Raw genomic sequence first — 70320 nt, forward strand, 5'->3', positions numbered from 1 at the left:
GAAAACACCAAAGGAAAAAAGATTGAAATGGGGGGGAAGTGCTGGTCCCAGGCAGGAAAGAAGGAAGCCAGCCTGTGTATGCAAAAGCTAACCTGCTTGTACTAACTAACTTGGTGAGACACTGCTTGATTCAAATCATAACTAGTATATTAGGCTTAGATTGCGTTTTGCTTTATTTCTTATGGTAATCTACTTTGATCTGTTTGATATCACTTATAATCACTTCAAATCTATTTTTCTGTTGTTAATAAACCTGTTTTATGTTTTATCTTAACCAGTGTATTTTTGAGTGAATTGTTTGGGGGAAATCTCAGTTCAGTTAACAAGACTTTGTGCATTGTCCTCTTCTCATCAAGGGGAGTGCGGACTGGGTAATAAATTCATACTGGTCAAGTTTTGACCAGGGCAGGACAGTACAGCTCCAAGGTCCTAGGCTGGGGAGCTGGGGGTATTTTGGCTAGAGCCTCTCTCATGTTGGTTCATGCGGTGGCTGGCAGAGCATTCATGAATGCAGCTGGATGTGGCCCCGCCTGTGAATGGTGGTGTGAATGCAAGCTTGAAAGGCTTTGAAGCTTGTCACAGTGTCACAGTGTGAGAGGAAACCCAGATTGGTAAAACAGAGAGCTCAGCTGTACCCCAGTTCCAGGTGGCACCCCAGGGGGATCCAGCACAAAATGAAAATAAAAAAGTTTGAGGGTCATTGGTGTGATGTGGTAAGGACAATGATGTGGAGCAAATATTCTGCATTAATTTTATTTACTGGTTAAAGTTATTAGTTCTTGTATTAAGGCTCCAAAACTGATATAGGAAAGTAAATGCAAAGTAATGCACATTGGAAAACAATCCCATCTATAAATACTAAATGATGGGGTCTAAATTAGCTGTTACCACTTTAGAAAGCAAGCTGGGAGTCATTGTGAATAGTTCTCTGAAAACATCCACTCAATGTGCAGGGGCAGTCAAAACAGCAAACAGAATATTAGGAGCCATGAGGAAAGTAATAGATAAGACAGAAAATACCATAAGGTCTCAGGTCTGCATTTTATGTCAGGGGATAAAAGCAACTATCACCCATACAGGGCTCAAACCCATGACGGTGGTGTTATTAGCACCATGCTCTAACCAGCTGAGCCAACCAGCCATGCAAGACTTAGGTTTACTGCAAAGCCAGTTCTGTGTTATGGTGCCCCCGCAGTGTAATATTGAGGGCACTGCAATTAAATGCACCACACCTTCGCTGAGCCCAGACCTGATGGCAAGGGGCTCAGCTGGATCCCTGCAGACCAGCCCCAGCTCCCTGCTCCCAGGATGGTTCAAAATGCAACAGCCCAGCCCAGCACCCTACACCCCTGGCAGGTCAGGGAGGAGGATGGATCTCAAATTGCACATGTGAACGCCACAGGCTGCTAGCTGCATTCTCTGCACCAGTAGCATTGGGGGCCGGAGGCTCCCTGCCAGGCCCGTGGAGAATTCTTGTCAGCTGGTCAATGCCATGGGGCAGGCCCGGGGTCCTGGGCATCTACACAAAGATGGGTTCTTTCGGAGCCTTCAAAATCTCCCAGGTTTCCCCTCAGCCTGCTCCATGGGAATTGGCCGGACACCGTCAGCTCCATGTGCCAGAAAGCAGATTCAGGCTCCCAGAAACCTCGCCTGGGCAGCGCAGCCCCTGTCTGGGTTTGTTTGAAATAAAGGGGGCTAAAAGTGTTCAATGGGCGGGCACATCAGCTGGCGAAGATGCTGCGTGCCCACCCCTGCCATTTGGAATATAATGGAAGCCACCAGCTCTGGGGCACGGTCTAAGGCAGGAGACCCGCTGTCTGGGGATGATTTCTAGTCCTTGGTCAGCTGCAGTTGCTGTATAGCCCAGGCCTGGCATTTGGGCAGCGAACAGAGTCAGTGCATGTCCACATACGGAGCCAGCCCTTTGTCAGCAACCACCAATTTCAGTGCCTAGCTGGTCGCTTTGCCCCAGGCAGAAGTCCTGCTGCTGGACTGCCAAGGCCTTTGCTGGGGTTGGGTATTCCCTCATGCCACACGAGGCTGCAGTCAGTCTGTTTGCCAGGCTCTGGGACCGGAGGCCTAAAGTGCAGTTTGGAAATAGGGTTTTCCCATCACTCGTGCCCAGTTTGACCCAGAGGGTGAAAAAGGGCCCCCCTGTAATCCAAAACCTTCTGCTCATTCTTGGTGGATTAAAATTCCTGATATAATGTGGGGGCATCAGCTGACCATGCAGGAGTGACTTGGGGATGCATTTCCCAAAGTCTAGCTCAGGAATCTCAAAGTCAAATCACCACGAGGGCCACATGAGGACGAGTACATTGGCCCGAGGGCCACATCACTGAAACCTTTTCATATAAAGTATGATAAAGTTCCTCCTCTGCCTTGGTGGGTCCTGCACTTATTGGCGGATTTGCTCGCCTCAGAGGTTCACGGCAGCCCTCAGTTTGGCCACTTTCATGGCTCAAATCTGCCATTCACTCAGTTAGCCTCATCACTGGCCATCATGGGGAAAAGAAAAAGAACAGTCCCCGCTGTCTCTGCTGATCCACCTAGGGGATCGGGGAACAGGCCAGAGACCTTCCCCTCTGGTGAAACCCACAGTCCAGGTCAACTCCTCCGGTATCAAGTAGGGAGTTGGGGGGATGGAGGGATGGGGGAATCCGGGCCCACCCTCTACTCCAGGTTCCAGCCCAGGGCCCTGTGGGTTGCAGCTGTCTACAGTGGCTCCTGTAAGAGCTGCGTGACAGCTACAACTCCCTGGGCTACTTCCCCATGGCCTCCTCCCAACACCTTCTTTATTCTCAACACAGGACCTCCCTCCTGGTGTCTGATAACACTTATACTTCTCAGTTGTCCAGTAGTACGCCTTCTCACTCTCAGCTTCTTGCGCCTCTTGCTCCCAGCTCCTCGCATGCCCTTCACTGACTGAAGTGAGCTCCTTTTTAAACCCAGGTGCCCTGATTAGCCTGCCTTAATTGATTCTAGCAGCTTCTTGATTGGCTTCAGGTGTTCTAATCAGCCTATCTGCCTTAATTGTTTCCAGAAAGTTCCTGATTGTTCTGAAACCTTCCCTGTTACCTTACCCAGGGAAAAGGGACCTACTTAACTGGGGGCTAATATATCTGCCTTCTGTCACTCTCCTGTAGCCATCTGGCCTGACCCTGTCACAAGCTTTATTGATAAAATAATAAAATAACAGCAGAAAGTGCTGGGAACGCTCCCACGTCACTCAGGGGAAAAAAAAGTGTTAGTGCCCCAAGCCCTCACACATGCAATACCCGAGACTGGCCAGGCCTGGGTGTAATGTCAGAAGAAGCCCGGGTGGAAGGGTGGACGGGAGTGGTGTCCTGGGCCCAGGTCATCCGACGATCCGCTGTTGATCTACGAGTTGCTCCAGCTCTCACGAGGGTTTTAAGTCCTGGGCTCCTGGAGGGGGGTGGGGGTGGAATATTCCACTCAGGGACCTCTGTTCCTGGTGCTCTTTGTGCCAGTCCAAACCGGCTTGCTGTGGCCTCCTCGATTTCCCAAAACATCCTGGCTCTGGAGACTTTGTTTTCCCTTCTAGTGGCCTACGCTGTCGCTGTCTCATTTGCTCTCACTGTTCTTACTGCTGTCTCTGCAGCTCTGCTCAACTTAGTTCTCCTCTTCTCACAGCTGGGCAGCTGCTGACCTTGGGCCAGGGCCAGCAGCTTATCTTCACACGGAGCTAGCTGAAGTGTTGAGTTAACTCATTCTCTGCTCTTCTTCTTCCTCTCCGCCCTGGCCTCTCATATTCTGCAAAGGAAACTTCCAATCTCTGCTCACACACCTTTGACCCACTCCAAAATGCTTTGCGATGCTTGCAAAAGTGTTAGCCACATACAATGCTGATCTGCCTTCCGCAAAGACTCCCTGAGGGAGGGGGCCATTGAAGTGTGATACCACCACCTTGTTAAATCAGTAACACAGAGAAACTGAGTCCTACCCCCTCTGCACGCAAAGAAAGCCCTGCTTCATCACAATGCCTACATCTTGAATACTATATGAAGATCTGGTTGCCCCATCTCAGGAAAGATATACTGGAATTGGAAAAGGTATAGAGAAGGGCAACAAAAACAATTAGGGGTATGGAACAGCTTCTGTATGAGGAGATATTAAAAAGACTGGAACTTTTCAGCTTGGAAAAGAGACAACGAAGGGGCAATATGATAGAGGTCTATAAAATCTTGGCTGGTACGGAGAAAGTGAATAAGGAAGTGTTGTTTACTCCTCATAACAGAAGAAATAGGGGTCACTCAATGAAATTAATAGGTAGCAGGTTTAAAACAAACATAGGAAGTACTTCTTCACACAACACACAGTCATAGAATCATAGGGTTGGAACAGACCTCGGGAGGTCGTCTAGTCCAATCCCCTGCTCAAAGCAGGACTAACACCAACTAAATCATCACAGCCAAGGCTTTGTCAAGCCTGACCTTAAAAACCTCTAAGGATGGAGATTCCATCACCTCCCTAGGTAACCCATTCCAGTGCTTCACCACTCTCCTAGTGAAATAGTGTTTCCTAATATCCAATCTAAACCTCTCCCACTACAACTTGAGACCATTGCTTCTTGTTCTGTCATCTGTCATCACTGAGAACAGCCAAGCTCCATCCTCTTGGGAACCCCCCTTCAGGTAATTGAAGGCTGCTCTCAAATCCCCCCTCACTCTTCTCTTCTGCAGAATAAATAACCCCAGTTCCCTCAGCCTCTCCTCATAAGTCATCTGCTCCAGACCCCTAATCATTTTCGTTGCCCTCTGCTGGACTCTCTCCAATTTGTCCACATCCCTTCTGTAGTGAGGGGAGCAAAACTGGACGTAATACTCCAGATGTGGCCTCTCCAGTGCCGGATAGAGGGGAATAATCACTTCCCTCGTTCTGCTGGCAATGCTCCTACTAATGCAGCCCAATATGCCATTGGCCTTCTTGGCAACAAGGGCACACTGGTGACATATCCAGCTTCTCATTCTCGGTAATCCCCAGGTCAGGTCCTTTTCTGCAGAACTGCTGCTTAGCCTGTCGGTCCCCAGCCTGTAGCGGTGCATGGGATTCTTCCTTCCTAAGTGCAGGACTCTGCACTTGTCCTTGTTGAACCTCATCAGATTTCTTTTCGCCCAATCCTCCAGCTTATCTAGGTCACTCTGGACCCTATCCCTACCTTCCAGTGTATCTACCTCTCCCCCCAGGTTAGTGTCATCTGAAAATTTGCTGAGGATGCAATTAATCCCATCATCTAGATCATTAATAAAAATGTTGAACAAAACCGGCCTCAGGACCAACCCCTGAGGCACTCTGCTTGGTACCGGCTGCCAACTAGACATCGAGCCTTTGATCACTACCGTTGAGCCCGACAATCTAGCTAACTTTCTATCCACCTTATAGTCCATTAATCCAATCCATACTTTTTTAACTTGCTGGCAAGAATACTGTGGGAGACCATATCAAAAGCTTTGCTAAAGTCAAGATATGTCAAATCCACTGCTTTCCCCATGTCCAAAGAGCCGGTTATCTCATCATAGAAGGTAAATCAGGTTGGTCAGGCATGACTTGCCCTTGGTGAATCCATGTTGACTGTTCTTGATCACCTTCCTTCTGTGGAACTGTCAACCTTGTGGAACTCATTGCCAGGGGATGTTGTGAGGGTCATAACTATAATGGGGTTCAAATAAGAACCAGATAAATTCATGGAGGATGAGTCCATCAGCGGCTATGAGCCAGGAATGCAATCTTATGCTCTGTGTGTCCCTAGCCTAGCATTTCTCAAATGCGGCCACCAGGGGCTTTTTTTGCAACGACAGCCTCCTGGACTATGATTGGGGCAGAGGGGGCAAATCAGCAGCCCTTCCATAGGCGCAGCAGTGGGTGCTTGACCCACCCCTGCCCCGCCCCCCATTCCAACCCCTTCCCCAAAGTCTCCGCCCCCACTCAGCCCCCTCCCTGCCCCTATTCCGGCTTCTTCCCCAAATACCCACCCCCTCATAGAATCATAGAATATCAGGGTTGGAAGGGTCCTCAGGAGATCATCTACTCCAACCCCCTGCTCAAAGCAGGACCAAACCCCAATTTTTGCCCCAGATCCCTAAATGGCCCCCTCAAGGATTGAACTCACAACCCTGGGTTTAGCAGGTCAATGCTCAAACCACTGAGATATCCCTCATCCCCTAAGTGTGCCACTTTCCTGCCCCTTCCCCCAGAGCTTGCTACGCCACCAAACAGCTGTTTGGCAGTGGCAAGTGCTGGGAGGTAGGTGAAGGAGCAGGGACACGGTGCGCTCAGGGGAGGAGGCGGAGGTGGAGGTGAGGTGGGGAAGTGACGGGAGCTTGGCTGCCGGTGGGTGCAGAGCACCCACTAATTTTTCCCTGGAGCACCCACAGAGTCGGCGCCTATGAGCCTTTCCCCCACCCTCGTGCTCCTGGATGCACCATCTTGGTGTTGAGTGCTGGGGCTGCCAGTAGGGGTTTGGCCCTGCTCCCCTCCGGAGACACCTGGGGCACAACACTGGAGGAGCATGCAGCTGGTGAGTTCCCTTTCATGTTCAGCTCTCATGTTCAAGTTCAACTTTCATGATAAAGAGATTGCACTACAGTACCTCAGTGGGGTGAATTGAAGTTTCTTTTTTACAGTGCAAATGTTTGTAATAAAAAAAATATAAAGTGAGCACTGTACATTTTGTATTCTGTATTGTAATTAAAATCAATAGCTTTGAAAATGTAGAAACATTCAAAATATTTAAATAAATGGTATTCTATTATTGTTTATCAGCGCGATTAATCGTTATTAATTTTTTTAATCACTTGACAGCCCTAATTATAATTTCTGTCTTGTTTTCAATTGCTTTTCTAATGGTTCCTAACCTTTTGTTAGCTTTTTTGTTAGCTGTTCACCCTGTAGACACTCCCATCAGTGCCAGTCTCGATAATGGTGAGTGTGCCCGGGAAGTGCACCCAGTGGGTCCCCATGCACTTTGCCGGCCAGATGCCCCAGTGGAACCAGACCTGGCCGGCAGTGTTCACCCCGCAGCAGCCCCACCAGCCATAGTTGATGTACTTGAGCTTCCCGTTCATGTGGGCCCAGGGCAGGGAGGGGCTGCCCCACTGCAGAATGGTCCCCAGTCGCAAGAGGCACCAGGTGCCCATGGAGGCGTGAACACCACTCACAAACAGGTCTTTCCCTGCATCGAGCTGTGCAAGTGACCCTGAGACCAGGGATGAGACTGGGGTCAAGGGAGATAAACCCTCCCCGATCTCGGTCAGGGTCTGTGCAGCACCTGGTGTGACAGGGGCCCTGATCTCAGCCTGGGCAGTGCCTGCACCTAGCACGATGGGGGCCCCATTCTCAGTCAGAGTCTGTGCAGTGCATGGCAGGATGGCAGGATAATAGCCCTAATAATAAAGTCTCTAGTGATTAGAGCAGGCACAGCTGGGTCCTGCTCTCTGTTGGGCTCCCCTGGCTGAGCCAGCCCAGCTGCTGGCGAGGGAGCCCCCAGCCCAGGTCCCAGCCGATAGCCACGGGGACGCAGGGAGCTCGGCTGGGATGGCAAAGCAGGGATCTCTGCCCTGTCCCAGATGGATTAGGGTGGCCCCTCGGGAAGAAGGACCCTGACACCCCAGATTGCCTCCAGCCCCTGCGGTATGGGTACCTGTTGTTTTCTGCCAGGTGTTGCCCACCAGTCAGTACATGTAGTTGTGCCTGTCCACAGCCAACATGCCCCTGGACCCCCGGACACGTGCTGCATGGGCCCCAACACGTAGAGCCAGTTCCCTTTGTACAGGACATAGACATCCCCAGCTTCGTCCAAGCCAATCACCTCCCTATTGCCGGCGTCGATCTGCTTCAGGGACCCTAGCACTTTGGTGCAGAGCTAAGCTGGGACCAACACAGAACACAATTCACATGGGGCTGGCTGGCCTAGGGGTGGGTAATGAGTAATGGGGCCTTTCCCCACATGGGGCACTGGCTCTGATCCGGCCCCAGGGCAGAGACTGCCTGGCTCAAGGGGTAGGGAATACGGTGTCACAGACTCCCAAGTTGTGCCCACTCTTGGTCCATACGGTCCCTGGGGGGGGGAACCCCTTTCGGTGCGACAGCCCCTCTTGGTGGTCCACTCTCTCTTGGGGATTAAGTCCCTCCGCCTCCTGGAACCGCACCTCTCTGAGCCTTAGCATGCCTGTCTCTCGCCACAGGAGTCCACTCGCTCTGGACCCCCGGGGCCTCCACTCCCAGAGGGAATAATGCCCCCCTTTCTCTAGCCCAGAGCGACTCTCAGCCAGTGTAAAACAGGAGGCTTTATTGAGCATCTGAACCCAGCACAGGAAACGCTCAGGGCCTCAGGCCTGGCCTCCCTCAGCACCGTACATCTAAGTCTCTCCTGCATCCAGGGGGGCTCTGCCTGCTCTCTCTCTCCAGTCCGGAGACCCTGCGCTTTCCAGCTGGGCATCCGATATCACCTCCCCACATCCCACCTCTGTCCATTGTTTTCTATCCAGGTAAACAGGGTCGCCTGGGCCTTCTCTCCTCTCAGCCATCCTTTGTACCCCTATGGCTGGAACCTTTGTATCCCGCTGGCTGACACCGGCTGGTCAAGTCACCGGGGTCCTCTCTTCGCAGCCCATTGTCCTCCCACTGGCCAGATTTGGTTGTGACTCCCGAGCTGACCCTCCCGGTCACCAGGTCACCAGTGGCTGGGGTATTCATTCTCCAGGCCATTGGCTGGGGTCCCAGTTCCATCGTGGCTCCTCTGTAACGACAAACTCCATCTCCTATCACCTCATTAAACCAATAACACCCAGGGAAACAGCCCTACCCCCTCTGCATGCAAACCATTGAAAAAACCAAGAAAAAACCAAGAGAGTTTGGCTGTTTGGCAGTGTTTAGTGCTTTCCAGGAGGGTGGGGGGAGGAGCAGTGTGGGGACTTTGGGGAAGGGGTTGGAATGGGGGTGGAAAAGGTGTGGGAAGAGGCGGGGGCAGGAGTGGGGTCTCATGGAAGGGGTGGAGTGGGGGTGGGGCCGGGGCAGAGGTGGGGGTGCTTTTGTATCTTTTGTGACAGGGTCGGGCCAAATGGCTACAGGAGAGTGATAGAAGGCAGATATATTAGCCCCAGGTTAAGTAGGTCCCTTTTTCCTGGGAGGAGGCTACCCGTGTCCAGGCTGCTGCCCAACAGGAGGCAGTGCGGCTGCAGCAAGAGACCAATCGCTTGTTGATGGACCAGGCCGCTCAAGACCATACTGTGTTGCAGGAACTGGTAAATCAAGTTGCAGTGGGGGAGGTTTAGATTGGATATTAGGAAAAACTTTTTCACTAAGAGGGTGGTGAAACACTGGAATGCGTTGCCTAGGGAGGTGGTGGAATCTCCTTCCTTGGAAGTTTTTAAGGTCAGGCTTGACAAAGCCCTGGCTGGGATGATTTAACTGGGAATTGGTCCTGCTTCGAGCAGGGGGTTGGACTAGATGACCTTCAGGGGTCCCTTCCAACCCTGATATTCTATGATTCTATGAAGTGAAGGCCCTTGCAGAGATGAACTGTGGCCATGGTGGGACACGTATCATACAGGCCAGCAATTGCCTGCAGAAAATGACGGGGGAGGATGACATAGATCCATATCTCCTGGCCTTTGAGAGGACAGCCTATGGGAGGCCTGGCCTCGAGATCAGTGGTCTGGCATCCTTGCCCCATTCCTGTGTGGGCAGACCCATGCTCCCTAATCCACCTTGTGGGGGTCTCACTAACCCCACGTATGTACACCGGACCAGCGAAGCTAAATGAGGTAGAGACCACAGCACTGGTTGATTCGGGGAGTGCTATCACACTTATCTCAGGGAAGCTCGTGAAGCATAGTCAGCTGCTGCAGGCTAAATGTACAGGGATAACATGCATCCATGGGACAGTTAATTATTACCCCACCATCCCAGTAAAAATTGAAATCCAGAGGAACACTACTGAGGTAACAGCAGGTGTAGTCACTAAACTCCCATACCCAGTGCTCATAGGAAGGGACTTCCCAGGGTTTGGAGACTTAATCCCAGTAGGGGGTTTGGAGAGAGAGGGGGACCCTGAAATTAGTGAGGCATGCCCAGTAGATTGTCAATCCCCAATCTTCTCTGAAATATCCCCAGATGTGTTCTCCCTTCCCAGACGGGGTAGAAAGGTGAAAAGGGAAAGAAAGGCAGTTAAGGGCTTGGGAACCCGAATACTGAACCAAAGCCAGAGGGTCGCTCTCGTAGGTAGGCGGACCTGAGCAGCTGAAAAGGATGTCATCCAGGAGGGAGAAGCACCCGAGTCTGACCCCCATCCTAACACCTCTGAACCAGTTGAGGCAACAGAGACTGGCCCCCTAGATCTCAGGTAGATTAGCCCTGGGAGAGGAAATTTTGAACGGGACCAAGCTGAAGACCCAAGGTACGACAACATTAGGAAGGAGGTGACCGAAATAAATGGGGTTCCCATGGAAGGGAAAACCCAGGGACCAGGACCCTACTTCATAATGAAGAAGAATCTTTTTACTGGGTTGCACCAGTACAGTGACAGAAGGTACAGAAGATCCTAGTACCTCAAAAACTCCAGAATGCTGTATTAAGTCTTGCCCATAGTCATCTTTTTGGGGGGCATTTGGGGGTAGAGAAGACCCTGGGATGGGTCCTACGACAGTTCTTCTGGCCCGAAGTACATGAAGAAGTATGGAGGTACTGTGTGTCCTGCCCAGAATCTCAGCTGCACAGTCACCATCCCCACCTGAGGGCACTTTTAGTACCCATTCCCATCATAGAGGTCCCCTTCGAGCAATAGCCATGGACCTGGTGAGACCCCTGGAGAAGACAGCTCGGGGTCACCAATATATACTTGTTGTTTTGGACTATGCTACTCGCTACCCAGAAGCTGTCCCCCAGCAGAACACGGCCTCTAAAACGATAGCCAAAGCGTTGTTGGGGATCTTTGCCTGAGTGGGGCTACCAAAGGAGATATTAACAGACCAAGGTACCCCATTTATGTCGAAGCTAATGTAGGATCTCTGTACACTGCTCCATATACATACCTTGAGGACTTCGGTCTATCATCCGCAGACCGATGGGCTGGTAGAAAGGTTTAACTGAACCTTCAAGGCAATGATAAGGAAAGTGGTAAGTCAGGACGGGAAGGATTGGGACACTCTACTACCCTACCTGATGTTCGCAATCCGGGAGGTACCTCAGGCCTCAACTGGATTTTCCCCCTTTGAGTTATTATACGGACGCCACCCCTGTGACATACTAGATATCACAAAAGAAATCTGGGAAGAGAAACTCAATGAGGAGAGAAATATAACTGACCATGTGTTGCAGATGCGAGAATGGATAGCCCGGGTCACCCCTATTGTATGGGAACATTTGGAAAAGGCGCAGGAGGCCCAGCAAACCCATTACAATCACCAGGCAAAAGTCCGACAGTTCCAACCGGGGGATCGGGTGACGATGTTGGTACCCATGGCAGAAAGCAAGCTTTTGGCCCAATGGCAGGGGCCCTATGAGGTGGTTGAACCCATGGGGAAAGTAACCTACAAGGTGTGGCAGCCAGGACGCCGGAAACAAGAACAAATTTATCACATTAACCTCTTAAAGCCTTGGCACCAATGAGAGGTGTGTGTAGTGGCCCAAGAGACCCCGATCCAGGGAAATAACATGCAGGAGCAGATCAGGAGATCCATTGATCTGACACTAAACCAGAAGAAGGAGGTAACTGAGATGATCAACTGATACCAGGATGTGTTTTCAGCCAAACCAGGTCAGACCACTGAAGCTTATCACCACATTATCTCAGACCCTGGAGCAAAGGTAACTTTAAGGCCTTATCAGTTCCCAGCGGCAAAAAGGGAGGAGATCAAGGCAGAGGTAAAAAGGAGCTCACTTCAGTTTGTGGCGTGCGTGCGAGGAGCTGGGAGCAAGAGGTGCAAGAAGCTGAGAGTGAGAAGGCGTACTACTGGAAGACTGAGAAGTACAAGCATTATCAGATACCAGGAGGAAGGTCCTGTGTTGAGAATAAAGAAGGTGTTGGGAGGAGGCCATGGGGAAGTAGCTCAGGGAGTTGTAGCTGTCACACAGCTCTTACAGGAGCTACTGTAGACAGCTGCAATCCACAGGGCCCTGGGCTGGAACCTGGACTAGAGGGTGGGCCCGGATTCCCCCATCCCTCCATCCCCCCAACTCCCTACTTGATACCGGAGGAGTTGACCTGGACTGTGGGTTTCACCAGAGGGGAAGGTCTCTGGCCTGTTCCCCGATCCCCTAGGTGGATCAGCAGAGACAGCGGGGACTGTTCTTTTTCTTTTCCCCATGCTGGCCAGTGATGAGGCTAACTGAGTGAATGGCAGATTTGAGCCATGAAAGTGGCCAAACTGAGGGCTGCCGTGAACCTCTGAGGCGAGCAAATCCGCCAATAAGCGCAGGACCCACCAAGGCAGAGGAGGAACTTTGTCACAAGTTTTAAAACTTAGACACTTGATGTGTTCTGCACCTCCTCCCCAAACGATCCTGCGGCATCAGCCTGATCAACTGATGCCCCAGGCAGATTGGTAACAAAAATCTGTCACAGTGGGAGAGGGAGTTTGTTGTTACAGAGGGCCAGCAAATGGCCTGGAGAATGGATACCCCAGTGACTGGTGACCAGGAGGCCCAGCTTGGGAGTCACAGCTGGTTCTGGCCAGCATGAGGACAATGGGCTGCAGAGAGAGGATTCCGGTGGCCTGACCAGCCGGTTCCAGCCAGAGGGGAAACAAGGGACGGATGAGAGGAGAAGCTGAAAGGAGAGGAGGCCGAGACAATCTGTTTACCTAGGACAGAAGACAAAGGACAGAGGCGGGACTTGGGAGACAGTGATATCAGATGCCCAGCTGCAAGGAGTGGGTTCTGGGCTGGTAGTGGAGAGCAGGCAGAGCCCACCTGGCTGCAGAAGAGACCTAGATGTGCTGTGTTGAAGGATGCTAGGTCTGAGGCCCTGAGAGTTTCCTGTGCTGGTTTCAGCATGGTAGCCACTCAATACACCCTCCTGTTTTACACTGGCTGAGAGTTGCTCCAGTCTAGATATCAGGGTGGCATTATTCCCTCTGGGTGTAGCGGCCCTGGGGGTCCAGAGCCAGTGGACTCCCTGAGGGGGCCCACGGCAAGAGACAGGTATATTAAGGCTCAGAGAGGTGTGGTTCCAGGAAGCGGAGCGGCCTATGTCTTAACCCGAGAGAAAGTGGACCCCCGAGTAGGGATGTAGGAGGTTCCTCCCAGGGGCCATACAGAGCCGAGAGAGAGCACAAGTCCTGTGAGTCCCTGACAGGCATACCATGGATTTATATAGAGCAGGGGTTCTCAAACTTTATTGCACCGCAACCCACTTCTGACAACAAAAATTACTACATGACCCCATGAGGGGGAACTGAAGCCTGAGCCTGCCCAAGTCCCACCATCCTGGGTAGGGGGCCAAAGCCTGAGCCCCTCCACCCTGGGTGCGGGACCCAAGCCAAAGGCCAAGGGCTTCAGCTGCCGTCAAGGGGTCTGTGACATGAGCCCTGCTGCCCTAGGCTGAAGCTCTCAGGCTTCAGCCCCAGGCAGTGGGGCTTCAAGCTTTGGCTTTGGCTCCGGGTGTTAGGGGGCTTGTTCCTTCACCCACTTACTTCCCTGGTCCTTCTTGCATGAACAGAGAGCCACAATTCCCGAAGTCCAAAGGTGCAAATAATTTGATGTTTTTTGGGGTGACCTTCCAGCAAGCATGATTCCAGTTTCCTTCCTTAGCATCCCCCTTCCCAGCTCTGACACAACGGAACCTTACCTGTGTTCCTGTTCCCATTCCCCCCCGCTTAGCAAAACATGATTCCAAGTTCCCTACCCCCATTTCCTGTTCCTACCCCACCCCCCCACTTCCTGATTGCAGACTATATAGTAAAACTTGAGATCTGCTTTGCTATACCTTAACCAACCATTTTACTGAAATTTAACTAACCAATCCTAACATATTGTAACATGATTATTTAACCAATTATATCCCACCACCTTAATTAGTTTACACCCAGCAAAATTAATGATATAGCAGACAGAAACAATCACAGAACCAGACAGAGATTATATAGACAAACAATAGGAAAATGGGGCCTACAGTGATAGAACAACACAGAAATGAGGATTTCACATCCCAGCTATTGATAAGTGAGTTCTTGCCAGACAGGATGCTATCAAACTAAGTTTCCTTTTACATTTTCGAGGCACTTTCCTTTATCTGGAGGCAATCGGCATTATCAGGACAGGATTGTATTCCTAACAGCCCAATAGCACCTTATTTCAATGTGACTAGTTTGGAATGTGAGGATCTGACCATTCGCTTCCCAACTTATGGCTGCCTCTGCTGCTTAGCCAAAGGTCTTAGCCTAAGCACAGGGCCTCACACTGTCACAGTAAGAGAAGGCCCTTACACCGGCAGACAGTGATTTTGATTCTTTCTTTTATACCTCTATAACTAGCTAAGTGATAAGAATACACCTAAATTCTTAGAGTACAGACCTTTACAGACAGGCCTGAATATCTATATCCTAACTCTGGGTCCCAGCAAGTCTAAGCCAGCCCAGGTGACCCCATTAAAACAGGGGTCAGTTTGAGAACTGCAGTTTGAGAACCGCTAATATAGAGGCATTATGATTAGGGCTCTCAATTAACTTGCGTTAACGCCTGGCATAATTAATGTGTTACATTTTTTTAACACAAGTTAATCGCAGACCTTCTGGGCAGGAGGGCAGCAGGAGCTGCTCAGAAAAACCTGTCTGGTCAGGCTCAGTAATGCAAGCCACCACCAGAGGGAGGGAAGAGAAGAGGCTACAGAAAGTAAGATGACGGGTTTCAGAGGGGTAGCCATATTAGTCTGTATCAGCAAAAGCAACGAGGAGTCCTTGTGGCACCTTAGAAATTAACAAATTTATTTGGGCATAAACTTTCGTGGGCTAAAACCCACTTTGTCAGATGCATGGAGTGGAAAATACGAACTACCAGTACATGAAAAGATGGAAGTTGCCTTACCAAGTGGGGGGTCAGTGCTAATCAGACAATTCAATTAAAGTGAAAGTGGGCTATTCTCAACAGTAGACTACCAAGGCAGGAAAAATCACTTTGTAGTGGTCCACCATCAAATTAGGCCTGAATAAAGACTGGGAGTGGATGGGTCATTACAAAAACTAATTTCTCCATACTGTTAGTCACACCTTCTTGTCAGCTGTTTGAAATGGGTCACCCTGATTACATTGGCTTCATTACCACTACAAAGTGATTTTCCCCCCATGGGGCACCAGCGCTGATCCAGCCCCAGGGCAGAGACTGCTTGGCTCAGGGGGTTGGGTGTGTGGACTGGATCAAGACTTAGGTACTTTCCCCTCCCGCCCCCTGTCCTGCACCTAGGGAACCCTGCTGCAGCTGCAACTGCTGCACTCGCCCCAGATGGGCCAGACCCTGCCTGGGACTCACATCTGGGGCTCCTGCAGCATGTCAATGGAGCATTCCCATTCTGCTGAGGAGCAGCCAAACCCTGCCCCTAGCCATCCCAGTCACTAAACCAGCTCCTGCCCAGAGACCCCCCAGCACCCTGTCCCACCAGCCTGTTTTAGCCCCTAATCCAGCTCCTGCCCAGATACCCAGAGCTCACAGCCTGGGCATTAACAGGACACTGCGGGGGGGATGGGGGGAGGGAGAGAGAAGCTCACAGCCCTCGTATTGACAGGGCACTGCTGCGGGAAGCTCACAGCCCTGGTGCTCATAAAGCACTGTTAGGAGGGAGCTCACAGCCCAGGTGTTCACAGGGCACTGCTGGGGGAAGCTCACAGCACCGGCACTGACAGCATTGTTGCAGGGGGGGAGGGGTGTCAGTCACTCCTGGCACTGTGGAGGGGTCTGTGCAGCTGGGTCCTGACTCCGTTGGCCCTGAGGTTTGAAGGATGGGGGGAGGCAAGAAAGAGGCTGCCCTACCTGGCGTCGAGAAAAGCCCTGGTGATACCAGCCTAGGACCCCTCCCAGGGCAGCAGCTGGCAGCACAGGGCTGGGAGATGATTAACCCAGCCAGGAAGACAGCATCTCAGTCTGACATGCGGTGGGGATTAGAGGGGGTTGAGCCCTGTTGCCAGCATAATTGGCCTGCATCTTGACCACCTCCACCCATAATAGTCCCTGCCCGGCAGCTTCTTCCCTGGGCAGGTCTGGGGCGTGCGTATGAGTGCACTGCTGGGGGGAAGCTCACAACCCTGGCGTTGACAGGGCACTGCTAGGAGCAAGGAATGTGGGGTGGTCTTGGACTCACTCACTAGCTGGCCAGCGGGTCAGTCACTCCAGATAGAGCAGAGGGTGTGCGTGTGGCTGGGTCCCAGCTCCCATGGCCCTGAGTTTTGATGGATGAGGCGGAAATAGGAGAGGGGCTGGGATGTAGGGGAGAAGCATGGGAAGCACATACATAGCTGGCAGCACTTGTACCCTCCACCCCTGCCCAGCTCTGGGGCCTTGCCCCAGAGTGCTGGGCAGGGTGGGAGGATTGATCACAGCCTTCAAGGGAAGGACGGATTCTGTAGCACACATGCCCTCTTGGCTTGCAGCTGGCCCCGTGCAAGAGGCAGCCCCCAAGAGCAAACAGCTGCTCGCATTTCCAGCAATGGGTCCTGCTGCTAACAGGATGCCCCTCGCTAGGCCCAGTGCATTCCTCCCTGGGGCCAGGGGCTCCAGGTCCTGCATGATGGGCATAAACCAGCTGGGGGGGCTGCTCCTCCCTGGCAGTGTTTGTTTCTTGTCGGCTTCTTTCTCCCTGGGAGGCTCCGTGAGCCCAGCCAGGTTTGGGAGCTGGAGCCTTTGTTAACAGAGGTGAGGGGGGATTGACACTGGGTTCTGTTCAGCGGCTAACACTCAGTTCCTCTGGTACGGAACTGGGCCCACCAGAGGTTCTTGCATGGGACAGATTTTGCATTTCCAGAAAAGCCAAATTCCCTCCAGGCCCAGATGGTGCCGAACCAGCCCAGATCAAGCATTTGTGGGCAGAAGGGCCCTGGGATAGTCCAGTCCAATCTCCAAGCCAGCTCAGAGGGGAATGGCACCGGGCCCCCACGCATGGAGTCCAGACTCGAGTTAGCCCAAAGCAATTCAGTGCTCAGAGGATCTGGGCCATGTCTGCACCATGGCTCCCACGGCATAGCTCCGGCACAGCAGCCAGAGCTCTGGAACGCAGATGCTTCCTGCAGCCAGGGGCAGGGTGTGCCCAGCGCAGCAGTTAATCCATCTCTCTGAGGCCGTATCTAGGGCGCTGCACAAACTCTTCCCTGTACCTGGCTGTGTCTAGCTCAGGGGTCAGGCCAGCAGAGCTATAGCCAGGTCTCTGCTTGTGAGCCATAGACAGAGAACAGGCAGGGCCTGATGTGGGCTGAGACCAGCCCAAGGGACTCCAAGAACCAAAACTACGTTTTCAAATGTTGCCAGGCTGCCTGGCTCTGGCAGGTTATATGGGGAGCCATGGAGGAAAGAAGCCTGGCAGGGGGGCCGGTCCATCTGCCCAGTTTCAGTGGGAAGTGTTATTAGCCAGGATAGTCAGGGATGCTACCCCATGCTCAGGGCATCCCTAAACCTCCAGCTGCCAGACTGGCTGATGGGATCAATCACTCGATAACTGGAGCACCCGGCACAGGCCACTGGCAGCAGACAGGACACTGAGCTAGCTGGGCCATAGGGTTAACCCCATATGGCTGTTATGACTTGGCACCACAGAGTGCTTGCTTGGTCCCATTGGCACTTTCTGAGTCAACCGCCGTGGCAGAAAAGTGGCTCTAACACCCAGAGTGTGCAGAATGCTTGTCCATTACCCCCAAGCCCCACACCCCTAGCCAGGTCAGTGCCCACCTGAAGCCAGCACCAGGCTCTCCTTCCTTTGCGGAGCTCTGCCCCCTGTCAGCTGCCCCACAAGGGGGGAAGCACTGCAAACAACCAAGCGAGCAGGGATGCAGCCAGTACGACAGAAACCACATGATGGGCTCAGACCTTGCACCCCCTGCTGCTGAGGGGAAGAGGGCTGGGGAACTCAGGATAAGAGTCCCAGTGCTTGGGGAGAGGGGTTTGTGGGGCCGGAGAAGACAGAATGGGCCCCCACTGCTAGGGAGGGCTCTGCACGGCCAGAGAATACAGGGCAGGAGCCCTGTTGGTGGCAGTGGAGAGGAGGATGGGATCCTGGGAACATGAACTGGGAGCCCCAGGGCTGTGGGTCTGGGGAACAGACTATGCGGTACAACCCTGGCCTAGGCCCCCAGGGCTTCTCCAGCTGTTCCCTCTCTGCTCCCAGTACGGGCCTGGCCACAGGCAGCGTTCCGAGCCCACTGCAGCCAGAGCCAGCTCTGCCTCCAGCACTGGGCAGGGGAGACCCTGCCTGGGGCACAGGGAGCTATGGGGGCAGCAGCTGCTATAGCCCAAGACAAGACAACGCCTGTCTGGGACACATGGGCCCTTTGCTCTACCCGCCACCTACCATCTCCAACCTGAGATTGGGGGCTGCCGAGCAGCACGGGGGGGGGGGGGGGGGGGCTAGTGGGAGCTTTCCAGGCAGCACAGGTCCCCAGGCTGCAGGGACAGACACCTGCACTCCCCCCAGAGGCATGGGGCTGGGGAAGGGATTGGCAGGATGTTAGCCTGCTCCACACTCCCCCTGGGGCCCTGGGCTGGGCCAGGCCGGTCAGCAGGGACAGACACCAGCACTCCCTGAAGAGGTGTGGGGCTGGGTCTATTGGAGGGATTTTAGCCTGCTCCGCGCTCCCCACAAGGCTCCAAGTTGGGCCAGGTCGCAGGGACAGACAGCGGCACTCCCAGCAGAGGTAGGGAGCTGGGGATGGGTTTATTGGTTGGATGTCGAGCCTGCCCCACACTCCCCCATGGCCCCTCATTTGTAGAACTCGTGCTCCTGCTCGTCCTTCTTGATGACCGTCTTGTACGCCTTCTCGAAGTCCTTGGCCAGGACGATGTAGCGGTTCTCCCGCACGGCCAGCATGCCACCCTGTGCATACGGAGACATGTGTGAGGGGGCGACGCTGGGCACAGTGACCCCCTCCCCATCCTGCCCTGTGAAACGTGTGGGGACGTCACCGCCAGGTGCAGTGACCCCTCCCATCCTGCCCTGTGCACAGGGGGACATGTGAGAGGGGGCGGCACCAGGGTGCAGTGATCCCTGCATCCCACCCTGTGCACATGGGCACATGCATGGGGGGGCAACACCAGGTGCAGTGACCCCACCATCCCACTCTGCGCACACGTGTGGGGGCAACGCGGGGCACAGTGACCCCAACCCACCATGTGCACAATGGGCATATGTCTGGGGTAGGGTGGGTGCTGAGTAGTGACCCCCCTGTGCATGTGGGCACATGCATGGGGGGGGCACGACACTGGGTGCAGTGACCCCCCCAACCCCCCATGTGCATACGTGTGTGTGGGGGGGATGCTGGGCACAGTGACCAGCTCCATGCACAATCGCCCAGCAGCAGAGGACCCCATAATCTCAGAGTCAGGGTTCCTTCAGCCACGCATTCTGTGGCGGTGGTCCTGCTGACTTGGGGGAGCAGTGAGGGATCCCCAAAAAAGGAGCAGGTCACAACACACACAGCACCCAGATATCATGGCCTGGGGCGTCCAGGTGCCCTGTCCCATGTCCCCCAGCATTTACCTCCTGGCAGATGGAGTTGATGTCGGCACCCGAGATCTTATCCGGCCGGGCCACATCTGGGGAGGAGTGAGGGAAATGTCTGCACAGCAGCTGAGCTGGATCATGGTGAGAGGGCCCCTGGGAGCCACTGCCACCCTTACTCCTCCCCCACGCGCCAGGGGGCCAGCAACGCTACCAGGGCACCATGGTGGGGGGCCCTGATGGGCTTCTCATAGCCTTCCCAGAGGGATGGGATCAAGCTTGAGGGCCCATGAAGCTCCTGGGCGGAGGGAAGGGGGCAGATCGGCATGACGACAAGTCCAGAGGCCCCAGACAGGAGGAGTGGGCATGTTGGGGGCTAGAGTCAGAGGATAGGTTTTTTGGTGAGTGACCCCTCTCCGCCCCCACCAACCCTTTCTGGACCCTATGGATCCAGAGGCACAGGCAGGAGCCAGCTTCACCCCATCCCCCCCACTCCTGAGCGGAACCAGACAGCACTGGCTCAGCTATGCCAGGTTCTCCCTGGGGGTCCTGGGCCCTCCTATCTTATTGCTCCAGCCTGTAGCCTGAGCCAGGCCCACCCCTTGCCCTGTGGGCTCGTGCCAGACTTGTGTCCGTCTGCCTGCTCTTGGTGAAGCAATCAGTCCATATGCTGTGCCAGTCACTGCCCAGCAGGAGGCAGCCCCAGCCGCACCCTCCCCTGGTGCTCCCCTGTCTAGCCACGTGTCAGAGGGGGACAGAACAGCTCCCAGCTGTCGTGCCCGCACCTGTAGCCCGACTCCACCCTGACCCCAGCCCTGGAGGTGGCCAGAAGACATCCCCTCCAGCAGGGGTGCCTAGGGAGAGGAGGGGTTCTTGGATCAGTGCACCCCCTGGACCCTCAGGCATGTGTGTGTGACACAGGGAGAGTGGGGCAGAGCTGTGGCCTGGGTCACTGGGTCAACCCCGTGTGGGGCAGCACAGGACTGACAGGCACCTTCTTATGAGCTGGGCCCGAGACATCCCTTCCTCAGTGCCGGGCACCCAGTGGGACGCAGCCTCCCTGCTGCGCCCCCCCATGCCAGCAAGCCAGCCAACGGGACGCAGCTTCCCCCCCGTGCTAGGCACCCAATAGGACACAGCTCCCCCGCCGTGTCCCCCCACGTCAGCCAGCCAAGACGCAGCTCCGCCCCCTGTGCTAGGGATCCACTAGGACGCAGCCCAGCCCAAACATGTGCTGGGCACCCAGTGGAACACAGTCTTCCTGCTGTGCCACCCTTCCCGCCCCATGCCAGGCTCCGGGCAGGATACAGTCCTCCAGGTCCACTTCCTCAGACAGGTTCATCTTGCTGGTGATGGTGGAGAAGATGAGGCGCTTCTGGCGCCGGTCGGGCAGGGGGAACTCAATCTTGCGGTCGAGGCGACCAGGCCGCAGCAGGGCGGGGTCCAGCGTGTCTGCCCGGTTTGTGGCCATGATCACCTGGAGGGCAAGAGCGCACAATCACCCCTCAGGAGAGCTCTCTGCCCATCCCCAATGGGGAGACTCAGCCCCCTTGGTCCTGCGCCCTCCAGCCTCGCTGGGACAGCAGTGCCTTTGCCCCCATTCGGTCCCCCACATCCCACCACCTCAGGGAGAAATCTGGGGGCTGGCACAGCAATGCCTGTCACCCCCCATCCCAGCCCCTGCTCTCCCGCACCTTGACGTTGACGTTCTGATCAAAGCCATCCATCTGGTTGAGCAGCTCCAGCAGGATGCGCTGCACCTCCCTGTCGGCTGGGGAAAGGGGCACAGCCCGGTGAGCGGGGCACCTGGAGAGCCAGCGCTGGGCACAGACACCCCTGCCCCCCACTATCTACCCTCATCCCCATTCCTGTCCCCTCCCGCATCACCCCCTTCTCCAGTGCCCACCCCCACCCTGCCAGCCCTGCCTAACCCACTCCCTTCCCCCTCCCCTCCAGCCGCTCCTCCCTCCCCCCCTTATCCCCTCCCCCCAATCTCCTGCCACTACTGTCCCCACCCAGTGCACCTCAGCCTTGCCCACCACTGCCACTCCACATTTGCACACCTCCGCCACTACCCCCAATCCTGCTGGCCCAGCCTCCCTCACAGTCCCCCCACCCCACTGCCCACCATGGGACTGGCCGGAACCTGAGGGGCTCACCCCAGTGTGACACTGACATCTACAAGGAGTGGGGTGGGGACTGCAGCTCTCTGCTCCCCCCACCTGCTGGGACTTGGGTCCGGTACCCTAGAGGGAAGAGGCCCCATGTCCCATGCCCGCTCCTGCTCCCCCCGAGCCAGTCCTGGGGCCAGATCGGAGCCTGCACACCCAGAGGGGCGGGCACAGCGCCTCGCCCCCTGCTCACCCCCTGTCTGGGCGTCAAAGCGCTTGGTGGCGATGGCATCTATCTCGTCTATGAAGATGATGGCAGGCGCATTCTCCTTGGCCAGCCGGAAGACATCCCGCACCATGCGCGGCCCCTCACCCAGGTACTTCTGCACAAACTCCGAGCCCACCACGCGGATGAAGGCAGCTGGACAGATGGGTAGACAGCATTAGTGCCCAGCTCCCCTGGAAGACAGCAGCCCCACTCCATCCCTGGCCATGAGAGATACCCCGCCATGGGACAGGCACGCCCTGGGGCAACCCACAGGCTCCCCGTGCCACACAGCCCTGGCACCAGCCCCTGCAGCACCAACCGTCTTGGGCACAAAGCTGGGGCCCTTCTAGACCTTGAGCCGGGACCACAGGTCGCCTGGTACCTTTGCGCTAGAGAACCCAGGCATCCTTGACAGACTCCCATGGTACTAGCTGGGCACTGGTGCTCCCCCTTCCCCCGCAGTCCAGCACCCTGCTCACCTGTGGTGTGATGGGCCACGGCTTTGGCCAGCATAGTCTTCCCACAGCCCGGGGGGCCATACATCAGGACGCCGCGCGGGGGGTCAATGCCGATCTGAGGAGGACAGAGGGGGTTACTGGGGGCTCCCCCATCCTGCCCTTGAGGGGCCCAGCAAGCTGGTGAGCTGGGGTCTGGACACCAGTTACACCCGGTGCTGCCGAAAGTCAAGGGTTCTGTGCCTCTCCTGATCTGACAGCGACTTGCCAACCCCAGCCCAGCCCCTGAGCACACAGCCCCAAGCCCCGCAGGAGTCCCCCCAGCTATAGGGCACAGTGAGAGGAGGACCCATGCTGGACCTGCAGGATGGAGCTCAGCCCTAGCGCAGGGCACAGCCACCCAGGATGTAGCCCCAGCCGGCCCAGTCTCGCCCCCCACTCACCTGCTTGTAGAGCTCAAAGTGGGTGAGGGGCAGCTCCACGGCCTCCCTCACCTCCTGCTTCTGGATGTCCATCCCGCCGATGTCAGCGTACATCACGTCTGGTTTCTGATCTGTGGGCACACACCAGGGCTGAGCCCAGCACGGGCAGGGAACCCCTGCCTCCCCTACTCATAATGGCCAGGGGACCTCCGCTCCCCAGAAAACCTGCACTCCCGGCATTCACAGCACAACTGGGGGACCTCCCGCCCCCTGTCCAGCACAGCCGTGGGACCCCCGCCTTCCCTGTCCAGCACTCTCCGCATGCCCATGGGACCCTCAGCTCTGCCCCCATAGGCACTGGGCATGCTGCTCCCCGTGGCACCGGCTGCCCCTGGGGCTGGCGCAGGGAGCACCCACCTGATGTCAGCATCATAATGCTGCTGTCAGCCTCGGGTGGCAGCACATCCACCAGCGCGTTGCTGTGCTTGTGGAGGGCCACCGAGGCATTGGGCTTCAGCAGCTCCCGGTCAATGGTGCTCAGGATCCGCACGTAGTAATTGGAGCCTGCGGGTGAGAGGCAGATGGGGGTAAGCCAGGCAAAGCCGGGGCCCGGACCCCCGTGCACAGCTCCCCTCCCCCGCAATCCCGCTCCTCCAGCTGCACCTGTGGTAGAGCCCACGATGGCCGTGTTCTGGTCCACGGCCTCCAGGAACTGGCCGATGACCAACGGGATGCTCTGGATGCGCTTCACCTCCTCCTGCGCGTGCAAGAACTCCTTCTTCAGGTTCTTCTGCTCATCCTTGATGTACTCCTCCTGCACCTCCAGGAACTCCAGCTCCTGCTGCAGCTTCTACGGACGGACGGACAGACAGACAGCCCCTCCTCCCTGCTCTGCTCAGGTACCCGCAGTAGCTGCTAGAGGAAGTGGTGCCACGGGCCGAGCACCAGAAAGCTCCCTGCTCAGCACTGCGGCTGGGTGACCTGCAGGGAAGTGGGCTCCCAGGGGTGCTGTGCAGCAGAGGGGAATGGGACTGGAAGAACCAAACCCACCAGAGGTTACTGGGGCCCAGATCTCCCAGGTCCCTGGCCCCACAACCCTACTCAGAGATGCCATCAGATCCCAGCTCCAGGCCAAGGTCACATGCTGCCCCCACCTCGGGGCCTGCCATCCCAGCCTGCCACCCACAGCTCCCATCGGAGGGCATCCCCCTAACTCCACCATCCGGTCAGAGAGCCACTCCCACCCTGAGGCCTGCCCTCCCAACACACCTCCCATCTAAGGGCAACCCTCTCCCGCCACCCCAGCCCCCAACTCACCTTGTAGCGGCTGTAGAGATCCTCCAGGTCCTCGGGCTCCGGGGCCAGGAAGGACAGGCCAGTCTGGGGCCTGGAGATAGCCAGCGCAGGCAGCTCATCCTAGGACAGCCACAGACAGGCAAGGTGAGAGCTGGACACCCCAGCTCAGGGGTGACCCCAGCTCAGGGAGGGGTGAAGCTCCCTCTGAGCAGCAAAAGTCTCACACCCGATCTGATCCCACCCAGCTGCCGGGATGCCAAGCACCGGGCCCTGAGCCCAGCTGGGCAGCAAGAGTCAGACACCCCCATCCCGCCCCCATCAGATAGGGATGGGGGGAATGAAGGGACTAGAGGAACACCAGAGATTTTCTGACCAATCTGAACGAATTCAAATCACCCAAGCCAGATGCTACTCACCTGAGGGTGAAGGAATTAGCTGAAGAAATATCAGAGCCACTGGCAATAGTATCTGTAAACTCATGGATGACAGGAGAGGTCCTGGAACACTGGAGAAGGGCTAGCGTAGGGACTATCTTTAAAAAGGAGGAGCCAGGGAACTATAGACCAGTGAGCCTGGCCTCGATACCTGGGAAGGTACTAGAGCAGTGGTTCTCAAACTTTTGTACTGCTGACCCCTTTCACATAACAAGTCTCTGAATGCGACCCCCCTTATAAATTAAAATAATTTTTTTATATATTTAAACACAATTATAAATGCTGGAGGCAAAGCAGGGTTTGGGTTGGAGGCTGACAGCTTGCAACCCCCATGCAATAACCTCGCAACTCCCTGAGGGGTCCCGACCTGCAGTTTGAGAACCCCTGTACTAGAGCAATGTATGAAACATTCACTTTGAGAACACCTGGAGGATGAAGGGGTGATCACTAGCAGCCAGCATGGATTTACCAAGAACAAATCACACCAAACCAGCTTGATTTCCTTCTTTGACAGAATTTGGTGGATAGGGGGAATGCAGTGGAAATAATATACTTGGACTTCAGCAAGGCTTTTGACTAGGGCTGCTGTCAAGTGATTAAAAAAATTCATTGCAATTAATCGTGCTGTTAAACAATAATAGAATAACATTTATTTAAATATTTTTGGATGTTTTCTACGTTTTCAAATATATTGATTTCAATTACAACACAGAATACAAAGTGCACAGCACTCACTTTATATGATTTTTATTACAAATATTTGCACTATAAAAATGATAAAGAAATATATTTTTCAATTCACCTAATACAAGTACTGGGCACCAATGATGACCTTGAGCGGATCACTGCAGACTATGTGGCTCTGGGAAGAAGGATAAAGAAGTTTGAGGTGCAAGTGGTCTTCTTGTCCATCCTCCCCGTGGAAGGAAAAAGGCCTGGGTAGAGACCGTCGAATCGTGAAAGTCAACGAATGGCTACGCAGGTGGTGTCAGAGAGAAGGCTTTGGATTCTTTGACCATGGGATGGTGTTCCAAGAAGGAGGAGTGCTAGCCAGAGACGGGCTCCACCTAACGACGAGAGGGAAGAGCATCTTCGCAAGCAGGCTGGCTAACCTAGTGAGGAGGACTTTAAACTAGGTTCACCGGGGGAAGGAGACCAAAGCCCTGAGGTAACTGGGGAAGTGGGATACCGGGAGGAAGCATGAGCAGGAGCGCGCGAGAGGGGAAGGCTCCTGCCTCATACTGAGAAAGAGGGACGATCAGCGAGTTATCTCAAGTGCCTATACACAAATGCAAGAAGCCTGGGAAACAAGCAGGGAGAACTGGAAGTCCTGGCACAGTCAAGGAATTATGATATGATTGGAATAACAGAGACTTGGTGGGATAACTCACATGACTGGAGTACTGTCATGGATGGATAAAAGCTGTTCAGGAAGGACAGGTTTTTCTGCAGTTTCATACCAGAGCTCTGAGCAGTCATACTGCTCTCTTACATACAATGCAACTCCCCCACCTTTTCTGCCCTGCCTGAGTGTCTCTGGATTCAAGTTTAAAAGTGTGAGCAACAAGGGTGATGTCGTGGTGGGAGTCTGCTATAGACCATCGGACCAAGGGGACGAGGCTTTCTTCCGGCAACTCGCAGAAGTTACTAGATCGCACGCCCTGATTCTCATGGGAGACTTCCATCACCCTGATATCTGCTGGGAGAGCAATACAGCGGTACACAGACAGTCCAGGAAGTTTTTGGAAAGTGTAGGGGACAATTTCCTGGTGCAAGTGCTGGAGGAACCAACTAGGGGCAGAGCTCTTCTTGAGCTGCTGCTCACAAACCAGGAAGAATTAGTAGGGGAAGCTAAAGTGGATGGGAACCTGGGAGGCAGTGACCAGGAGATGGTCGAGTTCAGGATCCTGACACAGGGAAGAAAGGAGAGCAGCAGAATACAGACCCTGGACTTCAGAAAAGCAGACTTTGACTCCCTCAGGGAACTGATGGGCAGGATCCCCTGGGAAAATAACATGAGGGGGAAAAGAGTCCAGGACAGCTCGCTGTATTTTAAAGAATCCTTATTGAGGTTATAGGGACAAACCATCCCGATGTGTAGAAAGAATAGTAAATACGGCAGGTGACCAGCTTGGCTTAACAGTGAAATCCTTGCTGATCTTAGACACAAAAAAGAAGCTTACAAGAAGTGGAAGATTGGACAAATGACCAGGGAAGAGTATAAAAATATTGCTCGGGCATACAGGAGTGAAATCAGGAAGGCCAAATCACACCTGGAGTTGCAGCTAGCAAGAGATGTGAAGAGTAACAAGAAGGGTTTCTTCAGGTATGTTAGCAACAAGAAGAAAGTCAAGGAAAGTGTGGGCCCCTTACTGAATGAGGGAGGCAACCTCGTGACAGAGGATGTGGAAAAAGCTAATGTACTCAATGCTTTTTTTGCCTCTGTCTTCACCAACAAGGTCAGCTCCCAAACTACTGCACTGGACAGCACAGCATGGGGAGGAGATCACCAGCCCTCTGTGGAGAAAGAAGTGGTTCGGGACTATTTAGAAAAGCTGGACAAGCACAAGTCCATGGGGCCGGACACGCTGCATCCGAGAGTGCTAAAGGAGTTGGCGGATGTGATTGTAGAGCCATTGGCCATTATCTTTGAAAACTCAGGGCAATCGGGAGAAGTCCTGGACGACTGGAAAAAGGCTAATGTAGTGTCCATCTTTAAAAAACGGAAGAAGGAGGATCCTGGGAACTACAGGCCAGTCAGCCTCACCTCAGTCCCTGGAAAAATCATGGAGCAGGTTCTCAAGGAATCAATTCTAAACCACTTAGAGGAGAGGAAAGTGATAAGGAACAATCAGCATGGATTCACCAAGGGCAAGTCATGCCTGACTAATCTAATTGCCTTCTATGACAAGATAACTGGCTCTGTGGATGAGGGGAAAGCGGTGGACGTGTTGTTCCTTGACTTTATCAAAGCTTTTGACACCGTCTCCCACAGTATTCTTGCCAGCCAGTTAAAGAAGTATGGGCTGGATGAATGGACAATAAAGTGGATAGAAAGTTGGCTAGATTGTCGGGCTCAACGGGTAGTGATCAGTGGCTCCATGTCTAGTTGGCAGCTGGTATCAAGTGGAGTGCCCCAAGGGTCGGTCCTCGGGCTGGTTTTGTTCAATATCTTCATAAATGATCTGGAGGATGGTGTGGATTGCACCCTCAGCAAGTTTGCAGATGACACTAAACTGGGAGAAGAGGTAGATACGCTGGAGGGTAGGGATAGGATACAGAGGGCCCTAGACAAATTAGAGGACTGGGCCAAAAGAAATCTGATGAGGTTCAACAAGGACAAGTGCAGAGTCCTGCACTTAGGACGGAAGAACCCCATGCACCGCAACAGACTAGGGACCGAATGGCTCGGCAGCAGTTCTGCAGAAAAGGACCTAGGGGTTACAGTGGACGAGAAGCTGGATATGAGTCAACAGTGTGCCCTTGTTGCCAAGAAGGCCAATGGCATTTTGGGATGTATACGTAGGGGCATTGCCAGCAGATTGAGGGACGTGATTGTTCCCCTCTATTCAACATTGGTGAGGTCTCAGCTGGAGTATTGTGTCCAGTTTTGGGGCCCACACTACAAGAAGGATCTGGAGAAATTGGAAAGAGTCCAGTGGAGGGCAACAAAAATGATTAGGGGACTGGAACACATGACTTATGAGGAGAGGCTGAGGGAACTGGGATTGTTTAGTCTTCAGAAGAGAAGAATGAGGGGGGATTTGATAACTGCTTTCAACTACCTGAAAGGGGGTTCCAAAGAGGATGGATCTAGACTGTTCTCAGTGGTAGCTGATGACAGAACAAGGAGTAATGGTCTCAAGTTGCAGTGGGGGAGGTTTAGGTTGGATATTAGGAAAAACGTTTTCACTAGGAGGGTGGTGAAACACTGGAATGCGTTACCTAGGGAGGTGGTGGAATCTCCTTCCTTAGATATTTTTAAGGTCAGGCTTGACAAAGCCCTGGCTGGGATGATTTAGTTGGGGATTGGTCCTGCTTTGAGCAGGGGGTTGGACTAGATGACCTCCTGAGGTCCCTTCCAACCCTGATATTCTATAATTCTATACTGTATGCAATCTCTTTATCATGAAAGTTGAACTTACAAATGTAGAATTATGTCCAAAAAACTGCATTCAAAAATAAAACAATGTAAAACTTTAGAGCCTAGACGTTCACTCAGTCCTAATTCTTGTTCAGCCAATCGCTCTGACAAGTTTGTTTACATTTGCAGGATTTAATGCTGCCCACTTTTTGTTTGCAATGTCACCTGAAAGAGAGAACTGGCATTCGCCTGGCACTTTGTAGCCGGCGCTGCAAGATATTTAGGTGCCAGATGTGCTAAAGATTCACATGTCCCTTCATGCTTCGACCACCATTCCAGAGGACATGCACCCATGTTTATGGCAGGTTCTGCTTGATAACGATCCAAAGCAGTGTGGACCGATGCATGTTCATTTTCATCAACTGAGTCAGATGCCACCAGCAGAAGGTTGATTTTCTTTTTTGGTAGTTCGAGTTCTGTAGTTTCTGCATTGGAGTGTTCACTTCACATTCTTAAACTTTGAGTCGAGTGCTGTAGCTATCTTTAGAAATCTCACACTGGTGCCTTCTTTGCATTTTGTCAAATCTGCAGTGAAAGTGTTCTTAAAACAAACATGTGCTGGATCATCATCTGACACTGCCATAACACAAAATATATGACAGAAAGCGGGTAAAACAGAGAGGAGACAAAACTCTCCTCCAATGAGTTGAGTCACAAATTTAATTAATGCTTTTTTTTTTAAATGAGCATCATCAGCATGGAAGACTGTCCTCTGGAGTGGTGGTAGATACATGAAGGGGTATATAAATGTTTAGTATATCTGGCATGTAATTATCTTGCAATGCTGGGTACAAAAGTGCCATGAGAACGCCTATTCTCATTTTCAGTCAACATTGTAAATGATAAGCGGGCAGCTTTATTGCCCGTAAATGTAAACAAACCTGTTTGTCTTAGCGATTGGCTGAAGAAGTAGGAGGACTGAGTGGACTTGTAGGCTCTAAAGTTTTACATTGTTTTGTTTTTGAGTGCAGTTGTGTTACAAAAAACCCTGTAAGTTGCACCTTCATGATAAAGAAATTGTACTGCAGTACTTGTATTAGGTGAATTGAAAAATACTATTTCTCTTATCATTTTTATAGTGCAAATATTTGTAATAAAAATCATATAAAGTGAACACTGTACATTTTGTATTCTGTGTTGTAATTGAAATCAATATATTTGAAAATGTAGAAAAACATCCAAAAATATTTAGATAAATTTCAATTGGTGTTCTATTGTTTAACAATGTGACTAAAACTGCAATTAATCATGATTAATTTTTCTTTTAGTTAATCGTGTGGGTTAACTGCGATTAATCGACAGCCCTACTTTACACATAGTCCCACATGACAGTCTGATAAGTAAGCTGGAGAAATGCAGGCTCGACAGAACTACCATTGAGTGGCTACATAATTCAGAGTAACTATTAATGGAATGATGTCAGATTGGAAGGAGGTATCAAGTGGGGTTCCACAGGCATCTGTTCTGGGTCCAGTGTTGTTTAACATCTTTATTAATGACTCAGAAGTAGGAACAGAGAGCATACTGATCAAATTTGCCAATGACACACAGCGCGGGGAGGGGGAGGGGGGAAGTGTTTGCAAACACTTTGGAGGATAGAGCTAAAATTAAGAGAGATCTTGATAAACTGGAGAACTGGGTTATAGGCAACAAAATGAAATTCAACAAAGACAAACGTCAGGTGCTACATTTACGGAAGAAGAACCGAATGCACAAATTCAGAATGGGGGATTACTGGCTGGGCAGCAGCATGGCTGAGAAGAATCTGGGAGTTGTGGTGGATCACACCTCAACACGAATCAGCAATCTGATGCGGTTGCAAAAAAAGCAAATGCAATTTTAGGTTGCATTAACAGAGACCCAGCATGCAAGTCATGGGAGGTGACAGTAACACTCTACTCGGCCCTAGTTACGCCTCAGCTGGAGTACTGTGTCCAGTTTTGGTCATCAATGTATAGAAAGGATGTAGAGAAACTGGAAATGAGCCCAGAATCCTGGGTTCCATGCCCGGATTTTGGGAGGGAGGGGGGGAAGCCCAGACTCCTGGGTTCCATGCCCGGATCGCTCGGGGATGAGGGGGGGGAGCCCGGACTCCTGGGTTCCATGCCCGGATCGCGCGGGCGGGGGGAGAGGGGGAAGCCTGGACTCCTGGGTTCCATGCCCGGATCGCGCGGAGAGGGGGGAGAGGGGGAAGCCCGGACTCCTGGGTTCCATGCCCGGATCGCGCGAGGGGGCGCACTCCGGGCCGGGCCGCCGTGACTCGGCATCTCCCCAGGAGCGCGGCTGCCGGCGGGGCGCGAACCAGGAGGGCGGTGGCGGGGACTGGAGCTCGTCCAAGCGGAGCGGGAGCGGGGATCCCCGAGCCACCCCCCGCCGGGTCCCCCTCGACCTGCACCTGGGTTTTCTCCACCAAGATTCCGATTTCCTCCATCTTCCCTCCGCCGCGGAAACCTCGGGCCGCCCCGGGGCTGCTGGGCGTTGGAGTCGCTCCCCCGGCGCGGGGGCTGCTGGGAGCCGTAGTTCCCCCGGCGCGGGGGCTGCTGGGAGCCGTAGTTCCCCCGGCGCGGGGACTGCTGGGAGCTAGAGTCCTCACCCCGACCTCGTTATGAGTTTTGTCCTTCCTCAGCCCCTTTCCAGCAACGCAAGGGTTAACGCACACAGCCCCGCCCATCCCCTGCGTGCACAGTTGGCACCGCAATGCAACGTGAGACCCGGAAGCCGCCCAGTGACAGGCCCAGGCTCTGCGCAGACTCAGGCAGCGTGGCTGATGCCCCGGGCAGCTGCCCCCTCTCCAGATGATCGGCCCAGGCTCTGCGCAGACTCAGGCCACATGGCTGATGCCCGAGCAGCTGCCCCCTCTCCGGGTGATCGGCCCAGGCTCTGCGCAGACTCAGGCAGCATGGCTGACGCCCCCGGCAGCTGCCCCCTCTCCAGATGATCGGCCCAGGCTCTGCGCAGACTCAGGCTGCATGGCTGACGCCCGAGCAGCTGCCCCCTGTCCGGGCAGTCGGCCCAGGCTCCATGCAGACTCAGGCTGCGTGGCTGACGCCCCGAGCAGCTGCCCCCTCTCCGGGTGATCGGCCCAGGCTCTGCACAGACTCAGGCAGCGTGGCTGATGCCCCGGGCAGCTGCCCCCTCTCCAGATGATCGGCACAGGCTCTGCGCAGACTCAGGCCGCATGGCTGACACCCCGAGCAGCTGCCCCCTGTCCGGGCAGTCAGCCCAGGCTCTGCGCAGATTCAGGCCGCATGGCTGACGCCCCGAGCAGCTGCCCCCTGTCCGGGCAGTCGGCCCAGGCTCCGCGCAGACTCAGGGAGCGTGGCTGACGCCCCGGGCAGCTGCCCCCTCTCCGGATGATCAGCCCAGGCTCTGCGCAGACTCAGGCCGCATGGCTGACGCCCCGAGCAGCTGCCCCCTGTCCGGGCAGTTGGCCCAGGCTCCGCGCAGACTCAGGGCGCGTGGCTGACGCCCCGAGCAGCTGTCCCCTCTCCGGGCGATCGGCCCAGGCTCTGTGCAGACTCAGGCGGCGTGACTGACACCTGGGGCTGGCAACTCTCCGCGTGATTGGCCCAGGCTCTGCGGAGACTCAGGCAGGGTGGGTCACACCTGGGGCAGCTGCCCCCTGTCACTGACTCACAGGTCGTGCCCACTCCTAGCCCCATGTGGTCCCTGGGGGGAACCCCTTTCAGTGTGACAGCCCTTCTCGGGGGTCCACTCTCTCTCGGGGGTTAAGCCCCTCTGCCTCTTGGAACTGCATCTCTCTGAACCTTAGCACACCTGTCTCTTGCTGTGGGTCCCTGCAGGGAGTCCACTCACTCTGGACCTCCGGGGCCTCCACTCCCAGAGGGAATAATGCAACCCTGTTTCCTAGACTAGAGTGACTCTCAGCCAGAGTAAAACAGGAGGGTTTTTGAGTGTATGAACACAGCATAGGAAACTCTCAGGGCCTTCCGGCCTGGCCTCCCTCAGCACAGCACATCCATGTCTCTCCTGCATCCAGGTGGACTCTGCCTGCTCTCTCTCTAGTCTGGAGACCCTGCGCTCAGGGCCGGCTCCTTCCACCAGCTTCCCAAGAATGGGGCGGCAGTCCGTGTCCCGCTGCGGCAATTCAGCAGCAGCTCCACCGCTCTTCCAGGTGTGGCGGCAATTCGTTGGCGACTGCTTGGGGCAGCAAAATTGGTCGAGTCGCCCCTGCCTGCGCTTTCCAGCTGGGCATCCGATATCACCAGCTCCAACAGCTCCTCCCCTGTACTTTGTCTTCTGTCCCAGGTAAACAGGTCGCTGGGGCCCTCTCTCTTCAGTCCTTTGTTCCCCTCTGGCTGGAACTGGTTGGTCAGGTCACGGGGGTCCTCTCTCCTCAGCCCTTTGTCCTCCCACTGACCAGAACAAGCTGACGGACAAGCTAGGCTGGGCCTCTTAGTCACCAGGCCACCAGTTATTAGGTTTCCCCATCTCCAGGTCATTATCTGGGGGTCCCGGCTGCTATGCGAGGTCACAACTGGTCCTCTGCAACAACAAACCCTCTCCTACCACCTTGTTAAACATGCAGCACACAGGGAAACTGAGGCGCGCACACTATTCATGTAAAACACTACAAAAATCCTCAAATTTGTCACAGGCACACACTCAGGGAAACTGCCCCCTCTCTGGGCCATCGGCCCAGTCACTGCGCAGACTCAGGCATCGTGGGGCACATTTGGGGCAGCTGCCCCTTCTCCGGACGATCGGCCCAGGCTCTGCGCAGACTCAGGCAGCGTGGCTCACATCCGGGGCAGCTGCCCTCTCTTCGGGCGGGCGGCTCAGGTTCTGTGGAGACTCAGACAGCGAAGCTTACAACTGGGGCAGCTTCCCTCTCTCCAGGATATCGGCCCAGGCTCTGAGCAGACTCAGGCAGTGTGGCTGACACCCAGGGCAGCTGTCCTCTCTCCAGGCGATTGGACCAATCTCTGCGCAGACTGAGGCAGCATGGAGGACACCCAGGGCAGCTGCCCCCTCTCCCAGCCATGGGCCCAGGCTCTGTGCAGAATTTGGCAGCGTGGCTGACACCCAGGTAAGCTTCCCCCTCTCCGGCCGATCAGCCGAGGCTCTGCGCAGACTGAGGCAGCGTGGCTCATCTCGGGAAGCTGCCCCCTCTCTGGGCCATTGCCCAGTAACTGTACTGACTCAGGCAGCGTGGATCACACTTGGGGCAGCTGCCCCATTTCAGGTCAATCGGCCCAGGCTCTGCGCAGACTCAGGTATCATGGGGTGCATTTGGGGCAGCTGGACCCTCTCTGGTGATCACCCCAGGCTCTGCGCAGTCTCAGGCAGCGTGGCTCACACCCGAGGCAGCTACACCCTCTCCGGGCGATTGGCCCAGGCTCTGCACAAACTCAGACAGCGTGGGTCACATGGGGGAAGCTACCTCCTATCTGGGTGATTTTCCCAGGCTCTGTGCACACTGAGGCAGCGTGGGTGGCACGCGGGGGAGCTGCCCCCTCTCAGGGTGATCAGCCCAGGCTCTGCGTAGTGTTTGGCAGCATGGCTGACACCGGGGGGAAGCTTCCCCTTGTCCGGACAGTAACCCCGGGCCCTGGAGAGACTCTGGCATGTGGCTGACTCCTGGAGCATCTGCCCCCTCTCTGCCCTGGTCTACACTAGGACTTTAGGTCGAATTTAGCAGCATTAAATCGATGTAAACCTGCACCCGTCCACACGATGAAGCCCTTTATTTCGACTTAAAGGGCTCTTAAAATCGATTTCCTTACTCCACCCCTGACAAGTGGATTAGCGCTTAAATCGGCCTTGCCGGCTAGAATTTGGGGTACTCTGGACACAATTCGACGGTATTGGCTTCCGGGAGCTATCCCAGAGTGCTCCATTGTGACTGCTCTGGACAGCACTCTCAACTCAGATGCACTGGCCAGGTAGACAGGAAAAGAACTGCGAACTTTTGAATCTCATTTCCTGTTTGGCCAGCGTGGCAAGCTGCAGGTGACCATGCAGAGCTCATCAGCAGAGGTGACCATGATGGAGTCCCAGAATCGCAAAAGAGCTCCAGCATGGACCGAACAGGAGGTAGGATCTGATCGCTGTATGGGGAGAGGAATCCGTGCTATCAGAACTCCGTTCCAGTTTTCGAAATGCCAAAACCTTTGTCAAAATCTCCCAGGGCATGAAGGACAGAGTCCATAACAGGGACCCGAAGCAGTGCCGCGTGAAACTGAAGGAGCTGAGGCAAGCCTACCAGAAAACCAGAGAGGCGAACGGCCGCTCCGGGTCAGAGCCCCAAACATGCCGCTTCTATGATGAGCTGCATGCCATTTTAGGGGGTTCAGCCACCACTACCCCAGCCGTGTTGTTTGACTCCTTCAATGGAGATGGAGGCAATACGGAAGCAGGTTTTGGGGACGAAGAAGATGATGATGATGATGAGGTTGTAGATAGCTCACAGCAAGCAAGCGGAGAAACCGGTTTTCCCGAGAGCCAGGAACTGTTTCTCACCCTGGACCTGGAGCCAGTATCCCCCGAACCCACCCAAGGCTGCCTCCTGGACCCAGCAGGCGGAGAAGGGACCTCCGGTGAGTGTACCTTTTAAAATACTATACATGGTTTAAAAGCAAGCATGTGTAATGATTACTTTGCCCTGGCATTCGCGGCTCTCCTGGATGTACTCCCAAAGCCTTTGCAAAAGGTTTCTGGGGAGGGCAGCCTTATTGCGTCCTTCATGGTAGGACACTTTACCACTCCAGGCCAGTAACACGTACTCGGGAATCATTGTACAACAAAGCATTGCAGTGTATGTTTGCTGGCGTTCGAACAACATCCGTTCTTTATCTCTCTGTGTTATCCTCAGGAGAGTGAGATATAATTCATGGTCACCTGGTTGAAATAGAGTGCTTTTCTTCAGGGGACACTCAGAGGAGCCCATTCCTGCTGGGCTGTTTGCCTGTGGCTGAACAGAAATGTTCCCCGCTGTTAGCCACGGGGAGAGGGGAGGGTTGAGGGGGTAGCCACGCGGTGGGGGGAGGCAAAATGCGACCTTGTAACAAAAGCACATGTGCTATTTATGTAATGTTAACAGCAAGGTTTACCCTGAAAGAGTGTAGCCACTGTTTTATAAAATGTGTCTTTTTAAATACCGCTGTCCTTTTTTTTTCTCCACCAGCTGCATGTGTTTCAATGATCACAGGATCTTCTCCTTCCCAGAGGCTAGTGAAGCTTAGAAAGGAAAAAAAAAAAAACGCACTCGAGATGAAATGTTCTCTGAGCTCATGCTGTCCTCCCACACTGACAGAGCACAGACGAATGCATGGAGGCAAATAATGTCAGAGTGCAGGAAAGCACAAAATGACCGGGAGGAGAGGTGGTGGGCTGAAGAGAGTAAGTGGCGGGCTGAAGAGAGTAAGTGGCGGGCTGAAGACAGGGCTGAAGCTCAAATGTGGCGGCAGCATGATGAGAGGAGGCAGGATTCAATGCTGAGGCTGCTGGAGGACCAAACCAGTATGCTCCAGTGTATGGTTGAGCTGCAGCAAAGGCAGCTGGAGCACAGACTGCCACTACAGCCCCTGTGTAACCAACCGCCCTCCTCCCCAAGTTCCATAGCCTCCACTCCCAGACGCCCAAGAACGCGGTGAGGGGGCCACCGGCCAACCAGCCACTCCGCCACAGATGATTGCCCAAAAAAAAGGAGGCTGGCATTCAATAAATTTTAAAGTTGTAAACTTTTAAAGTGCTGTGTGGCATTTTCCTTCCCTCCTCCACCACCCCTCCTGGGCTACCTTGGTAGTCATCCCCCTATTTGTGTGATGAATGAATAAAGAATGCATGAATGTGAAGCAACAATGACTTTATTGCCTCTGCAAGCGGTGATCGAAGGGAGGAGGGGAGGGTGGTTAGCTTACAGGGAAGTAGAGTGAACCAAGGGGCGGGGGTTTCATCATGGAGAAACAAACAGAACTTTCACACCGTAGCCTGGCCAGTCATGAAACTGGTTTTCAAAGCTTCTCTGATGCGTACCGCGCCCTCCTGTGCTCTTCTAACCGCCCTGGTGTCTGTGCTTGTTTCCCGAGCCCAGAATCGGTGTTCCACAGCATGAACCTGCCCCACTAGCACCGTGATGCATGCATTGGCAGGGCCCATGCTTTCAGAGAAATCTGTGTCCATGTCCTGATCACTCACATGACCGCGCTGACGTCGCCTCCTCGCCCGGTATCGCTGTGCCAGGTTCTGGTGCTGCATATACTGCTGGATAATGCGTGTGTGTTTAATGTGCTCCTGATTGCCAAAGTGAGCTGAGTGGCCTCCATGCTTGCCTTGGTATGGCGTCCGCACAGAAAAAAGGCGCGGAACGATTGTCTGCCGTTGCTCTGACGGAGGGAGGGGCGACTGACGACATGGCTTACAGGGTTGGCTTCAGGGAGCTAAAATCAACAAATGGGGTGGCTTTACATCAAGGAGTATTTCAGGCAAGACTTCACGGAGGGTTCCAATAAGAAATGGTGCACCTAAATTATTGTTCTTATTGGAACAAGGAGGTTAGCCTGGCCTCTGATTGATAGATACATGGCTAGATTTACCTCGCTGCACCTTCTCTGTGAGTGACTGCAGTGTGACCTAGAGGAATGAGTCCCATAGACGGGGGAGGAGGCAAATGAGTACAAAACAAATCTGGTCTATTTCTTGTTTTGATCCATGCCATCTATCTTTTACATCTTTGGCTGGCAGCAGACGGTGCAGAAGGACGGCATGCCATCCACATCTCATGGCTGCTCGGCAGAAGATGGTATAGTATGACTGCTAGCCATCCTCATCTCTTGCCTGCCTGGCAGAAGATGGTACAGTACGACTGCTAGCAATCCGTATCGCCTGCCTGCTCACCATAAGACGGTTCAATAGGACTGACTGCAGGACTAAAGAGAATGACCTGGTCAAGTCACTCCAAATTTAGTCCCTGCGCCCATGTCTGCCCAGGCGCTCCCAGCCGACGTGGCCAGGAGCACCTCGGACACGACAACGACGGCTACCAGTCGTACTGCACCATCTGCTGCCAGAAGGCAATGGGTTGCTGCTACTGTGTAGCAATGCCGTACCACGTCTGCCAGCACCCAGGAGACATACGGTGACGGTTACCTGAGCGGGCTCCATGCTTGCCGTGGTATGGCGTCTGCACAGGTAACTCAGGAAAAAAGGCGCAAAACGATTGTCTGCCCTTGCTTTCATGGAGGGAGGGAGGGAAGGGGGGCCTGACGATATGTACCCAGAACCACCCGCGACAATGTTTTAGCCCCATCAGGCATTGGGATCTCAACCCAGAATTCCAATGGGCAGCGGAGACTGCGGGAACTGTGGGATAGCTATCCAAAGTGCAACGCTCCGGAAGTCGACTCTAGCCTCGGTACTGTGGAAGCACTCGACCGAGTTAATGCACTTAATGCACTTAGAGCATTTTCTGTGGGGACACACACACTCGAATATATAAAACCGATTTCTAAAAAACCGACTTCTATAAATTCGACCTTATTCCATAGTGTGGACATACCCTCTGGGTGGTCGGCCCAGACTCTGCGCTGACTCAGCAAGTGTGGCTGACACCCGGGGCAGCTGCCTCCTCTCTGGGCGGTTGGCCCAGGCTCTGCGCAGACTCAGGCAGCGTGGCTGACACCTGGGGCATTTGTCCCCTTTCTGGGTGGTCAGCCCAGGCTCTGCGCAGACTCAGGCAGAGTGGCTGACAACCGGAGCAGCTGCCCCCTGTCACGGAGTGTGGGGGAGTCAGGGCCCTGCACCCCCCACTTCCTGCGCTTCACCATGACTCTCAGCCAGCCAGTAAAACAGAAGGTTTATTAGGCAACAGGAACACAGTCCAAAACAGATCTTGTAGGTACAGAAAACAGGACCCCTCAGTCAGGTCCATCTTGGGGGTAGGAAGCCCAGACCCCGGTGCTGGGCCTCCCTCCGTTTCCCCTGCCAGCTCCAAACTGAAACCCCTTCCAGCAGTCTCCCCGCAGCCATACCCCCCGGCTCCTCCTCCAGCCTTTGTCCAGTTTCCTGGGCAGAAGGTGTCACCTGGCCCCAGCCCCCTCCTGGGCTCAGGTTATGTATCATCCATCACGTGAGGTCACACCCTGATATCCCACCACCATCCAGCACCAATGCAACATTCCCAGTAAAACTCCCACGCAACATTCCCAGGTCAATACTCCCCACTCCCTACTCCGTCACATCTCTCCCCCCTTCAGGACTGAACTGAGTGGGGTGGGGAGTGAGGGGCCCCAGGCCTGTGTGGGGTAGGAGCAGGGAGGGAGCGGGGGGTGGGGCTGGCTTGGGGGGCAAGGGGGAACCACCCCCCAGCACTCACCGGCAGCAGGAGTGGGAGTGCAGCCACCCAGTCCCCAGCCATGCCATTGGTGAGTGCTGGGGGGTGGTTCCCCCTTTCTCCCCAAGCCAGTGCAGGCCTGGCCCTGCTGCAGAGCTCAGGGGAGTGGGGGCAGGGCTGGGGTGGGAAGAGGCAGGGCGGGGCATGGGCGGGGACCCTGGGGAAGAGCCGGAGCAGGGGCTGGAGCAGCACGCAGCTGCGGAGGGCACCAGGAAATTTGGTGCCCCAAATTTCCTGGTGCCCTATGCAGCTGCGTACTTTGTGTATGGGTAAGGACAGCCCTGGCTATCATGTTGGCACTCCCCTTCACATGGACTACCTCCAACTCCATATCATAATTCTGCAGGAACAGGCTCCACCTCAGGAGCTTGGCATTGGCTCCTTTCATCTGGTGTAACCAGGTCAGGAGGAGTGGTCAGTGTACACAGTGAAGTGTCACCCAAAAAGTTAGGGCTCTAGCTTCTTAAGGGCCCACACCATGGCCAGGCATTCCTTCTCTGAACTGAGTGGGGTGGGGAGTGAGGGGCCCCAGGCCTCTGTGGGGTAGGAGCAGGGAGGGAGCGGAGGGTAGCAACTTCTTGCTCAAGTACACGATGGGATGTCTCTCCCCCTGCATTAACACTGCCCCCAGCCCCGTGTCTGAGGCATCGGTGAACACCATAAAGGGCTTGTCAAAGTCTGGAGTTACCAGCACTGGGCCACCAGAGCCTCCTTCAGCGCGCAGAGAGCCCTCTGGCACTGCTCAGTCCAGACCATTGTGTCTGGCTTCCCCTTCCTGCACAGCTCAGTGATGGGGGCAGCTATGGAGCTAAAGTGGGGCACAAATCTTCAATAATACCCCCCCATCCCAATAAAGGCTTGGACCAACTTTTTGGTGTGGGGAGCGGGCCAGTCTCTGATCACCTCCACCTTGGCTGGTTCCGGCTTTAGGCAGCCGCTCCCCACCCAGTGGCCCAGGTAAGATACTTCGGCCATCCCCACCTTGCACTTCTCTGCTTTTATGGTCAGCCCAGCCTCCTGGTGTCGGTCCAGCATGTGTTTAACCTGGGACACATGGTCCTAGGGTGACCAGACTTCCCGATAAAATCGGGACTGTCCCGATTTTTAGTTCTTTGTCCCGCGTCCCGACTGATGCATGGTTGGGACGCCATTTGTCCTGATATTGCAGCTTTGTCCGCTCCGGTGGTTTGTTTGTTTTTTTTCCTTTGGCAACTCTGCTCTGGCCCCCTTTTTTTTTTTTTTTTTGCTTACCCCATGTGTCCCGATATTTTGTCCGTTTCATCTGGTCACCCTACGTGGTCCTCCCAGGTCTGGCTAAAGACATAGATGTCATCAATGCATGCTACGGCAATACTCTCCATCCCCCTCAATAGCTGATCCACCAGGTGCTGGAAGGTGGCTGGTGCCCCCTTGAGGCTGAAAGGCAGGGTCAGGAACTCATAGAGCAGGGGTGATAAGGCAGATTTCAGCCTGGCATCTGCATAAATGGCACTTCTGAGTAGCCCTTTTTAAGATCCATGGTGGTAAGGTAGCGAGCTCCTCCCAGCTTGTCTAGGAGCTCATCAGGCCTGGGCATGGGGTAGGCATCAGACACGATGATGGCATTAAGCTTCCGATAGTCCACACAGAACCGGATTGACCCGTCCTTTTTGGGGAACAGGACCACAGGCAAGGCCCAACGGCTGGAAGATGGCTGGATCACCCTCAAAGCGAGCATGACACAGACTTCTCTTTCCAGGTCCTGAGCAGTTTTCCCTGTGACTCGGAAGGGGGAGCATCTAATAGGCGGGTGCGATCCTGTCTTCACCCGGTGGACAGTCAGATTAGTGAGTCCAGGCTGATTGGAAAACAGCTATCCGTACAAATGCAACGCTCCTCAGATCTCAGCTTGCTGGGCAGGGGTTAGCTGATCAGAGAGGGGAATTGTTTCCAGGGAGGAGCCAACTCCTGTCTCAGGGAATAGATCTACTAAAGGGTCAACTTCCTGCTCCTCCCAATGTCCACACACAACTAATACCACATTCCCCCTGTCATAATATGGTTTCATCATAATAACATGGTACACACGGTGGCCATGTGCCCAGTTAGACAGTTCCACGACATAGTTTACCTCATTTAGTTGCTTGACAACCTTGAAAGGACCTTCCCAGACGGCTTGTAGTTTGTTTCGTCTCACAGGGATGAGAACCAACACCTGGTCTCCGGTGGTGTAGGCAGGGGCCCGTGCCATGGAGTCATACCAGACCTTCTGCTTCTTCTGGGCTCTGGCCAGATTCTCCTTGGCCAAGCCCATGAGCTCAGCAAGTATTTCTCAGAAGGTCAAGACATACTCCACCACTGGTTCTCCATCGGGAGTGGCCTTCGCCTCCCATTTGTCTCCCATCAGGTCCAGGGGCCCCCTTATCCTTCTTCCATATAACAGTTCAAAAGGCGAAAACCGGATAGGCTCCTGGGGCACTTCCCTGTACGCTAACAGCAGGTGAGGTAAGTACTTGTCCCAATCCTGCAGCTGCTGGTTCATAAAGGTTTTCAGCATCATCTTTAGAGTTCCATTGAACCTCTCCAGCAGCCCATTGGACTGGGGGTGATATGCTGAGACCAGATGTGCCAGACCCCACATTTCTCCTGCAAGCACCGGAGCGGGGCTGACATGAAGTTGGATCCTTGGTCTGTTAAGACTTCCTTGGGGAACCCCACTCGGCTGAAAATGGTCAGCAGTGCATCTGCCATGGTGTCTGCATCAATAGAAGACAAGGCCACTGCCTCGGGGTAGTGGGTAGTGAAATCTACCACCACCAGAATGTATTTCTTCCCCGACCGGGTTGTCTTCCTGAGAGGCCCCACTATGTCCACAGCCACCTTCTGAAAAGGCTCATCTATAATGGGCAGAGGTCTCAAAGCCACTCTCCCCTTGTCCCAGGCCTTCCCCACCCCCTGACAGGGGTCACAGGATCTGTAACACTGTTGGACGGTAGTAAAGACTCCAGGCCCGTAAAAGTTCTGTAGCAGACTCTGCGTGGTGCACCGGATTCCCTGGTGTCCTGAGCGGGGGATGTCATGGGCCAGTTACAGTAGCTTGCAGCAATGCTTCTTGGGGACCACCAGCTGCCTCCTGATCCCCCATGACTCCACTTCCCCTGGGGGAGCCCACTCTTGGTACAGGAATCCCTTCTCCCACAGGAACCTCTCCTGGCAACCTCTCCCCATGGTCTGTGCCACACTGAGGCCAGCCAGGTCCCTTAGCTTCCGCAAGGAGGGATCTTTCTGCAACTCGGCCTGGAACTTAGCATATGGGGAAGGGATGGGCACCTGCTCCCTCTTGCTGCCACTACTCTGAGCCTTGTCCCTGGGCACTCTCTCCCCACCAGGGTAGAGTCCTGTGCCTCCTGTGAGGTACCCTCCCCAATGTCAGGGCATAGTGCCCCTCGCCGGCTCTGGCTACGGGTCACAAATAGGGCATTCTGGGGGTTGCTTGGCCAATCCTTTAGGTTCACCTCCCATCAACACCTCAGTGGGCAAATGATGGTGCACCCCCACATCCTTGGGGCCCTCCTTGGCCCCCCATTTCAGATGTACCCTCACCACAGGCACCTTGAATGGGGTCCCGCCCAAACCCGTCAGGGTCAGGTAGGTATCGGGCACCACCGATCTGGGGCCACCACCTCGGGCTGGGCCAGTGTCACCTCAGCACCCATGTCCCATTATCCATTGACCTTCTGTGACAATGTGACGCAGCAGAGAGAGGGGAGTGTTGACCTGGGAATGTGCCCTGGGGATGGGAGACCTGAGAGCCTGTAACCTGAGACAGGAGGGGGAGGGGGAGGTAACACCTCTGCCCGGGAATGTGGACAGAGGCTGCAGGAGGGAGCCTGCTGGGGGGGGTTATTTTCAGTTTGGTGCTGGGTGGAGGAACGCAGGGAACCCCAGGGCTGGGGTCTAAGCTCCCTGCTCCCCCAGAAGGACTTGACTGAGGGGTCCTGGTTGTACGCACAACCTCTGTTTTGGACTGTGTTCCTGTTGTCCAAAACCCTTCTGTTTTACTGGCTGGCTGAGAGTCTCAGTGAATCCCAGGAAGAGGGGTGCAGGGCCTGGACTCCCCCACACTCCGTGACACCTTCCTCCCATCCACCTCTAGGGGAACAAGGCGCTCACTCTGCAGGGACAGCCCTGCACCCACCCTGTAAATTGAGAACCTTGAATCCGGAGCAACCCAGGGGAGCTGGTCTGGGAAACTCCTCCCTCCTGAACAGTTGGTAAGCTGCGCGGACCCCCCCTGGGAAGCCTGCCCCTTCTCTGGCTGTGTTCCTACCTAGTTAACTCTGTGCGGGTTCGGTCTGCTCAGTATGTTCTTGAGCTTGGGCACTGGCAGGGGCGGCAGGTTTGTATAATTTTTGGTGGTGCCCAGAACCCACCCCTGCCCAAACTCCGCCCCACACCTGCCCAAGGCTCTGGGAGGGAGTTTTGGTGGGGGAGGAGGTCTGGGGTGCAGGCCTTAGGCTGGGGCATAGGATTGGGGTGCAGGCTCTGAGAGGGAGTTTGGGGATGGGAGAGGGTGCAGGGTGAGGGCTGTGGGGTGTGGCTGAAGATGAGGGGTTTGGGGTGTGGGAGGGGCTCAGGGTGAGAGTAGGAGTGTGGGGGGTGAGGGCTCTGTCTGGGGCTGGGGGGTTTGGGGTGTTAGAGAGGCTCAGGGCTGGTGCAGAAGGTTTGAGTGCAGGGGGATGAGGGCTCTGACTGGGACTGGGGATAAGGTGTTTGGGGTGCTGGAGGGGGCTGGGGCAAAGGTTTAGGGTGCGGGGGGATGAGGGGTCTGGCTGGGACTGGAGATGAGAGGTTTGTGGTGCTGGAGGGGCTCGGGCAGGGGGTAGAGGGTGAGGCGGAATGAGGGCTCTGGCTGGGACTGAAGATGAGGGGTTTTTGGTGCTGAAGGGGGCTCAAGGCTGGGGTTGAGAGTGCGGTGGGGGGTGAAAGGTCTGGCTGGGGGTGTGGCCTCTGAGTTGGGGCAGGGCTGGTGATGAGTTTAGGGTGCAGGCAGGCTGCTGCGGGACAGGGGCAAGAGAGGAGGGCTCCCCCCAGCCCTTTCCCTGCCGGCAGCAGTGAGCTCTGGGGGAAGAGCCCCCCTTTCCTGCCCCCCCCCAGCAGCACACTCAGCCACACCACTGTCACTGCATGTGCTCCTAGGGCCCCTCTCAGGTCCAGGAATCTCCCTCGCCTCCCCCGGGGTGGGTGCCGGGAGGAGCTGCGTGCGCCTCCTCCCCTGCTGTTGCCCCTGACTGTAGCCTCACTGGGGGCGAGGGATGGGGCTGCCCCTTGCCCAGCATGGGGCAGGAGCGGTGACTGCAGGCGGGGGGGTCCCCTGTGCTGGTGGAGGGTCCCACCGGAAAAGGGAAGGGTCTGAGGTGGAAGGGCAGGCTCAGTCAGCCTGCCCTGGCAGTTAAGATGGCGGCACTAGGAGCCTGCGGCAGCAGTTGCTGCAGGGAGGCAGCATGGAGCTGCTCAGAAGAGGCAGGGACGCTCTGCTCTGGGGCCCGGGGAGGCAGCAAGGGGAGGCCGGGGGGCACTAGTAGGAGGCGTGGGGTGGGGGGACATCCAACCCCAAATATTGGTGGAGCTGTGCCCCTGGGCTCTGAATTTTGCTGGTGCCAAGGCACCACGTGGAGATATAACTCACTGCCTATGAGTTATGTGGCCTCTCTGGCCACAGTTAATAGCAGTTCAGGTTCCATTGGTTCCCTTGAGCTGGGCGGTTGGTCCTGATGCCAGTTGTTCCCCTTGGGAGGGGGTTCTCCACATTCCCCCTTTGGGGGATCCCAGGGTGACTGTTTCTCTGCATCATGGTGGGCTTATTCTTTTGGGACTCCTCCTTTCCACCCCCTGACCGGCTGTCCACAAACTCATCGACCAACTGCCCTGTGCGCTGCAGGTCCTCTGGCTTTTTGTCCCCCAACCACATCCTTAGGTTGGCTGGGCAATGTTCATACAGTTGCTCCAGTACAATCAGTTTAACCATGTCCTCCTTAGTCTGGGCCCCATCTGCCCACTTGTGGACATATCCCTCCATTCAGAGGATCAGTTCCAGATATGTGTCCTCAGGGGTTTTACGCTGACTCCGGAACTTTTTCCGATATGCCTCAGGAGTCATCCCAAACTTGCATAGCAGGGCCTTTTTGAACAATTAATAGTCCCCTGCCTCCACCCCTTCCATTCGGCTATACAGCCCCATGACTTTGGGGTCCAGTAAGGGGGTGAGAAACTGGAGCCTGTCTGCAGGGTCAACTCTGTGCAGCTTGCAGGCCTTCTCAAAGGCAATCAGGAATTCATCTATGTCCTCCCCTTCCTTAAACTGGGTCAGAATGCACTTATCAAAGCTCCATGCAGTCCTGGGTCCCCCTCACTCACTGCAGAAGAGGGCTCTCTGTTCCTTAGCCTTGCCAATTCCAGTTCATGCTGCCGCTGTTTATTCCGATCCACCAGTTCATGCTGCCGCTGTTTCTCCCACTCCTCCAGCTCATGCTGCCTCAGCTCCAGCTCTTTCAGTTTTATCTCCCTCTCCCATGCCAGCCACCTCAGCTCCAGTGATGGGGAGCTCCGCCGTGAGGATCCCCTGCTGGCTGCGGGAGTCATGGTGCCCCTGATGTTCACCAGGCTCCTTCCAGCCCCTCCCCTAGCCGTAGGTAGGAGGAGCCTTAGAGTGCTCTCGGCAGCAGTCTGACCACTCCCAGTTGGGACAGACACCGGTGCCCACACTGCATTTACTGGGCTGCTTCCCCCAGGGACAGGTATCGGCTCCTCTGAGCGATCCTCCTCCTCCAGCTGGGCAACCAGCTGTTCTTTGGTGAGCTTTCCAGTGCGCAGGCCTCTCTGCTTGCAGAGCTCCACCAGGTTGCTCTTAAGGAGATGGTTACACGACTTCTTGCTGATACCAAGTTGCTGTGGACTTGCAGGCCTGTGTGTTCTCAGCTCCCCACGGTTTCCAAAAAGAACCCCTACTGTGCCAGCCCTTCTCCAGGTCACCACCTCTCTCTCAGGCTCAAGCCCCAGACTCCTCCCCACCCGTAGCCACTCACCAGGGGGACTCCGTTCCTGCAACAGTCCTTCTCACTGGTCACACACCCCCAGGGGTTAAGTGTAGCTTCTCTGCTCCCTGAAACTGCTCCTCTCTGAGCCTTCAGCATGCCTGGTCCTCGTTAATCCCCCTTAATTTTACTGCTCCCCACTCACTTACTGCAGGAAGTGCCATCCACGGGGTGCAGTACATCCCACCTCTGACACCAGTTGTCACGGAGTTTGGGGGAGGTCAGGCCCCTGCACCACCCACTTCTTGCGATTCACCGTGATCTTCAGCCAGCCAGTAAAACAGAAGGTTTATTAGTCAACAGGATCACAGTCCAAAACAGAGCTTGTAGGTACAGAAAACAGGACCCCCTCAGTCCTGGTTCTGGGCCTCCCCCTGTCTCCCCAGCCTACTCCAAACTGAAAAACTCTCTCCAGCCCCTCCTCTGGCCTTTGTCTCTTTTCCGGGCAAGGAGGCCACCTGATCTCTTTGTTCTCCAACATCTTCAATTGGCACCTTGCAGGGGAGGGGCCCAGGCCATCAGTTGCCAGGAGACAGGGTGTCGGCCATTCTCTGTGCAGACGGCATCACACTGGCCCTCTAGGACTCTGCAACAATCACATACCCTTGTCCTACCATCTAGATACTTAAGAAATGAATAGGGGAAACTAAGGCACCCACACAGTATTCAGAGAAAACATTAAGAACATTCCCACTTTTTCACATCTCTCCCTCCTTCGAGACTGAACTGAGTGGGGTCCCTTTAGCTAGTGACCTGGGGAAGTTTGAACCCACCAACATTCCCATGGATGCCCCAGCATCTCTCCCATTCCTTGGTGAGAGTTACACCAGGCCTTTCCAGTTTCACACCCTCCCTTAGATCGGGTGTGCTTGATGGCATTCACAGGCCGCATGTGGGAAGGTTTATGCAGCCCCAAAACCCCTGGCGTTCAAACTGAGATCGGGTCTTCTCCAGTGCTCCAGTCTGGAGGGCTGTGATTCGGGCTCTCTTGGTTAAAAGCCCCCATCTTGACCTTGGCCACCCTCTGACCAGGTGTCTCTGTCACCAGCAGCTCGGCATCAGCCCCTTTCATTTGATGCAGCCACGTCAGGGCAGAGAGGTCAGTATACACAGCAAAGCGCCGCCCAAATAGATACGGCTGCAGCTTTTTAAGGGCGTGCACCATGGCCAGGCATTTCTTCTCTATGGCCACACAATTCTGCTCCCAGAGCAGCAGCTTCTTACTCAGGTACCCGACGGGGTGTCTCCCCGCTTAGCATCGACCTGCATGAGCGCCTTGCCCAGCCCTGCATCTGAGGTGTCAGTGGCCACTGTAAAGGGCTTGGCAGAGTCTGGGTTTACCAGATTTACCAGGGCCTGGATTAGAGCCCCTTTCAGTGCATAGAGAGCCCTCTGGCACTGCTCAGTCCAGACCATCTCGTCTGGCTTCCCCTTCTTACATAGCTCAGTGATGGGGGCAACTAGGGAGCTAAAGTGGGGTACAAACCTCCGGTAGTACCCCGCCATCACAGTAAAGGCCTGGACCTGTTTCTTGGTCTGGGGAATGGGCCAATCTCTGATTGTCTCCACCTTGGCCAGCTCTGGGTTTGGGCAGCCGCTCCCCACCTTGTGGCCCAGGTATGACACCTCTGCCATCCCCACCTTACACTTTCCAGCTTTTATTGTCAGTCCTGCCTCCTTGAGGCACCCCAGCACCCTCTTCACCTGGGACATGTGTTCCTCCCAGGTCTGGCTAAAGACACAGATGTCATCAATGTATGCCAGGGCCAAGTTCTCCATCCCCCTCAGTAGCCGATCCACCCAGCACTGGGAGGTGGCCAACGCCCCCTTGAGGTCAAAAGGCAGGACCAGGAACTCAGAGAGCCCCAAAGGTGTGGTGAAGGCAGATTTCAACCTGGCATCTGGGTCCAAAGGCACCTGCCAGTCGCCCTTGGTGAGATCCATAGTAAAGAGGTAATGAGCGCCCCCCCTCCCCCCAGCTTGTCTAGAATCTCACCAGGCCTAGGCATGGGGTAGGAATCAGACATGGTGATGGCATTAAGCTTCTGATAGTCCACACAGAATCGGACCAGCCACACTATTGAGGCTCATGGGCTGTTGAACAGCTGGATCACCTCTAAAGCCAGCATGTCCTTGACCTCTCTCTCCAGGGTCTGGGCTGTTTTCCCAGTGACTCTGAACGAGGGACACCTGATGGGAGGATTGGCTCCCATCTCAGGGAAGAGATCCACCAGGGGGTCTTCCCCCTTCTCCTCCCAACCATCCCTTACCAGGTCCAGGGGTCCCCTCACTCTCCTCCCATACAGCAGCTCGAAAGGGAAGAACCCTGTGGATTCCTGGGGCACTTCCCTGTACCGCAGGTGGGGCAGGTACTTGTCCCAGTCCTGCAGATGCTGATTCATAAAAGTCCTCAGCATCATCCTCAGGGTCCCATAAACTCTCTCCACCAGCCTGTGGGACGGAGGGTGACCTGCAGAGGCCCAAGTGGGCCAGACCCCGCATTTCTCCCACAAGCCCTGGAGCCTGAAATTGGACCCTGGGTCTGTAAGAACCTCGCTGGGGACACCCTCTCTGCTGAAGATGGTCAGCAGTGCGTCTGCCTTGGTGGATGACAGAGCCGCCACCTCTGGGGAGCAGGGAGCGAAATCCATCCCCACCAGGATGTATTTCTTCCCTGCACAGGTCGCCTTCCTGAGGGGCCCCACTATGTCCATAGGCACCTTCTGGAAAGGTTCCTCAAAGATGGGCAGGCGTCTCAAAGGAGCTTCACCCTTATCCCAGGCCTTCCCCACCCGCTGGCAGGGGTCGCAGGACCTGCGGTGCTGCTGGGCTGCGTCACAGACTCCAGGCCAGGAAAAGTTCTGCAGAGCCGCTGCCTGGGGCTCTGGATCCCCTGGTGTCCTGAGAGAGGGACGTCGTAGGCCAGGTACAGCAGCCTGCGGCGGTACTTCTGGGACACCACCAGCTGCCTCCGGATCCCCCACGACTCCACTTCTCCTTGGGGAGCCCATTCCCGGTACAGGAACCCCTTCTCCCACAGGAATCTGTCCCTACAGCCTTCCCCAAGGGGGTTTGCAGCGCTGTGCCCAGCAAGTTCCCTCAGCTTCTCCAAAGAGGGATCCTTCTGCAGCTCGGTCTGGAATTCAGCTGCTGCGGGAGGGAGTGGGACCTGTTCCCTCTCGTGGGCTGGGCCTGGGGTCACAGCCCCGCTGAGCCCTGTCCCTGGTAGCCCCCTCCCTGCTGTGGACTCACTTCCCAGCAGCGCTTCTGGACAAGGCAAACCTGGTTGGCAGCCGACCTGTCCTGCCTGTGTCCCCCCCACTCAGCCAGGGTCTCAGCTCCCACCGTGCTCAGTGCTGCCCTTACGGTCCCACTGAGGGCAGGCAGTGCGCTCGCTGCTTTGGTCACAGCATCAGAGCCAGCGCGAGCCCCCTCTCCGGTGTGCAGGGGGGCAGGGAGCATCTCTTTGTCCCACCCAGCCCCAGGGGTCTGTTTACAGGTGGGCAGGTATCCTGAGCCTAGCAGCTCCTCCCCACTGCCAGCCAGGTCATTTGTATTTTTACTGACAATTTCAGTCTCAGCTGATTGGTTCCCTGGATTCAAATTCAAACCCTTGGCCGTTACAGGAGCAGGGCCTGGATCCTGTCCCAAAGAGACACAGTCACCCCCCAACAGGACCTCACAGTCGATATCTTGGAGAACCCCAACTACCAGCCAGCCTGACCCCTCCTGTGACTGCAAAGTGGTCTGGGCCATAGGCAGGGCGAGGGGCTTCATCCCTGGTACCTTCACCCAGGTCATGCAGCCCCTCAGCATCTGGTGAGGCTGCACCACTGGGAGCCTGACAACAGTTCTGTCTGTCCCAGGATCTCGCCACCCCAGGAATGTCTCCCCATTGACCATTACCTTCCACTCCCACTGGGGGACCGAGAGGCCTGAGCCCAGGAGAGTCCACGCAGACATATAGGCCGGGGCCAGGAGTGGAAGCCTGTCCACCACCCCACCCATCTGGCCTTGGGACCCAGCAAGGGAGCTAGATACTGGGGCTTTTCCGCAGGTTACCCCTGTTCAAATCACCAGCCTGCTCAAAGGCAGTGAGGTGGGCATCCACATCCTCCCCTCCTTAACCAGGGGCAGCAATTTAGTATCGAGGTTCCCTGCGGAATTGGCACCCCGGGGTCTATCCCCACTCATCCCTGGGAAGTCCCGTATGCTTCTCCACTTCACCATCGCCAGTTCATGCTGCTGCTGCTTCTCCTGCAGCTCTTCCTTGAGCTCTCGCTGTCTCTCACTGTCCTCCAGCTCTCTTGGACTCAGCTCCAATCCCATCCATCTCAGATCCCCTGATGGGGAACCTGACCACGAAGACCCCCATCTGGTTGGGGACAGGAGTCTTGGGGATGCCTGACTACTGCTCCAGCTGCTCCCAGATCCTCTTGTAGCCCCATTTGGGTCAGGAATCTGCTCCTTAGAGCGTCATCGTCCTCCAGCTACATGATTAACTGTTCTTTGGTGAACTTTCCAATGTGTAACCCTCTGATAGGCCACCACTTTGCTGTTCCCAACTTGTTGTGGACTTACAGGCCTGTGTGATCTCAGCTCCCTACGGTTTCTAGGAAGAACCGCTACTGTGTCAGCCCTTCTGCAGGTCACCACCTCTCTTCCAGGGTCAAACCACGGACTCCACCCCTGGAACCGCTCGCCACAGTCCCCAGTGGGACCCCGTTACTGCAACTATCCTTCTCTTTGTCAGGGTCAAATTGCAAACTCCTCTGCCCCTGGAACCACTCACTGTGGTCCCCAGGGGGACCCCATTACTGCAACAGTCCTTCTCGCTGGTCACACACTCTCAGGGGTTAAGCATAGCTCCTTCGCCTCCTAAAACCACTCCTCTCTGAGGCTTCAGCATGCCTGGTCCTCGTTAATCCCCTTTCATTTCACTGCTTCCCGGTCACTCACTGCAGGAAGCACCATCAGTAAATCCCACCACTAACACCAGTTGTCAGGAGACAGGGTGTCGGCCATTCTCTGTGCAGATGGCATCATGCTGGCCCTCTATGGCTCTGCAACAATCACACACTCTTTTCCCACCACCTAGATACTTAAGAAATGCATAGGGGAAACTGAGGCACCCACACAGTACTCAGAGAAAACATTAAGAACATTCCCACCTCATCACACCCACTCTCCAGGTAGTCAGCCCAGGCTCTGCACTGACTCAGGAAGCATGGCTGACACCCGGGGTAGCTGCCCCATCTCCGGACAGTCGGACCAGGCTCTGCGCAGACTCAGGCAGAGTTGCTGATACCTGGGGCTGCTGCCCCCTCTCTGGGTGGTCAGCCCACGCTCTGCACAGACTTAGGGAGCAAGGCTGACACCCGCGGCATCTGCATCCACTTTGTGCGGTCTTCCCAGAGTGTGCAGACTCAGATAGCATGTCTGACAACCGGGGCAGCTGCCTCCAATCCAGGTGGTTGACCCAGGCTCTGCGCAGACTCAGGCAGTGTAGTTGACACCCGGGGCAGTTGTCCCCTTTCTGGGCAGTTGACCCAGGCTCTGTGCAGATTCAGGCAGCGTGGGTCACAAGGGGGAAGCTGCCCCCTATCCGATTTAATTGGGGATTGGTCCTGCTTTGAGCAGGGAGTTGGACTAGATGACCTCCTGAGGTCCCTTCCAACCCTGATATTCTATGATTCTATGATTCCGGGCAATGGGCCTAGGCTCTGCGCAGACTGAAGCAGCGTGGAGGACACCCATGTTACCCAAAATTGAGCCAGCTAGTAAGCTTAGGCAGAACTAATGACCCACCAGAGTTTGGCAAAAAGCAGCACGTTTATTATACTGATAGCTAAGCTCAAAAGAAGGCAGAGGGGTCACATTCACACTCTCAGGACAGGCATGGCACCGGAGATGTCAGGATCCTTCAAGGTAAGTGTCCCACAGCATAGCAATGGAGGTAAGTCTTCCTCACGCACGATGAAATGTAGGCAAACCGGGTGAAGGGCCTTCATAGAATACCAGGATTGGAAGGGACCTCAGGAGGTCATCTAGTCCAACCCTCTGCTTGTGAGTGCACTCCTGAGTACATGGCCCCTTCCCCTTTTAAGGACCTGATCTGAGGGGGAGGGAGAGGGGGAAAGCCACTTCACAAGTATTCAAAGAGGGAGAGGAGACAAAAGTGGGGGGGGCGGTCCAGAAGGTGTAACAGACCTTTTGAACGTACAGGTTATATAGAGCATAGTCATACAGAGCACTGCTGCTTCTACAACAACCCAGGGCAGCTGCCCCCTCTCCCAGAGATGGGCCCAGGCTCTGCGCAGACTCAGGCAGCGTGGCTGACACCCGGGGCTGCTGCCCCTCTCTGGGTGGTCAGCCCATCCTCTGCACAGACGTAGGCAGCGTGGCTGGAACCCAGGGTTTCTGCATCCACTTTGTGCGGTCTTCCCAGCCTCTGCGCTGACTCAGAAAGCATGGCTGACACCCGGGGCAGCTGCCCCCTCTCTGGGTGGTCGGACCAGGCTCTGCACAGACTCAGGCAGCGTGGAGGACATCCAGGGAAGCTGCCCCCTCTCCCAGTGATGGCCCCAGGCTCTGCGCAGACTCTGGCAGCATGGCTGACACCGTGGCAACTGCCCCCTCTCCCAGTGATGGCCCCAGGCTCTGCGCAGACTCTGGCAGCATGGCTGACACCGTGGCAACTGCCCCCTCTCCCTGTGATTGGCCCAGGCTCTGATCATACTCAGGCAGAGTGGCAGACACCCAGAGCAGCTGTCCCCACTTCAGAGTGTTGGTGCATGATCTGCGCTGCCCCCTATTCCAGGAAATTGGCCCAGGCTCTGAGCAGACTGTGGCAGGGTGGAGGACACCCGGGACTGCTGCCCCCTCTCCCAGCGATGGGCCCAGGTTCTGCTCAGATTTTGGCAGCCTGGCTGACATCTGGAGCAGCTGCTCCCTCTCAGGTGATCGGCTGAGTCTCTGTGCCGACTCTAGGCAGTTGGCCCAGGCCCTGTGGAGACTCTGGCAGTGTGGCTGACACCCAGAGCAGCTCCCCCAACTCCAGGTGGTTGGTCCAGGCCCTGCACAGACTCAGGCAGAGAGACTGACATCTCTCGCAGCAGCCCCCCTCTGGGTGATCGGCTCAGACTCTGTGCTGACTCAGAAAGAGGAGCTGACACCCAGGGCAGCTGCCTCCTCCCCAGGCTGCCCCAGGCAGTGGGGCTGACACCCGGAGTAGATGTTCAATGCAGGCTGTGCGCAGACTCAGGCAGCATGACTGACACACAGGGCAGCTGCCCTCTCTCAAGCCGATCGGCCCAGGCTCTGTGCAGATTCAGGCATCGTGGCTGACAGCCAGGGCAGCTGCACCCTCTCTGAGCATTTGGCCCAGGCTCTGCCCAGACTCTGGCAGCATGGCTGACACCTGGGGCAGCTGCCCCATCTCCAGGTGTGACGAAGTGGGGATTTTACCTCGTTACGTTGTATATGAGCCTATGTGAGTCTTACTGTTTTTCATGAATGATGTGTGTGCCTCAGTCCCCCTATGTATTGCACCAATGTCTAGGTGGCGGGAATAAGGGTGTGCAACTTTTGCGGATGCTGTAACCACCCCTTCATAACCTGAGACCCTCTTGGCCCGGGAAGCAAGACAAAGGCTGGAGGAGGAGCAATGGGCAGGGCAGGGGCCAGGCAGCTGGAAGCGAGTCAGTCTTGGCTGGCTTGGGGCGAAGTGGGAGGACCAGAACCCTGGCTCTGGGCTCCCCTCCTGCCAAGATGGACTTGGCTGAAAGTCACTCACTTCTCTGCTAACAAGTTCTTTTCTAAGCTGTGTTCCTGTCGACTAATAAACCTTCTGTTTTACCAGCTGCCTGAGAATCATGTCTGACTGTGGAGTTGGGGTGCAGGGCCCTCTGGCTTCCCCAGGAGCCCTGCACAGGCGGACTTGCTGCAGAAAGCACACAGTGTGGAAGGGGATGCTGAATGCTCCGAGGTCAGACCCAGGAAGTCGAAGCTGTGTAAGTTTCTTGCCCTGGAGGCAGTATGATCAGAGACAGGAGGCTCCCACAGAGTCCTGATTGGCTTCGTATGGAGTAGTTCCAGAGCATCGCCTGATGACTCCATGTCACCGGGTGATCGGCCCACCCTCTGTGCAGACTCAGGCAGCGACGCTGACACCCGGGGCAGCTGCCCTCTTTCCAAGTGGTTGGCCCAGGCTTTGCGCAGAGTCAGGCAGCATAGCTCACACCTGGGACAGCTGCTTCCTCTCCGGATGCTTGGCCCAAGCTCTGTGGAGACTTAGGCAGCGTGGCTGACACCAGGGGAAGCTGCCTCCTTTCTGGGCAGTTGGCCAAGGCTCTTTGCAGACTCAGGCAGCGTGGGTCACACTCGGGACAGCTTCCCCCACTCTGGGTGGTCGGCCCAAGCTCTGTGGAGACTCTGGCAGCATGGCTAACACCTGGGGCAGCTGCCATTTGTCAGGGTGGTCGGCCCAGGTTCTGCACAGACTCAGAAAGTGTAGCCTTAATGGACTCACAGGTCATGCCCACTCTTGGCCCCGTACAGTCCCGGGGGGGAACCCCTCCAGTGTGACAGCCCTTCTCAGGGGTCCACTCTCTCTCAGTGGTTAAGCTCCTCCGCTTCCTGGAACCGCACCTCTCTGAGCCTTAGCATGCCTGTCTGTTGCCATGGGCCCCCTCAGGGAGTCCACTTGCTCTGGACCCCCGGGGCCTCCACTCCCAGAGGGTATTATGCAACCCTGATCTCTAGTCCAGAGCTACTCTCAGCCAGCGTAAAACAGGAGGGTTTATTGAGCGTCTTAACACAACATAGGAAACTCTCCGTGTCTCAGGTCTGGCCTTCCTCAGCACAGTGCATCTAGGTCTCTCCTGTATCCAGGTGGGCTCTGCCTGCTCTCCATCTCCAGTCCCAAGCCCCTGTGCTTTCCAGCTGGGCATCTGATATCACCTCCCTCAAGCCCCACTTCTGTCCATTGTCTTTTATCCAGGTAAACAGGGTCCCCTGGGCCCCCTCTCCTCTCATCCGTCCTTTGTACCCTTCTGGCTGAAACCGGCTGGTCAGGTCACTGGGGTCCTCTCTTCACAGCCCATTGTCCTCCCACTAGCCAGAACCGGCTGTGATTCCCAAGCTGGGGCTCCCGGTCCCCAGGTCACCAGTTGATGTGGTATCTGTTCTGCAGACCATTGGCTGGGGTCCCAAGTTTAGTCGCTGGTCCTCTGTAACAACAGACTCCCTCTCCCATTACCTATTAAACCAGTAACACCCAGGTGAACTGCATCCCACTCCCTCTGCATGCAAACCATTGAAAAAACCAAGATAACCCCCCACACACACTTCATCACATCTCTCCCCCCTTCGGTCTGAACTGAGCAGGGTCACTTAGCCAGTGACCTGGGGAAGTTCAGGGCCTCTGCTCTGTGATAAAGCATCGGCTATAACATTGCCAGTCCCCCTCACATGGACCACCACCATGTAATAACCCTGGAGGAGCAGGCTCCCTCTCAGGAGCTTGGCATTAGCCCCTTTCATTTGGTGTAGCCATGTCACAGGTGAAAGGAGAAGGAGGGTACCACTGGACGTAATGAGAAACAAATGTGGAATTGGTGGTGGATTTGGAGATCATGGGCTTGGCCAAGGGAAACCTAACTGTTAGAGGGTGTGACAAAGTGGGAATGTTCTTAATGTTTTCTCTGAGTACTGTGTGGGTGCCTTAGTTTCCCCTATGCATTTCTTAAGTATCTAGGTGGTGGGATAAGGGTGTGTGATTGTTGCAGAGCCCTAGAGGGCAGGTGTGATGCTGTCTGCACAGAGAATGGCCGACACCCTGTCTCCTGGCAACTGATGGCCTGGGCCTCTCCCTTGCAAGGTGCCAACTGAAGGTGTTGGAGAACAAGTAGATCACGTGGCCTCCTTGCCCTGGAAAGAGACAAAGGCCAGAGGAGGGGCTAGAGGGTGACTGAGGTTTGGCTAGGGGAAAGGAGTCAGTCTCTGGTTGGGGACTCAGGGGGGAAAGGGCTCCAGGGCCATGGGTTCCGGATGCCCTCCCCCAAGGTGGACTTTGCTGAGTGTCCATTTCCTGTGCTAACAAAATCTGTTCTACGCTATGTTCCTGTTGACTAATAAACCTTCTGTTTTACAACGCTGGCTGAGAGTCACTGCTGACTGCAAGTGTGGGGTGCAAGGCCCTTTGGGAGCTCACGGTGAGAACAGGGGTGCTGAACCCTCTGAGGTCAGTCCCAGGAGGCGTTGAAGCCAAGGAGGCTTACCCTAGCAGAGTGTGCCCTGAGGGGAGCACACTAAAGAGGGTGCTGCCTGGGTTTGTTTCAGAGCTGTTCCAGAGCACCAAGCCTCAGTTGACAGAGGGCTTATTCCTTTACCTTCCCACTTCCCTGGTCCTTCTCACATAAACAGAGAGCAACAATACCCAAAGTCTGAAGGTGCAAACAATTCAATGTTTATTGGGGTGAACTTCCAGCAAGCTTAAATCCAAGTTCCTTTTTTCTTATTTTCAAATCTCAATTTACTTCCTGTTTGCCCCTAATTGATATAGTAATATTCTTAGCTATACCTTAACCAGTCATTTGCAACAAAGCCCGTTGCCAGCTGTGCCCACATATCTATTCAGGGGACACCATCATAGGGCCTAATCACATCAGCCACACTATCAGAGGCTCATTCACCTGCACATCTACCAATGTGATATATGCCATCATGAGCCAGCAATGTCCCTCTGCCATGTACATTGGTCAAACTGGACAGTCTCTACGTAAAAGAATAAATGGACACAAATCAGACGTCAAGAATTATAACATTCGTAAACCAGTCGGAGAACACTTCAATCTCTCTGGTCACGCGATTTCTGACCTAAAAGTGACTATTCTTCAACAAAAAAACTTCAAAAACAGAGTCCAACGAGAGACTGCTGAATTGGAATTAATTTGCAAGTTGGATACAATTAACTTAGGCTTGAATAGAGCCTGGGAGTGGTTGTGTCATTATACAAAGTAAAACTATTTTCCCTTGTTTATTCCTCCCCCCCCACCTCCCTTCCTCAGACGTTCTTGTTAACTCCTGGAAATGGCCCACCTTGATTATCACTTCAAAAGGTTTTTTCTCCCCCCACCCCACTCTCCTGCTGGTAATAGCTCATCTTAAGTGATCACTCTCCTTACAATGTGTATGATAAACACACATTTTTTCAGGTCTGTGTGTATATAAATCTTCTCACTGTATTTTCCACTTTATGCATCCGATGAAGTGAGCTGTAGCTCACGAAAGCTTATGCTCAAATAAATTGGTTAGTCTCTAAGGTGCCACAAGTCCTCCTTTTCTTTTTGCGAATCACTTTACTGAAATTTACCTAACCAATCCTAACATATTGTAACATGATTAGCTAACCAATTATATCCCACCACCTTAATTAGTTTACACCCAGTAAAATTAATTGTACAACAGACAGAAACAATCACAGAACCAGACAGAGACCATGCAAATAAACAATAGCAAAGTGGGAACTATAATGACAAAACAATACGGAAGTGAGGATTTCACAACTACATCTATAAAGACATAAGGGTTTCCCAACTAAGTTTATTGATAAGTGAGTTCTTACCAAATAGAAAACTGTTAAATTAAATTTCCTTTTAGCCAGGGCACAGAGGAAGCAGAAGGTCTGGTACGACCGCTCCGCACGTGCCCGCTCCTATGCTACTGGGACCAGATGATGTTCTCATAGCCGTGAGGAAGAACAAGCTGCATGCAACCTGCCTGGGATGGCCCCTTTAAGATCATCAGACAGGTAAATGAGGTGAACATTCTTTGAGGGGGTCAACAAGCATGAGGACAAATGGTCACTTTGGCTGCTGTGGGATCCCCAGTGTCTCTGTTATTGGGGCAGGAGGAATAAATTGTTATTACCCTGATTATGATAATCAAGGACAGTGGAACTGTACTTGGCCTTTTGTTATGATGGAGGGACTCGCCATCAACTAAGTAGCAGTCGCTAGGCAAGGGACATGGGTTCCAAAACTCTGTGAAGGGAGAGAGGTTGGGGACAGGTATTAATACTTGGTGGCATGGGCCCCTTAGTAAGGGCCTTACATGCTAATTGTACTTCCTTCTTTCTCCACTGTAGAATATCAGAGCTAATTTTAATTTCATTAGGAGTCTAGTTACAGGCTGCTGAGCTGAATTCACTTTAGGCTAATGGTGTGCCAGCACTGAGGCACACCATTAGCCTAAAGCTTGTAATTAGCCTACTACAAGCTGAAATCACAAAAGAGCTAAACTTACTAAGAGCTGAAATCACTGAGTGTTGTGTTAAGTAGTGGGGGAGCCTGAAGATATATGGGGGAGCAGTTTGCGGGATGGTGAGCAGAGCAGCTTGTGGAGCAGAGCAGTTTGCCGGATGGCTGGCAGAGCAGAGCATTGCAGTTTGCGGGACGGTAAGCAGAGCAGCTGGTGGAGCAGAGCAGTTTGTTGGATGCCTAGAGCAGCTCATGGGGCGGCTGGCAGAGCGGAGTCCCGTGGAGAGGTGGGCTATCAGCTTTGGACCACGTAAGGTGCCCCTTAACCCCTTCCTCCCCAATCTCCACCCAGGTTGGGAGGTAAAACTCTGCAGATAAACTTTCGAACTCTGGGACTGCCCGGACCAGGGACAGAGACTTTTGCGTCGTTGGACTTGTGGGACTTTGGGTGATTTTGGGTTGCTTGACTCAAGAACCCAAGGGAAAGGACACGCCCCAATTTGCTTGGGGTGGGGTTTTTTTGCTCATGGGTTGTGTTATGAATCCTGTTGGTGGTGTTTCCCCAACATAATGCCACATTGTTTCTCTCTGTTATTAAAGGCTTTTTGCTACACTCAGACTAGGTGCTTGTGAGAAGGGAAGCATTGCCTCTTGGAGGCGCCCAGCGGGGGTGGTATATATTTGTCCCAGGTCACTGGGTGAGGGCTTGAGCCAGTTTTGCATTGTGTCATTGGAAGGGAACCCCTTGATACTGAACCCAGCCCTTGTTGCTGCCAACTCTGACAGGCAGAAGGGTTACATTTAGAAGAAGGGACATCCCCTCAGTGGTACTTCTGGGGGACCACCTGACACCCTCTGATCCCCCAAGTTCAGTTTTCCCTCAGGGAGCCCTTTTCTGGTACCGGGTCCCTTCTCTCACCTGGATCCTTTCCCAGAATCTTGCAACACCAGGACCCATCGCTTCTTCCAGGAGGGATCCTTCTGCAGCTAGGTCTAGAATTCAGCTGCTGGGTTTGGGGCCCAGCCCTCATTGCTGTGCCTTAGTTTTCCCAGGTCGGGACAAGGCCTTGGTCTCAGCCCTGTTAAGCCTTGTCCCTGGCAACTCACTTCCCCACACTGGAGGTTCCACGCGCTCCCCCCAGGTCAGCCACAGGCAAGGACCAGGGCACCGTCTGGCCAGTTCTTCAGTCCATCCCCCATCAGCACCTCTGCAGGTAGCTGATCATGCACTCCAACCTCTTTGGGGCCCCCATTCAGATGTGTCCTCGCTACAGGATCTTAACTGGGGGTCCAACCACCCCCAGCACCCATGTCCCAGTGAGGGTAGGGAGCAAGCCCACTGCTTTGGTTGCTGCATCAGAACCAGTCTGAGCCACCTCTCCCCTGTGCAGGGCTGTTGTCCCGCTCAGCTCCAGGGCCTGGCTACAGACAGGCAGGAAACCAGAACTTCTCAGTTCTTCCCTTGTGCTACTAGCCAGGGAGGAAAGTATCCCCCTGCCTGCCAACCGGGCCATTTATGGGCCATTCATATGCTCACTGGCTCCTGCCCTCTCCGCTGATCTCTGGGTTCAGCTCTTTGGCTGTTCCTAGCATGGGGTCCGGATCCTGTCTTAAAGAGACAGAAAAAGAAAAGGAGGACTTGTGCCACCTGAGAGACAAACAAATTTGATGAAGTGAGCTGTAGCTCACGAAAGCTTATGCTCAAATCAATTTGTTAGTCTCTCAGGTGGCACAAGTCCTCCTTTTCTTTTTCTAACAAATTGATTTGAGCATAAGCTTTCGTGAGCTACAGCTCACTTCATCAAATTTGTTTGTCTCTCAGGTGCCACAAGTCCTCCTTTTCTTTTTGCGGATACAGACTAACACGGTTGGTGGCTGGTACTCTGAAACCTGTCCTTAAAGAGACACAGTCACTTCCCAAGAGTACATCAAAGCTGATGTGTTGAAGGACCTCAGCTAACAGCCCTGTATCCCAAGCCTTCCTTCGTCTGCACAGGAACCCCGGGTGAATGGCTGCCATCTGGGAGCCTTCCCCCAAGTTATACGGCCCCATAGCAGCTGGTGAAGTTGCATCACACGCACAAGAGTCTCATCCCAGAATCGCTCCACTCTGTGAATGTCTCCCCACTGACCTGGGGCCTGAGCCCAGGGGTCACAAGTAGACATATCTGCTGGGCTTGGAGGGGAAGCCCGTCTGCCTTCCCCCTTCCCCTGGCCAGCTCTGCCCCAGAAGCCGGCTGGTGACAGGTTCCCAGGTCACTCTCTCAGCCTCTGTTACAGGCTGTCTCCCCTTCACCCGTTAACCCTTTGAGGGTACTCTTGGGTGAAAATTTCCTGTGTCTTTGGGCATGACACCACCTTGGGTCCTTTTTAGCCACAGTAATTACATTTCAGGTCCCTCAAGTCCCATGATGGGGGTCGGCCCACCCTGGCCTTCATGGGCACTCCTGAGTTGGGCTTCCTGGAGTCCCACCTTTAAGAGGTCTCTGGGTGACTCCCCTTCTGAGTCCCCAATGTAGGTCTCCCTCCTGCCCCCAGTCTGCTGTCCACAACTCATCTTCCAGTGCCCCCGCACAGTGCAGATCTTTAGGCTTCCAGTTCACTAACCACATCTTAAGGTCTGGAGGGCAGATGTCATACAGCTGCTCCAACCCCATCAGGTTATACACGTCTTTGACGGTAGTGGCTCCTGTGCCCTTTCCCCACTTGCAGAGAGATGTTCCCCCAGCAGGTTGGCGACCTCCTTGTAGGTGATGCCTGAGGTCTTGCGTACACCCCGGAATCGTTTCCTGTACGCCTCGGGGGTCAGTTCGAACTTCAGCACCAAAGCCTGTTTGAATACCCTCCATTTGGCTGACGGCATCTATGGCCTTGGGATCCAGCAGGGGGGTCAGACAGCAGAGCCTGTCTGCGGGGTCAGTCTGGTTCAGATCACAAGCCTTGTCAAAGGCTGTGAGGTAGGCATCAATATCCCATCCCCCTCCTTAGGCTGGGGCAGCAGTTTGGTGTCTAGATTCTCTGCAGAACTGGTGTCTTGGGGCCCTTCCCCACTTACCCCCCGGCAGACCGTCTTGGCCCGCCGCTCCTAAAACTCCAGCTCATGTTGTCTCTGCTCTGAGCAGTCAGCTAGCCTCTGCTCCTCCAGCTCCAGCTCCTTCACTTCCAACTCCAGTTCCCATCTCTTCACATGCACCGGGGGGAACCCAGGTGGGAAGCCCCGATTCTGGCTGGGGAACTGGGTCCAGTGGACCCCCTGCCACTACCCCAACTACACCCTGCTACCCCCAGGCTCTCCGGGCATCCAGGAAGACATGCTGGTATCTGGAACTTGGCCCTTGGACTCGTCAATCTCTATCAGCCAGGCAATCAGCTGCTCCTGGGTGAGCCTCCCAATACTCAGCCCTCTCTCCCTGCACTGATGTGCCAGGTCCCTCTTACAGAGCTGGTTGTAGACAATTTCCGCACTGGTTCCTTTAATCCCCTCGTTTTACTGCGGGCAGCCACTCACTGCAGAGCACCTGCACTTGCAGCCAAGTGTCTACAGGGTGCATCCACAAACCATCCTCTGCTACCACGTTGTCACAGACTCCCAGGTCATGCCCACTCTTGGCCCCAGAGGGTCCCTGGGGGGAACCCCCTTCACTGTGACAGCCCTTCTCGGGAGTCCACTCTCTCGGGGGTTAAGCCCCTCTGCCTCTTGGATCCGCACCTCTCTGAGCCTTAGCATGCCTGTCTCTCGCCGGGGGCCCCTTCAGGGAGTCCACTCGCTCGGGATCCCCGGGGCCACCCTGATCTCTAGACCAGAGTGACTCTCAGCCAGCGTTAAACAGGAGAGTTTATTGAGTGTCTGAACACAGCATAGGAAACTCTCAGGGCCCTCAGGCCTGGCCTCCCTCAGCACAGGACATCTAAGTCTCTCTTGCATCCAGGTGGGCTCTGCCTGCTCTCTCTCCAGTCCGGAGGCCCCCTGCTTCCCAGGTGGGCATCCGATATCACCTCCCCCAAGCCCCACCTCTGTCCATGGTCTTCTATCCAGGTAAACAGGGTTGCCTGGGCCTCCTCTCCTCTCCCGATGTCCTTTCGTTCCCCTCTAGCTGGAACTGGCTGGTCAGGTCACTGGGGTCCTCTCTTCGCAGCCCATTGTCCTCCCACTGGCCAGAACTGGCTGTGACTCCCGAGCTGGACCTACCGGTCACCAGGTCACCAGTCGCTGGGGTATCCATTCTCCGGGCCATTGGCTGGGGTCCCAAGTTCTGTCACTGGTCCTCTGTAACAACAACCTCCCTCTCCCATCACCTCACTAAACTAGTAACACCCAGGGAAACTGCGTCCCACCCCCTCTGCATGCAAACCATTGAAAAAAACAAGAAAATCCCCCACTTTGTCACATCTCTCCTCCCTTCTAATCTGAACTGAGCGGGGGTCACTTAGCCAGTGACCTGGGGGAGTTCAGGGCCCCCACCCCATGATAAAGCATCAGCTATAACATTGGTATTCCCCTCACATGGACCACCTCCATGTCATGACCCTAGTGGAGTAAGGCTGTATGTCAGGAGCTTGGCATTAGCCCCTTTCATTTGGTGCAGCCACTCAGGGTGAATGGTCAGTGTACACAGTGAATCGCCGCCCAAATAGATATGGCTGCAGCCTTTTAAGGGCCCACACCATGGCAGCTGCCCCCTCTCTGGGCGACCAGTCCAGGCTCTGCACAGACACGGGCAGTGTGGCTGACACCCAGGGCAGCTGCTCCCTCTTCGGGCGATCGGCCTAGGCTCTGCGTAGACTCAGACAGAGTGGCTGACACCTGGGGCAGCTGCACCCTCTCCAGGCGATTCTCCCAGGGTCTGCGCAGACTCAGGCAGTGTGGCTGACACCCGGGGCAGCTGCCCCCTGTGACGTAGTGGGGATTTTCCCTTGTTATGTTGTATGTGAGTCTTATTGTTTGCATGAATGCTGTGTGTGCCTCAGTTTCCCTGTACATTGCACCAATGTCTAGGTGGTGGGAATAAGGGGGTGTGACTTTTGCGGAGGCTGCTCCAGCTGCCTGCACTGATGATATAGCTGCCCCTTCATAACCTGAGACCCAGGAGGGGGATGCGACTAGGTGACTCTTGGCCCAGGAAGCAAGACAAAGGCCGGAGGAGGCACAGCGAGCAGGGCAGGAGCCAGGCAGCTGGAAACGAGTCAGTCTTGGCTAGCTTGGGGCGCAGGGGGAGGACCAGAGCCCTGGCTCTGGGCTCCCCTCCCCACAAGATGGACTTGGCTGAAAGTCACTGATTTCTGTGCTAACAAGTTTTGCCCAATGCTATGTTCCTGTCGACTAATAAACATTCTGTTTTACCGGCTGGCGGAGATTCACTGCTGGCTGCAGAGTTGGGGTGCAGGGCCCTCTGGCTTCCCCTGGAGCCCCGCCCGGGCAGACTTGCTGTGGGAAGCGCATGGAGGGGCAGAGGATGCTGAATGCTCCGAGGTCAGACCCAGGAAGGTCAAAGCTGTGTGAGTTTCTTGCTCTGGAGGCAGTATGATCAGAGACAGGAGGCTCCCCCAGAGTCCTGATTGGCTTCGTATGGAGTCGTTCCAGAGCATTGTGTCACAGACTTACAGGTTGTGCCCACTCTTGGCCCCGTAGGGTCCTTGGGGAGAACCCCCTCCAGTGTGACAGCCCTTCTCGGGGGTCCACTCTCGGGGGTTAAGCCCCTCCACATCCTGGAACCACACTTCTCTGAGCCTTAAAGCATGCCTGTCTCTTGCCGTGGGCCTCCTCAGGGAGTCCACTTGCTCTGGACCTCCGGGGCCTCCACTCCCAGAGGGAATAATGCAACCCTGAACTCTAGACTGGAGTGACTCTCAGCCAGCATAAAACAGGAGGGTTTATTGAGCGTCTGAGCACAGCATAGGAAACTCTCCGGGCCTCAGGCCTGGCCTCCCTCAGCATTGTACATCTAAGTTTCTCCTGCATCCACGTGGGCTCTGCCTGCTATCTCTCTCCAGTCCCGAGCCCCCGCCCCGTGCTTTCCAGCTGGGCATCCGATATCACCTCCAGCAAGTCCTGCCTCTGTCCATTGTCTTCTATCCAGGTAAACAGGGTTGTTTGAGCCTCCTCTCCTCTTAGCCATCCTTTGCTCCCCTCTGGCTGGAACTGGCTGGTCAGGTCACCGGAGTTGTCATAAATATAAAGGGAAGGGTAAACCCCTTTAAAATCCCTCCTGGCCAGAGGAAAAATCCTCTCACCTGTAAAGGGTTAAGAAGCTAAAGGTAACCTTGCTGGCACCTGACCAAAATGACCAATGAGGAGACAAGATACTTTCAAAAGCTGGGAGGAGGGAGAAAAACAAAGGGTTGTGTCTGTCTGTATGATGCTTTTGCTGTAGACAGAACAGGAATGGAGTCTTAGAACTTAGTAAGTAATCTAGCTAGGTATGTGTTAGATTATGATTTCTTTAAATGGCTGAGAAAATAGCTGTGCTGAATAGAATGAATATTCCTGTCTGTGTGTCTTTTTTGTAACTTAAGGTTTTGCCTAGAGGGATTCTCTATGTTTTGAATCTAATTACCCTGTAAGGTATTTACCATCCTGATTTTACAGAGATGATTTTTTTTTACTTCTATTAAAAGTCTTCTTGTGAGGAAACTGAATGTTTTTTCATTGTTCTAAGATCCAAGGGTTTGGGTCTGTGGTTACCTATGCAAATTGGTGAGGATTTTTACCAAACCTTCCCCAGGAAGTGGGGTGCAAGGGTTGGGAGGATTTTGGGGGGAAAGACATGTCCAAACTCCGTTTTTTCAGGAACGCAGATAAAGTTTGGTGGTGGCAGTGGAAATCCAAGGGCAAAGGGCAAAATTAATTTGTACCTTGGGGAAGTTTTAACCTAAGCTGGTAAAAGTAAGCTTAGGAGGTTTTCATGCAGGTCCCCACATCTGTACCCTAGAGTTCAGAGTGGGGAGGGAACCTTGACAGGGGTCCTCTCTTTGCAGCCTATTGTCCTCCCACTGGCCAGAACCGGCTGTGACTCCTGAGCTGGGCCTCCCAGTCACCAGGTCACCGGTCGCTGGGATACCCATTCTCCAGGCCATGGCTGGGGTCCCAAGTTCCTTGGTTGGTCCTCTGTAACAACAAACTCCCTCTCCCATCACCTTGTTAAACCAGTAACACCCAGGGAAACTGCGTCCCACCCCCTCTACATGCAAACCATTGACAAAACCAAGAAAAAACCAAGAATGATCCGGTGACTCCATGACACCCCCTCTCCGGGCAGTCAGCCCAGTCTCTGCCCAGACTTAGGGAGCGTGTGTCACACCTGGGGCAGCTGCCCCTCTCCAGGTGATAGTCCCAGGCTCTGCGCAGACTCAGGCAGTGTAGCTCGCACCTGGGACAGCTGCCCCCACTCCAGGTGATCCCCCAGGCTCTGTGCAGACTCAGGCAGCATGGCTCACGGTCAGGGAATCTGCCCCCTTTCAGGTCAATCAACCCAGGCTCTGCACAGACTCAGGCACTGTGGGGCACATTTGGGGCAGCTGCCCCCTCTCTGGGCCATTGGCTCAGGCTCTGTGCACACTCAGACAACATGGCTGACACCTGGGACAGCTCTCCCCTCTCCGGGCGATTGTCCCAGGGTATGCCCAGACTTAGGGAGTGTGGGTCACACCCAGGGCAACTGCCCACTCTATGGGCGATCGACACAGGCTCTGCGCAGACCCAGGCAGCATGGCTGACACCCAGGACAGCTGCCCCCTCCCAGGGCAATCGACCCAGACTCTTTGCAGACTCAGGCTACACGAGTTACACTCGGGGCAGCTGCCTCCTCTAGGGTGATCGGCCCAATCTCTACACATACTCAGGCAGAGTTCATAGAATCATAGAATATTAAGGTTGGAAGAGACCTCAGGAGGTCATCTAGTCCAATCCCCTGTTCAAAGCAGGAACAACCCCAACTAAATCATCCCGGCCAGGGCTTTGTCAAGCCAGGCCTTAAAAACCACTAAGGACGGAGAATCGACCACCTCCCTAGGTAACCCATTCCAGTGCTTCACCACCCTCCTAGTGAAATAGTGTTTCCTAATATCCAACCTAGACTTCGCCCACTGCAACTTGAGACCATTACTCCTTGTTCTGTCGCCTGCCACCACTGAGAACAGCTGAGCTCCATCCTCTTTGGAACCACCCCCCTTCAGGCAGTTGAAGGCTGCTATCAAATCCCTCCTCACTCTTCTCTTCTGCAGACTAAATAATCCCAGTTCCCTCAGCCTCTCCTTGTTTAAGTCATTTGCCCCAGCCCCCTAATCATTTTCGTTGCCCTCCACTGGACTCTCTCCAATTTGTCCACATCCCTTCTGTAGTGGGGGAACCAAAACTGGATGCAATACTCCTGGTGTGGCCTCACCAGTGCCGAATAGAGGGGAATAATCACTTCCCTTGATCTGCTGGCAACGCTCCTACTAATGCAGCCCAATATGCCATTAGCCTTCTTGCAACAAGGGCACATGCTGACTCATATCCAGCTTCTTGTTCTCGGTAATCCCCAGGTCAGGTCCTTTTCTGCAGAACTGCTGCTTAGCCTGTCGGTCCCCAGCCTATAGCGGTGCATGGGATTCTTCCTTCCTAAGTGCAGGACTCTGCACTTGTCCTTGTTGAACCTCATCAAATTTCTTTTGGCCCAATCCTCCAATTTGTCTCGGTCACTCTGGACCCTATCCCTTCCCTCCAGTGTATCTACCTTTCCCCGCAGCTTAATGTCATCTGCGAACTTGCTTAGGGTGCAATTAATCCCATCATCCAGATCACTGATAAAGATGTTGAACAAAACCAGCCCCAGGACCGACCTCTGGGGCACTCTGCTTGATACCAGGTGCCAACTAGACATCGAGCCGTTGATCACTACCCGTTGAGCCTGACAATCTAGCCAGCTTTCTATCCACCTTATAGTCCATTCATCCAGTCCATACTTCTTTAACTGGCAAGTATACTGTAGGAGACCTTATCAAAAGCTTTGCTAAAGTCAAGATATATCACATCCACTGCTTTCCCCATATTCACAGAGCCAGTTATCTCGTCATAGAAGGCAATCAGGTTGGTCAGGCATGACTTGCCCTTGGTGAATCTATGCTGACTGTTCCTCATCACCTTCCTCTCCTCCAAGTGCTTCAGAAGTGTTGGTCACGGGGTTCACTTTTGGAAGTTTTCTTTGCAGCCAGGAGTCTTCCCCACAAAGCAATGGGAGAACGGGCAGCAGGGGAAGCAAGGTAAGGCAACTATATCTTTGAGGTTTTGTCCCTGTGTAACAGTCCTGGTGCACAGGAATGCTCCAGGGCCTCAACACAGCCCGGGCTGGGATCAGCACAGCTGCTGGTGGTGCGCTAAGACAACTCCCACAGCCCAGGACAGCGGAATGGAGACGGGGAACAATCAGAAGCAGGAAGTGTGGGATCCAGCCTCGGGAAAGATGCAGAAGGCTGGGGGTGGGTGGCTAACAGAGCCATGAGTGCCATGTGGTGATCCCACTGGGGAGATTTGTCCTACAGTGAGTAGAGATGGTCCCTCATAAGGGATAATATTACAAACATAGGAATTTATAGATGTGCCCTGGAGTTGGGGGTTGGGAACACAGCATAGACAGTGGACACCAGCTGGAGGTGGCTGGCAGGCTGGCTCCCTGTAGTAATGTGCTACTTATGGTGTACTGAGCATGCTCAGTAACATCCGCTGAAGCCACTGCCCTTCACCCTGCCCTTATTAGCCATAAGATTCTGCAGACTGCTTTTTACAGGGGTTTAAAAGGGGCAAAGGGGGCAAATCAGAGCAGGGAGGTGGCCAGGGTCTGAGCAGGGGGCGGAAATTGACTAGTCATGGGGGTCAAGCAGTTGGAAGCAGGGTTAGAAGAGGGGCCGAAGGCAAAATCAGGGAGGGGGAGGAAGGAGCTGGGGTTGATCCCAGGGGTGAGGCACAGCCAGAGGGTGACAGAGGGCAAAACCCTGGCACTGGCAGGGGCAGAGGGGGTAACAGTTACCCCAGTGGACTGAGACACCAGTGGGGGAAAAATACAGTGCAGGGAGCAGAGGGGCTGTTTTATTTCCCCTCCCACAGACAGTATCTCTAAGCAGGGCTTCCCAGCGCTGGCTCTTAAAGGCACAGGCATTCCAATGCCCTTTTCTTAAAGGCACAGGTATCCGAATGCCTAGTCACTGCAGCTCCTCTTTGTCTGATGTAACCTACTGAAGTGCTACAACAGGAGACTTAATTCAGTAATGCCAGGCCTTCCCTACACCACCCCCTCAATTTCACCAACACCCCCCACTGGCCAACTAGTTACATGCAGTGTTGCCAATTTAGTCATTGATTGGAAATTTGAATTGAAATTGAAACATTAGGTATCCAGCAGACAGAGCTGTGCTGCCCAAGTGATCAATTTTGGCTGGTTTTGGGAGTTTCTGTATTAAACATTTTTATTATAATTTTTACATGAAAACATAAGAATAGCCATATTGGGTCAGACCAGTGGTCCATCTAGCCCAGTACTCTCTCTTCCAACAGTGGCCAATGCCAGGTGCTTCAAAGGGAATTAACAGAACAGGGCAATTATTGAGTGATCCATCTCCTGCCATCCACTCCCAGCTTCAGGCAAACAGAGGCTCTCAGAGCATGGTGTTGCATCCTGGCTAATAGCCATTGATGGACATATCCTCCATGAACTTATCAAGTTCTTTTTTGAATCCTGTTCTAGTTTTGGCCTTCACAACATCCCCTGGCTAAAAGTTCCACAGGTTCACTGCCTTGTGTGAAGAAATATTTCCTTTTGTTTGTTTTAAACCTGCTGCCTATTAATTTCATTAGGTGACCCCTAGTTCTTGTGTTATGTAAGGAAGCTTTTCACTTTCTCCGCACCAGTCAAGATTTTATACACCTCTATCATATCCCCTCTTAGTCATCTCTTTTCCAAGCCGGAAAGTCCCCCAGTCTTTTTAATCTCTCCTTACATGGAAGCTGTTCCATACACCTAATCATTTTAGTTGCCCTTCTCTGTACCTTTTCCAACTCCAGTATATCTTGTTTGAGATGGGGCAACCAGAACTGCATGCAGTATTCAAGATGTGAGCATACCATGGATTTATAGTAAAAGTGGAGGAGCTTGGTTTACCAGACTGATCAGCAAAGCCAAAGCTGATAAACTATGTGAAAAGGCTGCAAACTGTGAAATCCTCTGGATTGCATCACCATGCAGAAAGCCTTATAAGCCAGTAATTGTCAAAGCCAATTTTAGAAGTACTTAAAAAGAGGCTGTTAAACTGTGTTGTGGCTCCAGCATTCTTATGCAAACAAACATGACTGTCACATCATACTTGCTCTTAAAGCAAGAGATACCATGCACACTACAAACTGGAGGCCAATGTTAAGAGCATTGTCATTTGTTAATCCTGAAGTTGGACACTGGTTCCAACCAAGACCAGCAAATGCTCACTATCTTTCTGCAAGAAACTCAGCTGACTGGTTAGAAGCATGCGGTGCTACAGTGAGACTGAGCAGTTGAAAAAGTAAAGAACTCTGTCACCGCATTCAGAAAATCTGCATACGTGGCTGATGAACACACCGATGTAAATAGGTGTTGTCACGGACTCACAGGTCGTGCCGACTCTTGGCCCTGTACCAAGGCCCTGTCCCTGGGGGGAACCCTCTTCAGTGTGACAGCCCTTCTTGGGGGTCCACTCTCAGGGATTAAGCCCCTTCACCTCCTGGAACTGCACCTCTCTGAGCCTTTAGCACACCTGTCTTTCGTGTGGGCCCCTTCAGGGAGTCCACTCACTCAGGACCCCAGGTGTCAAGTATTAAGTCACTGCCTATGCTATGTTGATATCAGTGG

The 70320-nt window shown here is 54.4% G+C and overlaps 1 protein-coding gene and 1 long non-coding RNA gene across 2 annotated transcripts; one reads left to right on the top strand and one right to left on the bottom strand.

The window, feature by feature from the left end:
• Positions 1-18849: 18849 nt before the first annotated feature.
• PSMC4 (proteasome 26S subunit, ATPase 4) lies at positions 18850-31325 on the bottom strand. Its single transcript, XM_077840880.1, has 11 exons — positions 31177-31325; positions 24225-24323; positions 23571-23757; positions 23325-23471; positions 22929-23038; positions 22510-22603; positions 22016-22183; positions 21346-21422; positions 20960-21128; positions 19691-19746; positions 18850-19027 (listed from the first exon to the last, which is right to left on the bottom strand). Exons 1-11 carry the CDS (start codon positions 31210-31212, stop codon positions 18914-18916), a joined length of 1257 nt encoding a protein of 418 aa, XP_077697006.1. The 5' UTR covers positions 31213-31325; the 3' UTR covers positions 18850-18913.
• Positions 31326-32167: 842 nt separating this feature from the next.
• Positions 32168-36492, top strand: LOC144279393 (uncharacterized). The gene is made up of 3 exons (XR_013348670.1): positions 32168-33050; positions 33400-35341; positions 35929-36492. It is a non-coding gene; the product is annotated as an uncharacterized LOC144279393 (long non-coding RNA).
• The last annotated feature ends 33828 nt before the right edge of the window (positions 36493-70320 follow it).

This window comes from Eretmochelys imbricata, chromosome 24 (genome assembly GCF_965152235.1).
Source record: "Eretmochelys imbricata isolate rEreImb1 chromosome 24, rEreImb1.hap1, whole genome shotgun sequence".
NCBI lineage: Eukaryota > Metazoa > Chordata > Testudines > Cheloniidae > Eretmochelys > Eretmochelys imbricata.

Excerpts from the sequence above, each read along its gene's own strand:
- PSMC4 (XM_077840880.1), bottom strand. The coding sequence starts at position 31,212 with ATGGAGGAAATCGGAATCTTGGTGGAGAAAACCCAG. Across the intron at positions 22,184-22,509 it reads CGTGGCCCATCACACCACAG|CTGCCTTCATCCGCGTGGTG; the intron begins GTGAGCAGGGTG and ends CCATCTGTCCAG. Across the intron at positions 21,129-21,345 it reads ATCAGAACGTCAACGTCAAG|GTGATCATGGCCACAAACCG; the intron begins GTGCGGGAGAGC and ends CTTGCCCTCCAG.